Consider the following 64,371-nt stretch of genomic DNA (forward strand, 5'->3'; position numbering starts at 1 on the left):
CCTTAGTTTTTGTTAATTACAAGGTAAATAATTCCAGCAGGAAGCGGAATTACTTTGGGGGATTACGTGGGTGGGATTCAGGCCTTGCTTTGCACATACTCAGAAAGCTCCAAGCCCATGGCTAGGGTGGTGCTACCCGCTCTCACTCTCTCAGCACAGTTAATGCAGGGCCTTGATCCCACGGGACACGCCTTTGGCAAGGCCCGGCCTGGGAAGTGGCCCCAGTCGGGTGGACAGCTAATGGGCTGTGCTTCCTTCCTGGCTATCAGGGTCCTTGACTGTATAACTGCAGAAACAGAAAACAATCACAGCCTTCAAACACTGACCATTCAGTGTGTGCCTGGAATTGTGCTAAGTTTTTTTATAATGGGTCATCTCATTCCATAGGAAGTCAGCAATATTCTTATGCTCATTTTACAACTGAAGAAACCAGGGCTTACAGAGATTGTGGAACTTGTCCAAGATCAGCCAGCTGGTAAATGGTGAGGCCAGGATTTGGGCCTCATCATTCTGACTCCAAACCTATGCTCGAAACCTCTTCATTCTCCGTCCTCTTGTCTCTAAGTTCTTTTAGCTCTGAATCACAGGGCTGGATTGTCCCCATGGTTTTCTCCTTTCACCAGTGGTGCCAGAAAGAGAAATGTGTTTGGGACTCTCCTCTGCAAGTTCAGAGGAAAACAGTGCCTAATCAACAAGGGGCTCCTTACTTCCTCTGTGCTGGAGATGCCAACCAAAGCTGGACACTGGACAGGCCCCCGTATCAGCAGGGCACAGCCTGTGTGCAAGACAAATAAATCCTAGCCAGACAGGAAAGGAGAGTTCCCCTTGGTTCTATGACTTCCTCTTCTTTCTTCCCTGGCTTATCAGCAGGAGCCTATACGGCTGATACTATGGTCCTTTGAACCCCACTGCAGCTAGGATGGAATACAAGGCTATAGAGACTTTTTTGGAGAAAGTACAACAGATCCCATCTACAGATCCCATCCATGACACCTTAGGGAAAGAAACAATGAATCACATTTATTTATATATTTAACACATTGCCTTTAGCATTCACATAAATTCATTAGCTGGTGGCTCAGACGGTAAAGCATCTACCTACACTGCGGGAGACCCGGGTTTGATCCCTGGGTTGGGAAGATCCCCTGGAGAAGGAAATGGCAACACAATCCAGTATTCTTGCCTGGAAAATCCCATGGATGGAGGAGCCTGGTAGGCTACAGTCCATGGGGTCGCAAAGAGTCGGACATGACTGAGCGACTTCACTTCACTATTGTATTGGATGTGAACCTACCTTATCTTGTACAATCCTTGCAAGATGCCTGGGGAGGTGGTAGGTCTTGTCATCCCCATTTTACAGAGAAGAAAACTGAGGCTCAGGGAGATTGACAATGTTGGCCATAACCACATGACTGGTAAGTAGGAGGGCTTGGAATTCAAACCCAGGCTGGGACTCTCTGACTCCAAAGTCTGTATTCTTTTCAATAAAGTGTTGTGTAATTAAAAAAAAAAAAGCAAAAACAAAACTGAAATTACGAAATGGGAAGGATCTCAGAATATCTTAGAAATAAAGTTTCATAACTGTGTGTTGTACACATTACGATAGTAACTACCATTTGTCACATGCTTACTAGTGCCAGGCATTGGGCTAAATACTTTAACATGCATCATTTCTATTGCTCAGTGAGATATACATTAGTAACCCCATTTTTGTGGATAAGAAACCAAGCAAGTTCAAAGGGATTAAGTAACTTGTACAAGGTCAAAAACAGCTAAGAGTGATGGTGCTGGGATTCAAATTCAAGTCTGCTTGACTCCAAAGTGTGTGCTGTTAATCGCTTAGGCAAGAGAAATAATAAATGTTGACTATGAGCCAAGCACTCCTCTAAGTTCTTTAGCTCATAACTTATAGATATTATTATCTCCACTTTAAAGATGATGAAAATAGTGTCTTTTATAGTATCACTTAGGCTTCCCTGGCTCAGACAGTAAAGAATCTGCCTGCAGACCTGGGTTCAATCCCTGGGTCAGGAAGGTACCCTAGACAAGGGACTGGATACCCACTCCAGTATTCTTGCCTGGAGAATCCCATGGACAGAGGAGTCTGGCGGGCTATGGTCCATGGGTTCACAAAGAGTCAGACACAACTAAATGACTAAGCACGTCAAGCTTACATTACACACACAACATGTGTTAAATACACAGGCACTGTTAGTGTCATATTTGCTTAACTTATGTTGGATCCTTGTTATGATCTAGAAAATTACTTTCTTCCTAGTGTCATGGATTTTTTTTCCCCCCAATATCCATCTAAGTATTAAAGTCTGGGGAGAAAGGATGTGAAATGATAATATCTGCAGGTGAAGTAAACATAGTCAGGGCAGGGGTCATACTGAGTGGGGAAGGCCCCCTGTGCCACGAGGAGCCCTATCTGTTTGCTCTTCCAGCCGATCTTCCTCATTCCTTACTATTTCCTTCCGTCTACCAGATCAGATAGCAGGCCGACTTCCACTAGGTGTTGATTAATCTTTCTTAGTCTCAGTTTCCTCCTTTGTTAAGTGGGTTGCTATGGTATCTGCATACATACAGTCAGAAGGAGTTTTGTTTGTTTGTTTTGGCTGTGCTGAGAGGCATGTGGGATCTTAGTTTGCTGACCTGGAAGAAGCCTTGCCCTCTGCAGTGGAAGTGCAGAACCTTACCCACTGGACCACCAGGGAAGTTTGTGAGCTGGGAGTTTTTAAGTGAAACAATTTGTATGAAACAGCACACTGCTTGACTCCCTCAGGGTATCCCCATGTTATACAACATCTCGACTTCAGGGTAGGAAGGGGTAGAAGGGTTCCTAGGGGTGGTTTCAGAGGACAGTTGTAAGAAATGCAAGAAGGGTCAAAGCAATCCTGGCATCTGGCATTGGGTCCTCACAGCAAGCATGAGTCAGCCCCAGGTGCCGAGGGACCGGCAGTGTTCTCAGTACTGCTGGGTGTGTGCTGTGGTCTTTTGGCCATGGTCCTCTTCAGTCACGCTGTCTGAATGTCATTCTTGTAAATCTGGCCCGGGTTCTTTTCAGAAAAACAGCCTCCACCATGTGATGTCATGGTCCAGCCTGAGTCAGGGAGGGAAGTGGGGGGGACATTGTATACGGAGTTGAGTAAAGCAGGATCTTATTTTTAGAGGGACCCATCTGATTGTGGAAGAATCTCTCTATCCTTCTCTCTTCCACTCAAGATTCAGTAAAGGGAACTTTCCTGGTGGTCCAGTGGCTAAGACCCTGTGCTCCCATGCAGGATCCCAGGTACTATTTATTCCCTGGTCAGAGAACTAGATCCTACATGCCGCACCTAAGAGTTTGCATGCCGCAACTAAAGATCTTGCATGCTGCAACCAAGACCCAGCACAGCCAAATAATTTTTTTTTTTTTTTTTTAAAGCATGAAGTAGTAGCATCAAGTAGTCCTGATTTCAAACCCTGGCTTTGCCAATTACTTCCTCTGAGACCTTGGGCAAATCACTCATGTTTTCTCCATTTCATCCAGGGACAAGATAATTCTGATGTTGTGGTGGGGAATTTTTAAGAAATGCTTGCAAATCACTGGGCATAAGTGTCAGAGAACACACTCTGCAGCACATAATAATTGTTCAATAAATGTGACTACTTTTAAGTCCCCAGCAGTTGGTGAGGAATATGGCTTGACCATTTTCCCTGCTTTTCTCTCATAACTTATATATATGATAAGAGAGTCAACATTTTTTTCTGATAACCATTCTTCCCCATGAGAGACGGTCATGCTTCTCATGCCAGTATCCTGGAAACGAGGAGGCTGGGGAGAGATGGAGTAGTTGGGTCCCTACTCTCGTCTTCCCTCCCTTAGCCAGCTGGCTCCCCGGCTGTAGCTCTTCTGAGTTTCCCTGATGCCTCCCTGCACTCTGAAGAAGACAGTCTCCTCTCTCCAGCTTGGAAAGATCAGTCCTTCCCAGCTGGAACTTTGGGCTTCCCCGACCCTGACTCTCCCCCACACCTTTTCCTGTGCTCTGTTCTTTATTTTGCAGACAGCTGGGGAAGACACCAGCATGTGCGAATGTCTCTTCTCGGTAGAGATGGTAATTCCTGGATGCTCTGGATGTAATTTTACTGTGTAGGAGGCTGCCTGTGTTTTTGACTGCCTCATGTTGTTCTGGATTTGCCTGTGAGTATAGGGGGAAGGCTGAGGATTAGAAAAGGCACTCCTTCTTAGGATCAAATCACCTCTCCCCCTGCTCCAGGCAGGATGGCCATCAGCTAGTAATAAGAAGAGACATGTACATGGCAGTGAGATCCCTGCCCAGGAGAAGTCAATACAGGTTGAAGCCAGAAATCTCAGGTCAATGTCCAGTTGGATCAGAACCAGATCTTTCTCTTCCCAGGCACTGGGAGGTGGAAGTGGGGTAAGGACACAGGAATAAGAGATTCTATAGGGAACTCAAAGCCTGGATTCCACTGGACATAAGAGAAAAAGACTGAAGAAAATACTATATGGTAATTAAAAAGAAAGAAACATATTTACATACAGTATCAACGATAACCCAAGACATATTACTATCTTAAAAAAAAAATCACTGAACAACAAGGATATTAATTCTAATTTTCCTTTCAGTCCAAAATATGTGGGGGAGGTGAGAAAGGAATGGGGGTATAATGTTTTCTGTTTTTAAATATTTTGCAATTAGTATACAGTTAAGTCTCCTACATATGAACCTTCAAGTTGTAAGCTTTCAAAGATGCAAATGTGCATTCCATCAATGTCATGCATAAATGAAACTGCAGCTTGCCCTCCATCTCCTATTGCTGATGAGCCTTCAGCTATACCATCACCCACCCCCTCTTCTTCCTCTAGTCAATAACACTTCTTGCCTGTTCACTCAATACCAGCCTCTGTACACCAGCTGTTGTACTGTACTTTATAAGGTACTGTATTGAAAGATTAAAAATGTTTTTTGTTTGTTTTTATGTATTATTTATGTGAAAGTATTATAAGCCTATTACAGTGCAGTACTATACAGCTGATTCTGTTAGTTGGGTACCTAGGCTAGTTCTGTTTGTTGCACTTAAAAACAAACTGAACTTACGAATGTACTCCCATAATCGAACTCATCTGTATGTAGGGGACTTACTGTATACTTATGTATTACTTGCAATTAAAAAGTATGTCTTTACAGCAAAAAGATGTAGTTTTATTTTTTTTCAATGATTAATAGTTTATTTTCTAAGAAATTACAAATGCTTATATGTCAAAATTCTAACTTTCACATAAAGGTATTAGATTACACAAACTTTTTTGCAACTTGGTTTTTTCACTGTATTCATTAATTAAAATAAATAAATTTATAATTTTTTTAAAAAGATGTAGTTTTAAAGCAGAAATAGAAAGGAAAGGTAAGCCCCCCTACCCAGGGGAGGAAAATAGGACCTCCCATGAAAGAACCAGCCTCTGTCCCTAATGAAGCCCTTCTCTGGCCCTTGCTACAGATCATTTCCTATAACCACTTGGAAAAGATGAGGTTTCTAGTCCCCGTTCAGTCTCAAAGGACCTGCATAGCAGACCCCCAGTTACCGCGATGCCCCCAGAGGTCAGTGAAAACAGCCGAACATCCAACTAAGGAAGAGTGAGAAGAGGGAAATCAGGAGAGGAAATTTCCAGATTCTCCAACAGGAGGTTTGGACTCCCAAGTCCAGGAAAGATTACAACAAGCTCTCCTTTGGAGGTCTCCATATCTTGATGCTAGCTTAAACCCAACACTAGGGCTAAAACACCACTTTCTACCAAGTCACTTATATTTCCCTTTTGTTACTACAGTCATTATTATTATTTTTGGCTGCACTGTGCAGCATGTGGGATCTTAGTTCCCCAACCAGAGACTGAACTCTCACCCCCTACACTGAAGGTGCGGAGTCTTAACGACTGAACCACCAGGGAAGTCCCAGGCCATTTTATATATGAAAATATTGAGCTCCAAAGATGTGAAATGACCTACCTAAGGTTACACAGCGAGACAGACGCAATACCTGCCTTCAGAAACCTAATCAATTTTTGTTTTTATTCATTATTCCATATTGCTTTATCTAAAGTCCAACATGTGTTTTTGTCAACTTTCATCTTAATCCCAACCCCAATTCTAACCCATAGCAGACTCAGGTGCTTCTGGCCAATGGCAATGGCTGATTTTGCTTTCTGTCCCTCCTGGCTTCCTCCTCCCATCTTGTTACCTAGAAATCTCCCTCTTGACCATGCTTCCTTCTGAGAAAGTGCAATCACAGGTAGGAGGGAAGGAGTGGAATTTGGTTCTAGCCTGAAATGACTCCAAGGCTGCCTGGCTCTTTTCTGTACACTGCAGAAGACAGTCCTCACTAGGAAGGCTTTGGGGTTCATGCCAGTTCCCGTCTCCCTCTGGATTCCTTGCTAAAGCAACCTCTTGATCCTAACGATAGAAGACCAACAGGTTATCAGTGGCCATGATTTAAGAGCCTAAGACCCTGAGATGAAGATCTGAAGTGAGATCATGAAAGATAATTTGTGGTGGGCAGGAATCCTGTAAACCAGGACACAGCAGCAGCTGAGTCCAAGGGTCAGTGTCTGGGAGTAATTTGGGAAAGTTTGGTGCTGACAGCTGTGTCTGGAGTAGAACGTCATGAACAAATCAGCTTCTGGGATCCTCAGAATGATGAAGTTCTGGCTTAGGACACACAGTCAGCTGTGGTGTGGCAGCAGTCAGGGCCACTGGGGCCCCAGACTCAGCCTTGCTGTTTCTCAGCTGCGTCACTTCAGGCAAGTCCTTAGGAAAGGAGGAAAGGAAACTAGACTCTGCTGAGTGAGGGCAATGCCCTTTCACAAGCATCACTATCACTGCAGATCAGGGTAGCACCCCTCTTTTACATGGGGATAATCTGAGAATTCACTAAGGTAACGGAAGACATTGCAGGCTATGTAACTGGAAAGTGGGAAGACAGGATTAGAACTCAGAGACTCTGAGCTCCAGTCCCCGGCTCTTCCCTCTGAGCAGTAAAGTTTGTACCCACCTCACGATGAAGTCGCCCATCGTAGGTTCTAAACTCTTCCCTTCTCACAACCTTGGTCCTGAGGAGTTGTGGCCACCTTCTTGGGGATGGAGCAATCATACTTTTGCCCCTGTGCTCAATCTGGTTTGGGGGGTCTAGGCCCCAGGGGGTGCTTCGAAGGGAGGGTATTTGGACTTTGGTTTCCCTGTACCCCATCCTCAGGCCTTCTCCCCAGGGGGTTCCCAGGGCTGGCTCCCTTTCCTCCTTCTCCTCTCCTCCTCCTTCTCCTCCTCTCCTCCTCCTCCTCCTCGGGTTTTGGCAGGCAGACTGACATCAGTGGGTGTTCCCAGGGAACGGGAACTCTGAGCCCAGCTCCAGGAGCCCCTTCCCCCATGGCTCAGGGCAGCCGCAACCTCCAGCCTTAGAGACTGCAGTGTTGAGAAGCCTTCTGAGCTCCCAGCCCCCTCCCTCTTCACTATCTCCCCACACAGCCCCACCTCACCGAGAAAGAAAAGGGGCCACGAGAGTTCGGGGAGCAGATGCTCGGAGACCTGACGAGTCCTCGGCGCCACGCGGCCGAGCCCAGGAAATGGATCTCGGTTCTGGGGTTACGAGGGGAGCTGTCCAGCCCCGCGGGGTGAGCTAGCAGAAGGGGTGGGCCAACGCCGGCCGGGCGGAGGGAGCGGCGGGCGCCAGGGCCGGGTGGGGCAGCGACTCCCCCTCCAGCCCGCCGGCCCCGGGCGTCGCCCCCGCCCCCCACGTGGCCGCAGCCGTCCCAGCCCCCGCGAGGAAGCTGCGCGGCTTCCTGCGGCTTGGGACCGGGATATAGGAGCCCACGCCCGGGCCCGGCTCAGCGCCGCCGCTCCTCCTCGCCTGCTCGCCGTGCGATGGCCTCGCTCCGGGCGGAGCGCGCTGTCGGCAGCCCGTGGCTCCCCGCCACCCGCGCCGGGCGACCGGCTGCGCTCCGCCTCCTCCTCCTGCTGGGCGGTAAGTGCAGCGCCCGGAGGTCCGGGCGGGAGGCGCGGGAGGCCCTGGAGGGGAGAGGGACTGGACGTCTCGGAACGGGCCCCGGCGTGCGGGTGCGGACCGCGCTGCCCTCTGGATGGTACCCGGCCTCACCGCAGCGAGGGCGCAGCGCGATCTGCTTCCCACTTGGGGAAAAGCTGAGTGCCCGAGGCCCCTGCATAAAGCTCTTGGGAGGTCTGGAGCTGGCGAAGAAGGAGGAGTTTTGAATGTGTGAAGGAACTGGTGCGGCCCCCTCTCTTCTGGGCACCAAGGCACCGCGTGGGGGCCTGGAGTGCTCTCTGTCTCTTCTGAAAGTAGCCCTGACTTTCAAGAGTCTCAGACCCCAACCCACACCCCGCTTCCTCCTGGCTCCACATCCCCATCCTCCCATCTCCCTGTCCCTTTTCTGCCAACAGCTGTCCTGAAGCCCCAGGAATCCCTGGCTCAGCTTCTTCCCACCCCAGACGGCTCCAAGTCGGATGGTGAGTAGCCAGCGACTGTGGGAGGGTGGCCCCAGGGAAGAAGAGAGGTCAGTGGGGATGGTTCCTTTTCCACAAGCCAAGCCCCAAACCAATTGGTGCCCCTAAACTCCCTTCTGTTCTCTCTCTCAGGGTTTCTTGTCTGTCTACCTCTAATCCCACAAAGCCCCCAACCAGCTATGAGCTGGCCCATCTCACAGGTGGGTTAGAATATTCCTGAAAAAGTGCATGTGGAAACTCTTGCCAGGCTGGAAAGTCCAGTGTACGTGGAAGGCATTAAACTTTTCCTGAGCTGGGACTCTCTCCTCAGCTAGGAGTATCTTGCTTGGGAAATTTTCTGAGGCTCTCTGGGTAGTTCCCATATTTGAAGACAGGAACAGCGGTTCCACAATGGAAGTACCTGAACCAGAGGGCTTGGAGGGTGCGGCAGGTTATGGTCAATGTGCAGCATCTCTGCCCACAGGGAAAACGGTGTTGGAGACCTATGGGACAAATGTCCAACAATGCTGGCGCGATTATGAGGTTCAGATGGACTCTATCAAGAAGGACTGGTGTGACTGGGCCCTGATTAGCAGGTAGGGGCAGTGCTGGAGGTAGGCTTGGGCCTGGGGCTTGCTCCCTGCGGGTGAGTGTGGGGCAGTCCTCTTTCTGGCCCCAACCCTTCCCTCACTCTAGCCCTCTCCTGTCTCTAGGCCTTATAGCTTCCTTCGAGACTGCTTGGAAAAGGGTGCAGAAGAGTTTGGCCTGGGCTTCCCCAATCCCTGGGCGGAAGAGATCATCTTTGAGACTCACCACATCCACTTTGCCAACTGCTCCCTGGTGCAACCCACCTTCTCAGACCCCCCAGAAGATGTGCTCCTGGCCATGATCATAGCCCCCATCTGCCTCATCCCCTTCCTTGTCACCCTCGTGGTGTGGAGGAGTAAAGACAGTGAAGCGCAGACCTAGGGTGGCATGAGCTGCTTGGCAGCCATCTTACTCCTTTCCTCTGCCACCACCTGCTCTCTCCCCTCCCCTCCCTACTTCCTTCTCTGGCTCCCACCCCAACTGGAGATTCTTCAATTGGTGGAAATGGAAGCTGGGTGGGGTCATCGTGCAAGTTCTGTAATCTTCAAAATAAACCTTTCCTTTTTTTTGTACGTTGTTCCCCTCTCCATTCCGGGGTGTGTGTGGGGGGCAGGTAGGGGGCTGTCTCCTTCCAGAGTCTCTGCCATTCCCACAGGCCCTCAGCGCTGGGCAGCAGAGCTAGAAGAATCTAGAGAGGTCCACTGTTTTGTTCACTTACTGGTCCCTCCTGAACTCCCTCCTCCACCTGAAGGCCACGCCCCTATATCCCTTCCTCCCAAGGCCAGGCCTTTCCTGCCCCTATCCAAACCCAGCTTCAGGAAACTTGCAGGAAGAGACTCCCTTCCGGTCTGGACAGCAGCTGGGGAGGTGAGAGGGGTGGGAAGAGAGGACTCTGTTGTGACTTCTGCAAGGAGGGGGTGCCAGCCAGAAGCCCTGAATTTTCCCCTTCCTCATGCCTCAGTTTACTCCCAGGGCCTGGTAATAGAAACCCTGATGGAACCAACGGGAGTCCATCCCTAAGGACCTCAGGATTGAGGGCAAAGGCAGTGGGGTTTCCTCTACTAGACTCACCACAGGACTTCCCCTCCAGGTCATTGGCTCTCATTCTACATTGTCCCGGACCCTGGGTGGGTGTGGCCTATAGCCTGGCCACACACTGCCCCCTCGTGTCCACTAAAGCCAACAACCAGAAGATGGACATGGCCTGGAAGAAGCTCAAAACTGAACTGTGAGATCAAAGACCTGTTATCTCCACAGCAACCACTAGTTCTTCATTGGCTGCTTCTTTTAGCTTCTTAAGCCATGCTTATGCTCCCTTAAGACACTTTCCCACTGTTAAGGGCCATACCTAGCGACCCACCGTTTCTGTATACAGACATTCCTGTATGTTCCTTGGATGGTGAGGCCTGGGTTTCACCACAGAACCTTCACCGTCAGTTCTCCCTGGGACAAAACTGCCAGGTCATCAGAAACATCTAGACAGTAGCTTTGTTCTTTAAAAAGATACCTGTTTATTCCTTGTGGCACCTGGCACCTCTTTAGGAACTCTCCTTCCTTCCTTGTTGAAATATCTGCCTTCCTGAGTACATAGCCACTTCCTGGGACATGCCTGTCTATTCCACAGATATATATGTATATATTTCCTGGAATATATCTATTTATTCTCTGAGACACACTTTATTCCCTAGGACATTTTGAGGTTTCACCATGAGAATCTTTGCTCTATTCCCATAATGCATCTATCTTCTCCAAGGATGTATCTGTCCTCTTTTTGGCCCGTATTTGCCTTCATGCATTTTACTAATATACATCAAAAGCATGTTGGTGCAAGTCACTGTAAATAGCCTATTGTGTTGGGAAGACAAGTAAGATAAAGCTTGGTTCTGCTTTGATGTCTTTCATCTGGCAAGGGAGCTGACATGTGCACACATAAACAAAAACAATGGAAGGTGTGAGGAGAATCATGCAAGGGATACAAGCCAAATGTCATCTGAGTGTAAAGGAAGGAGGAGTCACATTGAGCTAAGGTGCAGTCTAGCTGAGGTCACAGGAGGGTGATTGTGGAGTTGGCATCTGACTAGGTCTTAAATGGAGAGGATTCTCCTATGGGAGACAGTAGAAAAAGAGATGAATTAGAAAATTATTGCAATAATCCAGGTTTGATAAAACAAGGGCATGGACCAAAGGAGTGCTGAATGGAGAAACAGAAAATAATTAAAAAGTAGGAAAAGGCAAAATAGGGGAGGGAATCCACAGGATTTCAATATGAAGGTGAACAAGAGGAGAGGTTAGAGCTGACTCTGGCTTTGAATTTGAGTTACTAGGACAATGGTAGGTTGCCATCTGGGGTCGCACAGAGTCGGACATGACAAGCGACTTAGCAGTAGCAGCAGCAGGACAATGATGGAAGTAATAATATTTAAAGGGCCATTAAGAGGAGAAGCTGGCTTGAAGAAAAATATACATATTATATATGTATAATATAACAATGGAACAAGATGTAACATAACAGGGAGTGAAGGGCTTCTGACATAGGGAGTTGGAAATGGGAGTGGTCTTGTTGCTGCTGGTAGTATAAAAAAGTTGGAGTTAGGAATACAGGTTTAGTCCCCTGCAGAGAAATGCCACGTGAAGCCATGAGAGGGGTGAGAGTTTCCAGAGAGAAGGTATACTAAAGAAAGCTGCTGTCCTTAGAAAACATGCATACATATACAGTGAGGACTAAAGAAGACAAAAGGGAAAGATCAGAATCAGCAGAACAAGGATAAAGAAAGCCAATGGACGCAAAGGAGATGGTGCCCTTTGAGAGAACATTATCCATTGAAGGGTTCACTCATTTAGTCATTTAATAAATATTTGTTGGACACTTCTGTGGACCAGGGACTGTACACAGTGAAAGACAGACTTCAGTGGGGAGATGTTAGAGATCAGACAGGAAATTGAGAGGGTGGTAGAGTCAAGGAAACTACAAATTTTCAAGTAGGGATGACCTCAGCATATGTAGACTAGAGGAGAGGAGCCAGGAGAAAGGGAAAAAGAAGGGAAGATGATGCACAAAGAAGTCCTGGAGGAAACTGGAAAGGAGAGGCAAACAGATGCCAAAGGGCTGGCCTTGTCGAGGGGGTTCTCTGGCTGTCCAGCCCTTAAGACTCCGCACTCTCATTGCTGAGCTCCAGTTCTATCCCTGGTCTGGGAACTAAGATCCCACAAGCTGTGTGGAGTGGGCAAAGGAGTAAAAGGGAAAGAAACTGAGAGATGAATTGAGTGTGGTGACAGAGAGGAAGGACTAAGAGGTTCACATGCATGGCCTCAATCTCATAAAAACAGAAGAGATGGGCATTCTGCAGAGAGGCAAGAGAAGGGAACTGGTGGAATGGCTTGATGTGTATGGAAAATTTTGAAAAGTTACCTTAAGGAATGTGACAGGGAATCAATAAGAAGACAAAGCATCACTGGGCTGCACTGATAGAACAGCAGTGAGGTCAGTCAGGGAATTTGAGGCTCAGTCAGAAAGTTCCGGTGATTTTTTTTTTTTCCCCTGTCAGTAATACTCCACGGTTTAAGGCGTGAAGAAAAGATTGAGGAATAGGTGGGCAGCGATCGACAACTCCGGTTTGTAAAATGAGCAGCAGGGGACCAGGCAAGGGGACAGAACTGAGTAGTCTAGGCCAGGTGGGAAGTCAAGACCAGTGGAGTCCCGGGCCTTGAGACTAGAAACAGAGGACATGGGAGAGGTGAGACAGAGGTGGCTGTGCTCAAATACGGCAGCTCTGAATCATGGAAGCGGAGCCATTTCCAGGTATAAAAGCTACAAATGAGCTCCTGGGGAAGATGGAGTCGAAGGACACAGGAATTGAGGGGAACTGTGAAGGGTTTAAGTTAAAAGCGACACAAACGTTAAGATTAAAAGAAGCCCCGTATAGGGGAAACAAGCCTAGGCTGGGTCCCGGAGACCTGGGTTCTTCTTGCAGTTCTAACTGTGCCACTTTGGGGAAGTCACTGTTCTCTCTGAGGTGGAATCAGAAAACTTCTCGGGGCCCCTTCTGCTCTAGCTCGTAAGAATATGGGGATAATGGCAAGAAACGGGCTGATGAAGATCCCTCCGGTTGGGCCTCCTTTCTCCCCAGAGGCTCCCGGAACCTTTCTGCAGCGCTTTCTGTCCGGACGTGCCGGAGCGGAGACCGGAAGTCCTTTGCCGGCGGGTCCTGGGTTTCCTGGGCTACTACGATGGCGATGAGTTTCGAGTGGCCGTGGCAGTATCGCTTCCCACCCTTCTTTACGTGAGGCTTAGACCCCCAGAAGCCCCGATGGACCTCCCTCCCCTCCCCCGGACCCCGGGCTCAGCCCTAATGCTTCAAATGGGGAGGGGGAGAATGGACCCGGTCGCCACTACCCGCAGTCCCTCACTTTCTTCCCCGAATGCTCCTCTGGCAAGTGCTGCCGCTCGCCCTCTCTCAGGTCCTCTAATTCTGCGCCCCACCCGCTTCACCCGGCAGGTTGCAGCCGAACGTGGACACTCGGCAGAAGCAGCTGGCCGCCTGGTGCTCGCTGGTCCTGTCCTTCTGCCGCCTGCATAAACAGTCCAGCATGACGGTGATGGAAGCCCAGGAGAGCCCGCTCTTCAACAACGTGAAGCTCCAGCGTATCCTCCCTCAGGCACTTCCACAGCCCACACACATGCACTTCTACCTTTCCCACATGCGCAGACTTCACACTCCCTCTCCACCCACAGAAGACAGGTTCCCATCCAGACCGGCCTTAGGAAAGAGCCGGTTTGTGTAGCTGACATCCGTTCCCGCCCCCTCGCCCCCAACTCCTGACGCCAGCCCCAATGCAGCACCAACTCCCTCTTGTTTTAGACAGTGATGAGTACCTAGGTGTCGTTCAGATCTTACAATTTCGGCCCTGAAGCCAAGTACCAGGGTTTTTCGACCTGACCGCTTTTGACTTGTTGAAACTTAAGTCTTCTGTATGTCTTCTGTATAAGACTCAAACTCTAGCATTACCTTCAGTAATTTTCTCCGCCTACTCTCCTCACCCCAGGAAGTAAGGATGGTTTTCTTTTGCTGCCTGGTTCATCCTTAAAATATCTGGACAATGGTTGGAGGAAGGAGAGAGGACAGGGAGTGAGAAATGATAGTATCTTTCATTCTCTAAAGCTCTTTTTAACAAACAAAAACAAAACACTTTTTCTTTTTTGCCTGGCATTTTAGGGCCCCCTGCATTGGAAGGGCGGAATCCTAACTACTAGACCACCAGGGAAGTCCCTAAAGCTTTTCCTTTTAATCAGATTAGTTTCTTTTTACCTTCCCCCTCCCCAGTATGCAGGAAATGCCAATTTACATCCTGTTGTGGAATTGCACATCTCAGTGTGTAGAAGGGAGAAGAATGGTAGTTGGTAGCATGAGCCTGGCTCTGAGAAATTTCATCCCACCAGTTCATTCCATTAATGCCGTTCCCTTAACCTTAAACCAGGGAAGCTGCCTGTGGAATCAATCCAGGTTGTGTTAGAGGAACTGAGGAAGAAAGGTGGGTCCAGTTCATCAGATTCCTTATTTTTCTTCCTAGTGGGGTTCTCCTGAGGACAAATTAGCAGAAGTCTTTTAAGAACTTTTTTTTCCTCTCCTGGCTTGGAACCCAGAGTGTTCTGTACAGTAGCCCAGTTCCCTGGGTTCTTTTCCCCCACTGGTTTACAAAATTGGAATTTCTCCATCTGTGCCCCAAGACCTGAAGAAGAGAAAATGGATGCCTTGCAGATAGTAAAACAATTTTTGAATTGCTCTTTCTGAAAGCTGAGTCTTTTCCACTCTGTTCCACCTTTAGTTTGCCTCTTTGTTTCTTCTTGGAGCACGATGCTTTCATAAGTATCTTTTGCAGGGAATCTTGAGTGGTTGGATAAGAACAAGTCTAGCTTCCTGATCATGTGGCGGAGGCCAGAAGAATGGGGGAAGCTCATCTATCAGTGGGTGAGACTATTCTGACACAGTGACCCATGGCAAAGGAGAATGACTCTATGCTCAGCAGATACCTGGTGTTTTCAGATCCACAATTAGCAAAGTAGGGGAGGGCAGAAAGAGGAAATGTAGGTCTCCCAGGCAAGCCTCTTTCAGTGACTCAATTTCCCTGGCTGCAAAGAACTTCCCTGTCTTTGCCAGTAGAAGGCCAGGGGCTGTGTGAGGCCATGTTTGGAGAATGCAGTACTGGGAACCATGAATACTGTTGTTGGCTGGAGCCTCTGGCCACAAAAGATAAATGGGGAAAGGAAGAGAAAAAAACACAAAAACCTGGACCCCCTCCCCCACTACATCCTTATGGGGCTGCCCACAATATAAATGAGACTCTGAACCAATGTGGGTGTGGGGACAGCCTCTCTCCCCTGCATTCCAGGTCACCACCAGCCCTGAACATTCCCAAGAGAGAGGAGGGGAAGAAGCAGCAACAACCCAAATATAACAAACATACACCACCCATTTCTGAACAGGAAAACAACCAGGATGAGAGGTCATTCCTCAGACACGTGAAGGCCTGTGGTTTAGTGGTTCTGAGCATGTGTGTACATGTATAAATATAGCACCTGTAAGGTTTGTGGGTTTTCAGCCACTCCTCTGCTGAGGTGACAGCTCTGGTTTGGGAATAAGTATCATTCCTGGGTCAGAGGTGGAGCTGGGAGTTTGCCTTCTCCCAGGAAATTCCTGGGTCTTACTCAGTCCCTGTATTCTGTGTCCATAGGTTTCCAAGAGTGGCCAGAACAACTCCGTGTTCACCCTGTATGAACTGACCAATGGGGAAGACACAGAGGATGAGGGTAATGCTTTTCCCTCTCCCCCCAGTTTTATCATGTGAATTCTCTCTAATCTTGTTTAGTTGACATTCAAATTTCCCATGTTTTTCTCTGTAAATTCCACATACTAAATAATACAAAGGTTGTTAACCCCATGTCCAAGATGTCTATAAACCACCTGAATTCACATGCAGAACACCCACAATCTTTGTCTGTGGGGGTGTATATCCATTTATCTAGGGATAAAGTCCATATTTTAAGACTTAAAAAAAAAACTTTTTTGGCCATGCCACAGGGCATGTATGGATCTAAGTTCCCCAACCGGGTATTGAACCTGTGCCTCCTGCAGTTAAAGCATGGAATCTTAACCAGTAGACTGCCAGTGAGGTCCTCCGTGTTATAAGATATTGAAGGGTGTCTGTGACCCATGAAAAGTTAAGAATTATTGGTGTAGATGCTGAATGAGGAACCAGGGCAGGAGATTAAGCCTGAAATCTCCATTCCTTGTTGACTCTGGCTTTCTTTCACCCTTTCTAATAGAGGGTTCAAGATCTGTGGGTGTCAGCTGAAGGGATTGGGCTGACACCCCATCCCCAGCCCTTTAGAATACCTTGGTTTCTGGCCAGACTGGGATTTGTATACTGTTTTGATTTTTACATAGTGTAAATACTCTCTTAGCTCTTTTATCTCTGATTCCATAATGTGTTGATCCCCAGGATCATCAAAAGTACCAGTCTGATCTGGGTAAAGGGGGCACCTCCCCTTTCTGCCAGGCCTGGCTGCCCCAATAGTTAACAGCACTTGGCTTTCCCCTCTTTCCTGCAGGCCTCTGCTTGCTACTCCCACCATTATGCCATGACTTAAGTGCTGCAGCATTGCCCAGCCCACCACTCAGGCCAGGCAAAGTTGAAGGCTTCCTTGGAAAGCAAGCTCCCTGACTCAAGAGCTGGGCCCCGCAGGGGGTGTGTTGTGCAAGCCTGTTAGGACTTGCCTCCTGCCTCTCACAGCTCCCTGCAGTATCTTGCCGTGTCTCTAGATACTCAGCTGGCCCTTGGCTCCCAGCTTTGTTCTTTTTTTTTTTTTTAACTAGGATAGGGCAGATATCTGTGCTAGACCTTTGCAGTCTCCTGGCCAGAAGCATGGCTATACCTCAGTGTGTTAGGACAGGTCCTCCCAATGGGTACAGACCCAGTTAGGGACAGCATCCAGTGACAAGAGCCTTGACCTCCCTGGACTTGTCAGGGCCCCTTTTTTGTGCCTCACAAGCAAATGGGGTTACTCTTGAATATAGAGATACTAATGGGGGGATGGTGCGAGAGTGTGCAGGCTTTGAGTCTGACAGAGCAAACAGGAAGGGGGAAATAGCATGAACTCTCGTTTCATGTTGACTCAGGCTTTCGTCCACCCTTTACTCCTGAAGAATACCCAGAAAGGGTGGGTGGTAGCTGTAGCAGTACTGTTGGCCTGGAAAGTTCTCTGCTTCGAGCTCAACTGCTCTCCTCAGAGGCCTTGAGCCCCTAGCAGCGTGTCCCTGACTGCTCATCTTTCCCTGTCCAGAGTTCCACGGGCTGGATGAGGCAACCCTACTGCGGGCTCTGCAAGCCCTCCAGCAGGAGCACAAGGCCGAGATCATCACTGTCAGCGATGGCCGAGGTGTCAAGTTCTTCTAGCAGAGACCTATCTCCCTTTACTTCTTACCTCCCACCCTGCCAGGGCTTTCAAAGGGAGACAGACCAAGTGTCCCCACAGACTGGATCTGTGACTCCGCCTGACTCAAAAGGGCTTTAGTCCATGGGTGGGTTTCCTGCTTATCTCATTTGTCTGTCCCTGGGATCCGGTGAGGCTGAGGTGCCAGGGAGGGAATATGTGCTTCTCCTTGTCCCAACTCTCCTGAGCCAGGGTCTGAAACCCAGCACTTCACTTGTGTCATACACGTAAGTACACACACACGGCCTGCACAAGCTTCTGTCATACATGTAAGTACACACACACACACAAACAGCTTGCACAAGCTTCTGTCTGTCATACACGTAAGTACACACACACAGCCTGCACAAGCTTCTGTCATACACGTAAGTGTACGCGTGTGCACACACACACAGCCTGCACAAGCTTGTCACACACACAGCCTGCACAAGCTTCTGACACACACACACACACCACCACCACCCCCCCCACAAGCTTCTGTCTCTCTTCCCCCAACCCCACCCTCCACCCCCACCCCTTTAGCTGCTACTGCCTCCTCTCAGGCTGGTGCTGGATCCCTCCTAGGGGATGGGCAAAGCCCTGGCTGCAGGCAGCCCTCCAGGCAATGTGAAGATAGAAGGCCCAGGAGGGGGCCTGGCCATGAGAGCTGGGGCCCAACACGGATTTATGATTATTAAAAAGCTTAACCCCACTGCTTGCTGCTGAAGTTACTACTAGAATGAGCAAGGGGAGTACTGTGATCTGTTAACAACGCTGAGTGAATCCCCACCTACCTTAGGAGAGAGGTCTTCCCGCCCTGGTGGACTCAGTGAGCCTGCGGTTTTACATCTGCTGGGTGGGCTGTGTGAGGGAGTGCGAATGGAACACAGCCTGGGGACAGACAGCTTTCTATGTCTGCAGTGGAGTAATTTAATGGCTCCCCTCCCTCACCACCTCCCCGTGGAAGTCCTGGATGACGCTGAAGCCCCTCCCTCCATCCATCTGGTCTGGGTCGGGTAGTTGAGGCCGAGGGGAGCTGAGGGGGAGTAAACCGGATATGGACTTTGGTTTATTGGAAACTTTGGCAAACAGAGGGGGGGAGGAAGGAGAGCCCACAGAGCAAAAACAGGCACTTTGGCCAGGGCCAGGCTGCGGTTAAGGTGGGGAGTGGAGAGGATGGGTGACCCGGTCCTTGGTTTGGGGGAGGGGCGGGCTCTGGGGTGCACACACCCATCCCTGAGCAGCCCCGAGGGACTGCGACTTCGGAGAAAACCAGATCTTTCCATTGACCTCTGTATTGTCGGCCCGAGGCCATTCTGGACGATTAGGAGGGGGTGGTGCTACCTTATCTGGGGCGTGCAGACTGGTGGTAGCCTCCTCCTCACCACCTCCCTTTTCTAGGGTCGGGGAGCCGCAGTCACGTTTCATCTCCCTGTCCTAGTACCGTGCTCCCCCAAACAGGTCTGCGCACTCTTAGTGCGCGAGGACACACCGCCTCTCACCGGGCTCCGGCTACGGAAAGAGACAGGGCGGGTGCTCCGGGAGGCCAGGAGGAGGAGGGCCAGCGGCCGGGGGCGGGGCAGTGGCCGAGGTGAGGGGCTGCGCCAGGGGTTCCACTGCACAGGCAGCTCCGAGGGGGCGGCTCTGGGGGGTAAGGGCGGGGCGGGGGCGTGGTGGGGGCGGAGCTGCAGGGCAGGCGAGCCGGGGCTGGGGCCCCAGTAGCTCAGCAGGAGCACTGCGCACCCAGCCAGTCGTCCTGTCAGGCCTCCCCGCTTACCGCCTGCAGCGCCCGGTCCTTCCTCATGCTGGCACCCCCGGCCCCAGAGACCGAAGTCCCCATGTCCCAGGCGGAGGCTGACCTGACCCTGCGTCCCCCGCCGCCCCTTGCCGCGGCGGGGCCGCCCCGCCTCGGGCCCCCTCCCCGCCGGGTGCGCCGCTTCTCCGGGAAGGCTGAGCCCCGGCCGCGCTCTTCCCGTCTCAGCCGCCGCAGCTCAGTCGACTTGGGGCTGCTGAGGTCTTGGTCCCAGCCAGCCTCACCCGTTCCGGAGCCCCCTGATCCGCCAGACTCTGCTGGTTCCGGCCCCGCGATGAGCCCACCGCCCAGCTCCGAAGAGCCCCCTGAGGGCACGTGGACCGCGGGCGCCCCTGTGAAGCCTGCAGACTCCGAGCGTTTGGAGCCCGTGGGCTCCACAGGAGGGTCGGGGTCCCGGGAACAGCCGAGGATCACGGAGGCGGCGGCGGCCCGGGAGCGGCGGCGGGAGCAAGAGGAAAAAGAGGACACGGAGACCCAGGCTGTGGCAACGTCCCCGGACGGCCGATACCTCAAGTTTGACATCGAGATTGGACGTGGCTCGTTCAAGACGGTGTATCGAGGGCTGGACACCGACACCACGGTGGAGGTGGCCTGGTGTGAGCTGCAGGTGCGGCTGGGCGCCCCCTCGGTGACGCCATGGGATGGGACCTTTGGAGGTCTTGGGATGGGAGACCCAGGGAACAGCAGCAAGGGGGATGTATTTTTCCAGTCAAATGTCCGGACACTTGTCCCACTTGCTCTGATGATCCATGGACCCGGCTGATTTCAGGCTGCAGAAGGATAAGCTGAGGCAGGTGGTGTGTGGTAGCTCCCGTATGGATTTAAGACATTCTTACTTTTCCGGCTCCATCTCAGCCCTGAGAGGTGGAAAGAAAATAAGATGCGAAATTGGGTAGGGAGCCAGCTCAGACCTGAGGGGTGGCTCACCACTTTCCTGCAGTGGTTACCCACTGTCTCCTCCTCTCCCTTCCCCTTAAGTCCTGAGACCCTCAGTGTGACCCTTATCCTCCTTTTTTCTTGCCCTGGATCTTTGCAGATTAGAAGGCTGGAATGATGGAGGCCAGGAGCTGGGACAGGGTCCTCTCCACTTCCAGAAGATATAGGGGTATTGTAGCAGGACAGGGCCTTCCCACATCCCTTCTGGAACAAACTTCTGGACTTCCCCATGGCTGGGGGAGGGGGAGACAGGGAGCTCCAGCCCTGGCCTGAGTCCAGTCCTGCTCCTCATCCCACTGCCTACCTGAGCTATCCTCTCCCCAGACCAAAAGCACTGAGCCCCATAGGCTTTAGGGGTATGCTGGCTTGAAGGACCTTCCTCCCACAGCGGGGAAACCCAGTTAAGTCTGAGTTAGCAGCTTTGGATTCAGACTGAGGGGACAGAGCCTGGAGGAAGGGTCCTCCCCTCCAGCCCTGGCACTGAGCTTGCCCCTTGTGCCTGCCAGTGCCACACCCCAGGCTCTAGGCCAGGCCAGGAGAAGCGTCCAAACTAGGGGTTGGAGGGGGTGGAGGAAGGAGATGGGGGAAGGCAACACTGCTATGGGGCAGGGGGCGGTCTCCTGGCACCTGGTCCTGGATCCCTTCTCTCTTTGTCTGTACCTCCCTCTGCAGTCCTTCTCCCTGGATCTAGCAGTTACCAGTTTCTGAGGCCAATCCCCTTGCCGGCCCCAATTTTCTGCCCGCCCGCCTGCTTGCTGCCTGCCCGCTGCCAGGCGTCCCTTCCCGCCCCACAGCCGGCCTGGGCGGCTACAAAGGCGCTATTGAGTTCAGAGCTCCTGGACCGGGCTGCATAAAAGCTCTTGTGTCCAGGAGGGGGTCCAGGGGGCGGCCCCAGGCCCATAGTGGGCGTGTCCTTGGAGCGGCCCAGAGGGGTCAAACCAGGAACTCGGGGTCTACAATCCTGTTGGCGAATGATCCCACCCACTCAGTCCCATCCGTTGGCTCCTACCCTCACCGCTCCTCCAAGCCCCGCCGCGTGTGTCCCCATCCCCCTCTTCGTGGGGGTACTGGGGCCGAGGTGACCGTGACCCTCGTCCCCTACCCCACAGACTCGGAAACTGTCTCGAGCCGAGCGGCAGCGATTCTCAGAGGAGGTGGAGATGCTCAAGGGGCTGCAGCACCCCAACATCGTCCGCTTCTATGACTCCTGGAAGTCAGTACTGAGGGGCCAGGTTTGCATCGTGCTGGTCACCGAACTCATGACCTCGGGCACGCTCAAGACGTGAGCTCCGCGCCTGCTGGTGGTAGTTGGGAGGACTGGTGGGAGGTCGCCACTGCTTCTGGAGGAGCCCGGCCTCCTCAGACTCTTGACGCAGGTCCCACTCCGGGCTCACTCTCTCTCATCCTCGCCTCTTGAGCGTCTGGAGGCCTGCAGTGCCCCCTAAAGAGTCCTCTACCGTGCTAACCATCTCCTCTGCAAGCTAGCCTATCTTCCTGCAGCGCGCCGGAATCTGGTCTTATCACTTCTCTCCTTAAAACCCGTTTGAATTATCCCGCCGCCCTCCGGATAAAGTCCATTCTTTCTAGCGACTGCTCACAAAGTTCTTATAGGATCCAGCCTACGTTCCGGACAAACCAAATTCCCAGCACCTCCTCCCACCCTGTGCCGTCACTTGTTGTCTCCGTGCCTTTAAGCACGCCTTCCTTTCTGCCTGCAAGGTCTTCATCTCTTCCCATTTTCACCCTTGAACTCCTACTCATCCTTCAAGACACCACAGAAAAGTTATTTCCTCTAGGAAGCCCTCCCCCACGTCCGGGGCAGCTAGTCATCGCTTCCGCACTTCCACAGCACCTTGGCGGCGGCCATATCTTGAATTTACCCGTTTTGTAACCTTCTGTCTACCTGCCACACCCCCTGACTGCCTTTCTGTCTGAGGCCGGGCCGCGGATCTGTGCTAGGAGAAGCTAGCGGCAGATGCGTGGGCGGGAGTGGGTGGGGCTACGGGGAGGGGAACCTCCCAGTGGTGGGCTCCCTCCCCATCCTCTGTGTCCCTCGCTCTGACCCTAGCTGTGCGCCCTCCCCTAGATACCTGAGGCGGTTCCGCGAGATGAAACCACGAGTCCTTCAGCGCTGGAGCCGCCAAATCCTGCGGGGGCTGCATTTCCTACACTCCCGAGTACCCCCTATCCTGCACCGAGATCTCAAGTGTGACAACGTCTTTATCACCGGCCCTACGGGCTCCGTTAAGATCGGGGACCTGGGCCTGGCCACGCTCAAGCGCGCCTCCTTCGCCAAGAGCGTCATCGGTGCGTCCCTCCAGGAGGATCCTTGTCATTCCTACCCTCCCTCCCCTTCCCCTGTCTGGAGAGAGCCTGGGGACCCCCTCCCCCTAGTAGATTTAGAAGGGGGTCAGAGTTAGCACCCCTCCACGGAGTTAGAAGACCACGGGGAAGATGAGGAGACTTGTAGGGTGTCCTCTTCCCCACAACCCCCCCACCCAACACACACACACACACACACACACACACACACACACACGACGGGAAGGGATGGGTCTCTTGCACTCCAGAATTCGCAGGGTTGCCCCCACCCCCCACTTGTACTTTCAAGGAGAGGGACGAAGCCAGAAAGGAGGCACTAACATCTGCTGTGGATCCTGCAGGGACCCCGGAGTTCATGGCCCCAGAGATGTACGAGGAAAAGTACGACGAGGCCGTGGACGTGTACGCGTTTGGCATGTGCATGCTGGAGATGGCGACCTCGGAGTACCCCTACTCAGAGTGCCAGAATGCTGCTCAAATCTACCGCAAGGTCACCTCGGTGAGAGGGAGGAGAGGGAATCACAAGTCCCCCCTTCCATTTGGCTGCCCCGGCCACCCCGCGGTCAATGCCCTTTCCCTTAATGAAAACGAGGTAGACACAAAGACGCCCCGGTGAACACTGAAGGTTACTGGATCCACTCACGGCCCCTCCAATACAAGCTGTTTAGAATAACGATGTGTGTAGCGCTCCCTAGAGATTACAGACGATTCAAATCCAATCTCTCATCCGATCCTGTTCCCTGCCCCGCGGGGTGAGCAGGGCAAATGTTCTGCCCTGCATTTTATAAATGAGGACACCGGCTCAGCGAGAGCCTGGTTCAAGGTCGCACTGTCGATACGTGTGTGTGGGGGGGTGGTGGGGTCGGGACGGGGAGACTGGGATTTGAAATCACAACTTCTAAACGCGTACCCGGTGCTTTGGCAACTGCAAGCGCTGCCGCCCCGGGCTGGGGTGGGGTGGGAGGGGGAGGTCAGCAGAGAGCTGGGGCACAGAGAGCCGGAGGCCTCATGCAACTTCATTCCCCAGGGCACGAAACCCAACAGCTTCTACAAGGTGAAGATGCCCGAGGTAAAGGAGATCATTGAAGGCTGCATCCGCACGGATAAGAATGAGAGGTGGGTGGAGGGGGCAGGGCGGACGGGGGTGGGGTAATGGCGGGGGGAGCGGGCGGCGGTGGGTCTCTGCTCAGGTTGGCACCGCCCTCAGGTTCACCATCCACGACCTTCTGGCTCACGCCTTCTTCCGCGAGGAGCGCGGCGTCCACGTGGAGTTGGCGGAGGAGGACGACGGAGAGAAGCCGGACCTCAAGCTCTGGCTGCGCATGGAGGACGCGCGGCGAGGGGGGCGCCCACGGGACAACCAGGCCATCGAGTTCTTGTTCCAGCTGGGCCGGGACGCGGCCGAGGAGGTGGCTCAGGAGATGGTGAGCGGAGGACAGCATGCCTGCCGCGTAACTGGGCGTGTGGACCTCAACCGGAGAGGCCAGTGCCTTGTGGGTGCGATGTTTGGGTGGTGGGTTGTCTGGGTGGTGGGCTCAACGAAGCCCTCTCCGAGTTTCCTACGAGTGTCTCCCTGCTGCCCTCGCCTTAACGCACCTGCGGGCACACCTAGTGTTCTCCGCAAGTCAAGTCAAAGATTTCCTTTTCCAGCCCTGGGTCCCTCAACCTCCCTGTTTTAACTTCCTTCTGATCCGGCTTTCCGGAATTGTCCTCTCTCCGTGTTATCTGTTTTTCCCTTTCTTGTTTCCCCGACTCCATCTTTTTCTTGATCTTGCTTCATGCTCGGAACCGTGCATCTGAGAAAGCCTGTCCGCTCTAGAGTTAAATGCTTGTTTCCATTTCATCAGGCCCTCCATTACTGAACGGGTCCCCATCAGTCTTGTTTTATACCAGGATACATTCCCATCTTTCTCCTCCACAAGACTACAAGGTCTTGAGGGCAGAGACTGTGTGTATTGACCCTTCTGCCCCTGACAGTGCTTAGCACGTGATGGGAACTCAGTTAACCACCCACATCTTAGAGCCCTTTCATGTGCATCTGATGGTTGTTACCAACCGTGCATAGAGTGATTTTATCTGATTTACTGCTGAGGAAATGAAAGCTCAAAGAAGCTGAATATCTTGTACCAGGTCCCAAGCAAGAAAGTGGCACAACTGACTCAGGTTGTTCAGATTTTGAGTCAGTTCATCCTGCCCCACCTTTACCTGCCCAGTGAAGCTTGTTATTGAAATGAATAAGGATAATGAATAGAAGCTGGTGGACCAGGAGAGGCATATATGAGAGGCAGAAGATGTGGGGGTGGTCTGAGGTGGGAAGGGAAAGAGTATGATATTCTTGATGGGAAAATGCAATTGAAAATGTGGGAATCATCTGTTGGTGGATCTGGGTCAAGAACCTAAGAATGTATTTGAAATAAGACATAGGAGTCAGTCTCTGTAGCCCAGCTCAAACCTGACCTGAGATTGGGACCTGGTCCATTACATACAGAGGTTCTTGACTTTAACACTAGTGACATCATTGTTCAGGAGACTGTGCCATACTGTTGTAGGTTGTTGAGAAGAATCCCTGGCATCAACTTAGAGGATCCCAGTGGGATCACCCCCCAAGTTGTGACAACTAAAAATATCTACAGATATTTTTCTCCACCATCCCCCCAGAGCAATTGACTTAGAGTATAACCTTGAACTGGTCACTTACTTATTTCTAAAATAGAGTTGATAAGACCTATCTCAGAAGGTTGCTGGAAGGATTTAATGATGATATGGTAAAGAGTTGCCAGTTGGATTTCTCTGGTCCAGTGGCTAGGACTCCATACTCCCAATGCAGGGAGTCCAGGTTTGATCCCTGGTCAGGGAACTAGATTCCACATGCTGCAACTGAAGATCTTACCTGCCACAGCAAAGATCCAGCACAGTCAAGTAAATAAATGACTTTTTAAAAAATGCCAGTTGTGGACACAGTGCGTAATCAATATATGTTCCTTTTCTTGTATATCCTAGAGGCCTCAAGAAGGTGTCCTGATGGGGCTTTGTTGAGGGATGGTGAATCTCACCTCAAACTGCATTCCTCACCCTTCCAACTCCAGGTGGCCCTGGGCTTAGTGTGTGAAGCTGATTACCAGCCAGTGGCTCGTGCAGTGCGTGAACGGGTTGCTGCCATCCAGCGAAAGCGTGAGAAGCTGCGCAAAGCTAGGGAGTTGGAAGCCCTCCCCCCAGCGCCAAGACTCCCACCAGCAGCTGTCCCCATGACTCCTGGTCCCTCCAATGCCTTCCCTCCTGAGCCTGAGGAGCCAGAGGCAGACCAGCACCAGCCCTTCCTCTTCCGCCATGCCAGCTATTCATCTACCACCTGTAAGTCACCTCTGACATCCCAGAACCCTTGACCTCTGCCCCCCTACCCAGAAGTTCAACCCAACAGCATTGTCACTTACCCAGCCTTCCACATCTAGCCAGGGCTCCTTCTGGGAAAGAACTCTCCCACAGCCCCAGGCCCCCTCCTTGCTCAGGCAGTCCCCTGCTCAGCCATCACCCCCCTTTATTTCCCCTTTTTTGATCCCCTCCCTCCCCCACCAGCGGATTGCGAGACTGATGGCTACCTCAGCTCCTCCGGCTTCCTGGATGCCTCAGACCCTGCCCTTCAGCCCCCTAGCGGGGTGCTATCCAGCCCCGCTGAGTCCCATCTCCGCCTGCCCGCGGTGAGAGGGGGTCACATGGGGGGGCTCCCAGCTATTCCAAGCCCACGACCTAGCTCTCATCCTGTAAAACTCAACACTGTGACCTGGTCCCATGTCCTTGGAAATCCACCACTCTTGTCCTCATCTTTATTCCCTCTGCCTAGTATCCCAGCACCCTTGATATTGTCTTCTTGGAACCCAACAGTTATTCTCCCCTGACCTCATGAACCTATATTCTGTTTCAGGCTTTTGCTCTATCCATTCCACGTTCTGGCCCTGGCAATGACTTTTCCCCTGGAGAGAGGTAAGTTCTGGTCTGAGTGGGCGCTTCAAGGTGAGCTATACGGAGCTCTGGGGTTCAGTGTCTTTTCCCTTTTCCAGCTATGCCTCAGATGCAGCGTCAGGCCTTAGTGATGTGGGAGAAGGGATGGAACGGATGAGGAGACCCCCAGGGAAAAACCTCCGGCGTAGACCCCGATCCCGGCTTCGGGTCACAAGTGTAAGGAAGGGGCACAGGAGTTCGGGAATAACCTTCAGGGCCTGGATGGAACTGTCAGGGACGAGAGTGTGGTCAGCCAGAAAAGGCGAGAAGCATTGTGTTACTGGTACCCAAGAGGCTGCCAGTCATGTTTTCAATACGAGACTTTAGGGGCAGAATCTGCTTCTCTCCAGTTCCAATCTGGCCACTGTGACTTGGGTGGAGAGGGGTGGGGACACTTAATGAAGACAGAGCTTGACCTCCTCCCCTCTCCTGACTTTGACTCTGAAGGTCTCAGACCAGAACGACAGAGTGGTTGAATGCCAGCTGCAGACGCACAACAGCAAGATGGTGACCTTCCGATTTGATCTGGATGGGGACAGCCCAGAAGAGATTGCAGCTGCCATGGTGAGGGAGAGATGAGAGCACATTCTATAGATCTGAGACAAGAGTCTCCCTTCCTGATGTCCCCGGGTGCTGAACTGCCCTACCTTCAACCCCCACAATCCAATGACAAGGGTTTCAAAGCTGGCGGGCCCTCCGTGCAGTGACACTGAAGACTTATCTGCCCTTGTCTGGGAGGAGATTTCTGTTTATCTAGGGAGGTTTGGATCCTCAGCTGGAGCAATATGAGACTAACACAAGATATCCGCAAGTGCTGCAGTGAAGTGTACACTAGACACGTGATGCTGTGGCTATAAGGAAAGGATGGGCTGTAAGGGAAGGATCAGCAGCGCAAGAGGAAGGACTCATGCCAGGTCTTGACAGATGGGTCAGAATGGCAGTGAAGAGTGGAAAGGGCGTGTCTAGTGGTGGTATGGCAAAGGAGAGGCATGGGAACAGGGAGTGACTTGAAGTATAGGGCTGGGAGGGCTTCTTGAGGAGACCTTTGTCACTGGAATTAAGGGTTCCTCTTGGAAGCAATAAGATCCTGCTGTAAAGCAGAGAACTATATTCAGTATCCTAGGTAGTAAATCATAATGGAAAAGAATATTAAGAAAGAATGTATATATATTAATCACTTTGCTATACAGCAGACTTAACATTGTAAATCAACTATACTTCAATTTAAAATGAGTTTGGTAGAAGTGAGGTTGGGCATGTAATGTGGGCTTAAGCATGTAATGTGAGCATGTAATGTGTAATGGAGTCTTAAGAGTTAAGAGCATAACACCATGAGAACAGGTTTTAAGAAGACTGTTCTGTTGTGGGATGTGGGAGAGGGCTATGGGTAGGGTATCCAGTTGGAAGATGGACGCAAGAAGCCAGATGTGGTCCAAGGAGAGAATGGATTATGGAGAGGGAGAAGAGGGGTGAATCTGGGGGTTATTTTGGGAAAAATAACCTACTGTGTCATCCAGTAATTGATAGACATAGTACAGTGTCCATAGAAGATGGTCAGTAAATACTTGATGAGTTGACATGAGAGGGAGTTAGGGCAAGGGATATCAAGGGTGACCTGTAGCTTGGAGGAACTCATAGGAATAGGCCATCAAAGGAGTTAAGTTTTAAAATGAGAGTATGGCTTTGTTTTTTGGAGGGGGTATCATGATGAGTGAGCTTGAATGACAGAGGGGCAGGAAAGATAAGATCCTCCATAAGTAAGCAGAATATGGGTCAGGCAGGACTGGGAGGAGTGGATCTGGGAGTCTCAGCACAGAGTTGAGCACGAGAGAAGATGGGCCTGCAAAGCCAGAGGTGTAGAGGAGTATCTTAGTAGATACCCCCAGTTGTGGAACGGGGAGCAGGGATAGGTTATCAAAGGATAGAATCAGAACCCGAGACATAGAAGGAACTCTGGAATATTTTAGTAAAAACTGAGGAAGGAGATTGCTTCGAGGAGGCATAGGGTGAGGCCTGAGGCAAGACCACACTGGCTTTTGTCAGGAGGAGGTCTTTGTGGGAGACCAGTTTCAGTGGAGTGGGGGCGGTGACTGCCAGCCTCTGGGATGCAGGAGGGAAGGGAATGGAATAAACGTCAGACTTCGGGAACTCCCTCTAAATCTTCTTCTCCATCATGTCATTCAGCTTGTGTCCAGGAAAAAGACAAAACAGCACCTGGCATGCAGGTTTATCAACTTCTGTCAAGCCACTCAGCCCTTCAAGAATCTTTCATCCAGCCACACTGGTTTCTGAATGGTCCTCTGAAGAGGCCTACTTGCCTTTTCAGCTTCTGCTTCCATCTTTTCAGGGGTCTTTCTCCCTGGGAGCTTTCTCAATGGGCTTTCAAGCCCAATTCAGATCCCACACAACCAGAGGAACCTTGTCCCTGAACCCAGGATCCGTTGCCTTCTTTTCTCTCCTTACTAGCCCACCCTCCCTTCCTCTCTCAAGGATTCTCTCAAGACTTTAAATTTGCTTTTTTGCCCCCAAATCGGTAGTGGCTACCTGAGGTTACAGAGTAAGGTCCAAATGCTGGAGCATGACCTTTAAAATTCACAGCACTCTCAGCTGTACTTCAGTCTTCGCTATTTTGTGAAAGTGCCCTTTGCTGCCTCAGAACACTGCAGAACAGAGGAAAGGATGGAGGTTCACATAAGACCCGAGTTCCAACTTCAGCTCTGTTAGCTACTAATTTGGCAAACTTGGGCAAGTTTCTTAACCTCTCTGAACTTCATCAGTAAAATGGAGGGGATATTACTTATTTTGCAAAGATGTTCTGATGGGCTTCCCTGGTGGCTCAGACTGTAAAGAATCTGCCTGCAGTGCGGGAGACCCACCTTTGATCCCTGGGTCAGGAAGATCCCCTGGAGAAGCAAATGGCAACCCACTCCAGTATTCTTGCCTGGAGGATTCCATGGACAGAGGAGCCTGGAGGGCTACAGTCCATTGGATAGCAGAGAGTTGGGATGCAGCTGAGTGACTAACACTTCTCACTTTTCTGATGTAATATATGATAAATGATATAGCATGTACGAGAAGTGAAATGATAAAAGTATGGGAAATGTCCACATGTGGTAGGTCCTCAATAAAGGGTTGCTTTTCTTAGTCATCCTTCAAGGCTCAGCTCTAGAGCCATCTCAGCTCCCCACTGTCTCCTGAAGTGTTATGAACTGCTTTCTTTTTGGAATGGTGTTTTATTTATTTCTACTTATTTATTTATTTTTGGCCAAGCCATGTGGCAGGTGGGATCTTCCCTCACCAGGGATTGAACCCAGGCCCCCTGCTTTGGGAGCACAGTCTTAACCACTGGACCACCAGGGAAGTCCTAGAAAGGCATTTTTAAAAATCATGGTGAAAAACACATAACATAACGTGTGTCATTTTAACCATCCTGAAGTGTACAGGTCAGTAGTGTAAAGTATATTCATGTTGTTGGGCAATAGGTCTCTGGAACTGTTTTATCTTGCCGGTCTGAATCTCTACCCATTAAACAGCGGCTCTCCCTTTCCGCCTCCGGGAATAGCACTTTTATCTGTACCTCAATCATAAAAGCCTTACCTGCCTTGGGCTAACTTGGAGTCTATTGAGTTATATATGTGTGTGTCTCTTCCACTAAGATTTTGGGCTTCTTTGAGACCAGGACAGTGTTTTCTGCTTCCTTTTTCCCTCAAAGAATCTAGCCTATGCCTGGTACATAAAACACTCAGTGTTTGTGTACCTGAATGTTACATTTATTACATATTGCCTTATTTTTACTTCACTTTGTGGAGCTGTGTATATGTGGATCTGTGTGGCACATTTTACAAGCTGTATGAGAGCAGGAGTTGTGTCCAAAAGCAGGTGAGGTGTCAGTGGAAATATAACTAAGGTTTTGGCTTTAGAAAGTTCTGGGTGCAAATCCTGTGATCTTGGGAAAACTGAACTGCACCTCGTTGAGCATTGGTTAGCATAACTCTAAAGTAGGGGTGTTCATGTAGACCACAGTAAGCTGTTGTTGATGTCAAATGTGATATGTAAAGATCTGTTATAAACCCGCATGCTATGAAGGTTAGCTCCTTTCCTCTAAGCTGTATTTCTCCTTAGAACCACACAGTGCATGGCACACAGCTGATGCTTACTAAATACTTGTTTTAGATTGATGAGCAGAAACAGTGGGGTGAAGGGTTGGTTTTTTAAAGAAACGGACAAGTGGAATTAACCGAGCTCCCCTTTCTCTTCCTACTGATTCTCACCAGGTGTATAATGAGTTCATTCTGCCCTCGGAGCGAGCTGGATTCCTGAACCGGATTCGGGAGATTATCCAGCGAGTGGAGACCCTGTTGAAGAGAGATACTGGCCCTGCGGAGGCTGCTGAAGACCCTCTGAGTCCCCAGGTCAGACTCCTTTGGGCACCTCCAGGGGGATGTGGCTCTGCTACAGGCTTCATTACTTTTTTCCACCAGTCCCCTTGGATCTAACTTGTCTTCATCTCTAGGATTCCAAAACAATGGCTCTTCCCCAATTTGAGAGTCTGATGAAAGCCATGGACTCTTGTTCCAGAAAAATGTGTTCAGTGCATACTTTTAACTCAGTATTTTGACATAATTTCAGACCTACAGAGAAGTTGCAGTAGTTGTACAAAGAACTCCTGGGTGCTCTGTCTAGATTTGCTAGTAGTGTTTTGTTACATGAGCTTTAGCCTTTTCCCTTCCTGTCTCCCCATCCACGTGTGTGTGCATGCATTCTTTTTTTGGAAGCATTTAAGTAAGTTGCAGGTGTCATGCCCCTTTACCACTAAATATTTCTTGAAAACACTTTTGAATCCCTTGAAACTCATCTGTGGACTCATAGAAGCTCATGAGTCTTGGCTTAAGAAGCCCAGCCTGAAACTTTCCATCTAAGACTCAGCTCTTCCCACTGTGACATTTCTCTCTCTCAGGAGGAGCCAGCACCACTGCCTGCTCTCCTGGGGTCCCCCCCAGACCCATCCAGGGGTATGTACTGCATTCTGTCCCTACTCATCCCACCCTTGGGGTTGCTCCATGGAAATGGAGGACTGGAATCTCAACCTCCCCTCCCTCCCTTCCCAGCAGAGCTCCAGAGCAGCACCTCCCTGGAGCAGAGATGCTGGGCAGCTTCCTCCGCCTCCACATCTTCTCCTGGAACCCCCTTGTCTCCTGGAAACTCCTTTTCTCCTGGAACCCCTGTTTTCCCAAGTCCCATCCTTCCCATCACTTCTCCCCCATGTCATCTCAACCCCTCCTCATTCTCCCAAGTTTCTCCTCAGGCCTCCTCAAATCTCTCTGCACACCCCCCAAGCTGCCCGCTTCCACTCTCCCCCAGTGCACCGCAGTTTCCAGTCCCATCTGCTCAGTTTCCACAGAGTTCTCTCTTCCCCGATTGTTTCCAGGTCCCTCTCTCTCCTCCCTCCTTTGCCCCCTGCCCCTCTGCTTATCCCCTCCCCTCCACCACCGCAGCCCCTCTCCTCTCTCTGGCAAGTGCCTTCTCTCTGGCTGTGATGACTGTGGCTCAGTCCCTGCTGTCCCCATCCCCTGGGCTCCTGTCCCAGTCTCCTCCAGCCCCTCCTGGTCCTCTCCCTAGCCTGCCCCCTCCTACTCCCTGTACTCCTTGTGCCCAGGAGCAGACTTTATCTCTGACAGCTGAGATGGAGGGTGAGGTGAGCAGGAAACCAAGAGGGATGATTGGGCGGCGGAAGAGGGGCGGGTGGCCTTCATTCTGGATCATTTCTCTACTCACAGACCCACACTTTATAGGCTTCTCTGAATATTGGTTGGCCACTCCCAGGTGAAGCCAGATTGGCGCCCATCTCAGAAGGTGAGACCTTTGACCACTGACCCTCCCTGCCCATCATTCTCAGTGACTTTATTTCCTACCACTGATTTCTGTTCCTTCTTCCACGATGCCTTCGTCTTGCTACAGAGGGAAAGCCTCAGCTTGTTGGGCGCTTCCAAGTGACTTCATCCAAGGAGCCAGCTGAGCCTCTTCCCCTGCAGCTGGGATCCCCAACTCCCTCTGGCTCCCCAAAGCCTCCAACCCCTCAGCTGACCTCGGAGAGCTCGGACACGGAGGACAGTGCTGGAGCCAGGCCAGAGGCCAGGGAGGCTCTGGCTGAAAGTGACCGTGCAGCCGAGGGCCTAGGGGCTGGAGCTGAAGAGGAAGGGGACGATGGGCAGGAACCCCAAGTAGGGGGCAGCCCTCCACCCCTGATCCATCCCAGCCCAGTGTGGATGAGTTACTCCTATAGCAGCCTGTGTCTGAGCAGTGAGGAGTCAGAGAGCAGTGGGGAGGACGAGGAATTCTGGGCTGAGCTGCAGAATCTTCGGCAGAAGTGAGTCTGGGGAGAATGGTGGTCAGGAAGTGGACTTACTAGAGCCAGGTGTTGGGCCAGCCCTCTCATGACCCTGGTGTGTCCTCAGGCACTTGTCAGAGGTGGAGGCACTACAGACACTACAGAAACAGGAAATCGAGGACTTGTACAGCAGGCTTGGGAAGCAGCCCCCGCCAGGAATCCTGGCCCCCGCTGCTATGCTGTCCAGCCGCCAGCGCCGCCTCTCCAAGGGCAGCTTCCCCACCTCACGGCGCAACAGCCTGCAGCGTTCTGAGCCCCTGGGCCCGGGTGAGACAGAAGTCACCAGCTCCCATCGTTCCAGAGTCCCCTCCCTAGTGATCTGACTGTCTTTCAGGCCCTGGGGGTCTACCCCTTGCTGTGGGGGGACTAGCCCCCCACTTTTCCCTGTGGCCCCTTCCCTCATTCAGTGCTCTCCCTCCCCTCCCCATCGTGCACCCAGGCATCATGCGAAGGAACTCCCTCAGTGGCAGCAGCACCGGCTCCCAGGAGCAGCGGGCAAGCAAGGGGGTGACATTCGCCGGGGATGTTGGCAGGATGGTGAGGGCGGGCCCAAGGGAGGGAGAGCCCAGGGAATGGTAACTCCTCCAGCTCTGGAGGTTCCTTAGTACTTCTTTTTCCTCCAGTGAATTATGAACAGAAGCCATGTGTCTCACCCACACCTGAGCCCACCATGGAGCTTGTGCCCTTAGAATCTGCTGACCAACTCAACTCTGCAAGGAAGACCTCAGCACTGAGGGAGTAGGAGGCCGGACGGCCGTGGACAGTGCTGCTCCCCTAGAAGGAAGAGCCAAACATGTGGGAACTGTTTGATGTGTGTAGAAGGTGTATGTTCTGTAAATCCTCATCCTTGCCACCTCCCCAGCTGAGAGAGAACCACTAAACAGTCCCACCCAAGTCCAGATGCTTCTAGAAGGCACACTCCCAGATGGGCAGGAGGAGGGAAAATTAGTAGCAGCCAATAAAAATTCTGGAACCTAGAACCTGGTGAATCTGTATGGATCTTAGAAACCCGGCAAAGCTCTGTGGGGGAACTTCCCTGGTGGTTAAGGACCCACCTCTCAATGCAGGGGACATGGGTTCCATTCCTAGTCAGAGAAGATTCCACATGCCACAGGGCAACTAAGCCCATGTACCACAACCACTGAGCCTGCATGCCCTAGAGCTTGTGCTGTGCAGAGAGAAGCCACTGCAATAAGAAGCCCACGCACCACAGGGAAGAGTAGCACCTGCCTGCTGCAACTAGAGAAAACCCAACTAGAGTAGCAATGAAGAACCAGCAGTCAAAGCTTTGTAGTAGGGTAAGGCAAGGGAGGATTTAGAAGGAATTCCCCTTTCACAATGGGAGGCAGGGGTGGAACCCAGCCTTTGGGCTTCCTGCCATCAGTTCATGAAGAAACTGCAAGGTCAGTAATCCACCCGACCAAGCTAAGATTCCACCCAGACTCCACCTTAGGCCTGCAGAAGCAGGCCCCAGTGGAAGTTAATGAAAGCTGCTTGTCCATCCTTCCTTTACCTCTGGAGAAGGGAAAAAGCAGTAAAGTTGAGCGTAGTGTGGGGTTGAGGACAGAAGGGTGACCTTCCTCCCCACCTGCTTCCTGCCCCCAAGAGCTGGTTCAGTCTCAAAACAGCCCAGTGACCCACCACAATCTCTCCCTTAAATCAGGTGGAAAGATCTCATGGAAAAAAGTAATTCTAGTTAAACATTTATGGCTCCCTGGGGCAATATCACTGCTGCAGCTGCTGCCTGTGAAGTGCTTCAACATGAAGTGTCAGCCCCAACACACTCATTGGGACTTGGAGAGAAATGATTCCGTTTATTATTTTCAACCTGACCCCATCTTTCCCACTTTAGGCTCCAACACTGCACAGAGCTGCCACACCCACCCTCATAATAGCCCACCTCTTGTCCTCCACCCTCCAAACCAGCCCCCAGGGGAGTTTAAGAGGATTAAACCATGAAGTCAAAGCTTGGGAAAAACCAAGGTGGATACTTCAAACAAGGAAACAACTAGGAAAAGGGGTCAGTGGGCACACAGAATCAACATTACGTGGGTGTTGTTCCCTTGACAATGGCCAGATGCACAAAGCGGCTACTTAGACCCCTATCATGGTCCAAAGTTAGTAAGAAGGCCAGCAACGCAGGCTTCAATTTCTACAGGATCATGGAGCATCATCCATCATGTGAAGGGAATCCAGCAGGTTAGAGATGCACCATGCCCATCTGGATCAGTGTCCTGATGCCCTTTCCAGAGCTCGGGCTCGAGCAGCTTTGGCCTCATCTTCCAGCTCATCCAGGAAACGCTCCTGGGACACCGAGTAGAAGGTGTAACCATCTGGGGAGGTGGGTTCAGGAAACCACGGGGAATATGCACATTCCCTTTGCTCAGATTTGCTCCACCACTTTTGTTTATCTCATCCTCCCCAATCACCTTCTGCCCTCTGCTCCTCTGAGCCCTGACCCCGTTATCATTAATAAATTATATTAACAGAGCACCTTTAAAATGACAAAGTACACTTAAATTCTTGGCTCGGCGTTAGAAGTAGCCAAGGTTTTCATAGCTCCGGTTCTTTCTACCACCCCCCGAACTGCCCTCCTAGACGCCTTTGCTGCCCTTCCCCTGCCCCCCATACGGTCTTCCCTAGTCTGTAGTCCAGATGGATACAAATTGCTAATACCAGGGCCCCAATGCCCAGGCCAGTCACGATGTTCCGGGTCCGCCGTTGTGGCAGCGTCTTCTGCCACTGAGCGAGCTGCGCCTGACGCATGAATTGTAGTTGTGCAGGAGTCAGCTTCTCCCGCGTCGGGTCGATGCGCTGAGCCAGAGGGGCCTTTCCGCTTTTGCCTTCGACTGGGTCTCCAGCTCCGGGTGCCGCCATGTTGCCGCCCTGCCCTTCGCCGTTCCCGGGGCGCGGGGCTTGCTGGGAATAGCAGTCCTCGGCCCCTGAAGGGAACCCTGGGAGCTGTAGTCCGCCTTTCTGTTCACAAAGAGTGCGGCTCGCGGCCCGAGGGAAAGGGCGGGGCAGGAGGGAATAGGCCGTGCTTTCCGATTGGCTGAGGGCCCGCGGCCGTTGGGGCGTGAAAAGGTTGTGGAGGGCTCGAGGCTGTGTTAGGAATTGGGTTTTCCTCAGACTTGAGGCGAGGACTAACGCACGGAAGGCGACGAAGAATCCAGGGGGTAGCAGAAGACTGAAGAGAAGTTAAAGGGGTCGGCTTATGAGCCGTCCGGGTGCCCAAATAGGGTTCTGAAGATGGACCGACCTGAGAGGCCAAGATTGTCCTCTCTCAGTGACTTTCGGTTTGGAGCTGTTGCCACAGAGACCATCGAAGACACTCTGCTCCATTTGGCCCAGCAGAATGAGCAAGCCGTGCAGGAGGCTGCGGGCCGGATGGGCAGCTTCAGGGAGACCCGGATCGTGGGTGGGGATGCAGGCCGGGGGGCTGGTCTTATGCATTTGTCTTTGAGGCACCGATCTTGAGATTCATTATGCGTTATTCCTTCAAGTTTCGTTAGTACCTACTATATGTCAGGCGTTGGCGGTACAGTGATGAGCCAGACTCACCAGCCCCCCACCCTTGATTTAACGTGTGTAGACTACTTACTCTCCTTGCCTTCTAGGATAGAAAGATGAAAAAGAGGTCTAGTCCCAACTTTTAAATCATGTATATAATCTTTGGAGACTATTAGGACAAATCTGCAAATGACTAGGTACAAGTATGGTTAGATAAGTGTCATACCACATAAAACAAGCTTTTATGGAGACTGAGAGGAAAGATGGAGTGAGGTGGGAGTAGAATGAATTAAGGAGTCCTCCAAGCATCATGGTATTTAAGGTAGACCCTGAAGGATGACATTTTGGTTGGTGAAGGTGATGTTTCTTTTTTTTCTGGCTGTGCTGGGCAGCTTGTGGGAGTTCCCCAATCAGGGATTGACCCCAGGCCTCAATAGTGGAAGCGCCAAATCCTAACCACTAGACCATGGGAACTCCTAGGACCATGTTTCTACTAAAATGGAATAACATGAATCAAACAATGGAATAGGGACACTTTGAGTGAATGTGGGTACCATGTCATCCAGGTTGGCCAGAGCATGTGGAATAGTAGTTGAAATTCAGACCAGAAAGGTGGTTTGGAGACATTCCACGGGGAATTTTGAATGCCAAAGTGAGGAGTTTATATGTGACATGATAGGAAAACAAGAAGGCATTAAAGGCTTTTTGTTGTTGTTGTTTTTGTTTTCATATGGGAGTTCTATAACTGCAACCTTTGCCCTAGAAAAAATTATTTTGGCTGTGATATAAAGGATGGATCAGAGTAGAGAGAGATAAGGGGTAGGTTGTCCAGTGGAGTCTTTGTCAGTCATTATATTTTAGGTAATAAGAAGAAATGATAAGACAGGATAGATTAAAAACATTTCAGAGGTAAAATCTAGGGCTCTGCAATGGATGAATTTAAGAAGTGAAAAAGGGAAAGATGACTATGTCAAAGGGTTGAGCCTAGACATACAGTGCTGCCATTTAGAGAAACACACATACAGAAAAAGAAAAAACAAAAAGGAAACGTGACTTGTTAGGGAAATACAATAGTTATGGTTTGAGATCTACTGAGTTTCAGATGCTTGTGGAACATCTGGAGGAAGGTTTCTGGCAGGTTGTTTAAAAATTTAAGTTGGAAGAGAAGTCAAGTAAAGATAAGGGTTTGGGAGTTATCTCCATAGTGATACTGCTGACACTGGCAGAGGATGAGTTCTTAGAAGTGGAATCTAGTACAGTTTCTTGGGAGACATTTTGTGTTCAGGAAAGTGGAGAGGGAAGAAGAGTCATGAAGGAAATAAATGGAATGGTTGGGGAGATAGGAGCAGAACCAAGAGACCCTTGGAAGCAAGAGGAGAGTTTCATGAAGGATGATGGTCAGCAGTTTCAGATGCTTCAGAGATGTGAACAACAGGGATGAGGATTGCAAAAGGACCATGATATTTAACAATTAGGATGTATTTTCTGACCCCTGAGACACTCATTTCAGCAAATTGTAAAAAGTAGAAGCCAAATTGCAGAATATGAGGGACTGAGTGATTAAGTGGTAGCAGCAGGTATAAGCTAGGCTTTCCAGAGTTTTCAGTGATAGAGGCTACAGAGATAGAGCCCTAGTTTAAGAGAATGGAAGGGGAGGGTCTTTTAGTTAATAGATTTGAGTATGTTTGCATAATAAGTACAGGAGATGGAGCCAGCAGCAGGAGAGAGGTGTAACCCTCATCCATTCCACCTAACCCACACTGTTTTCTTGGCAAGTTAAAATGGAAAATATTAATAGAAACAATTGCCTGGATATTAATAGTTAATAATTCAAATAAAAAATAAAACTATAAACACACCCCTCTCCATGAAAATAAAGAAATGAAATCTAGGCTCCAGCAAATAAAAGGACTGGCTAATGACACAGTTATGAGTTCTAGGATACTTTGCTTAATTGCTTAAACTAATAATCCTCTTCATTGGACACTGTTAGCAGAGCTTTAGCTTCTGTCATGATGAGGTTTTGTACATATATCTATGTGTCAAGTCAGTTGTTAAACATTTTGTGCTAAATTTTATAATTTTTTTCCTTTAAGTTAGATTTTCTCTGAAGATATATGGAAATTTAACTATTTGTAATTCTTCGTTGATTAATGCTCACAGTTCCTAGTTCTGCAGTACCTTTGAGAGCTAACATTTATCCTTGTTTCCACCCTCTAATGATATTGCTAAGTAAATAGAATTCTATCTGGGGCTGTTCTTTCAAAGAGAAACACAGGCAGCCTAAAATCTTGCCAAGGTATCTTACCCTTCCCACCTTCCCAATGACTTGCCCCCACCCAAGCTGGACCTTGTTCCCTGAATTAGGGGATGATTCTTCCAAACAAGCCACTTCACAGTAACAAACTTGCTCCTGGAGGAGGCTCAGCCACCAAAGATTTACCCAACAAACTGGTGGTGGAGAGGTGGTGTCCAGCTGTAAGGTGAATTGTGTTTGTAAAGCAATGGGAGTTCTCCAGAGGGTGGTTACTAAACAAACAGTGTTATAAAGAATATCGAAGCTCCAGGAGGGACCTTTTTGTTCCTGTCAACATTCCACTGAAAACAGAATATAGGAGTTAGGGTTTTTATCCATCCAAGAATCTCTCTTGAAGCCGGAGTTTCCCAGCATGGCGTAAAGGCCAACTAGACCAGCTGGTTTGTTTGTGTGTAGCCGGCCAAGCCTTTCATCAGCTGAGACCCACAGGAAGGCTCAAGGGGCCCTGAGGGGACTTAGTAAGCCTTTGTTTTTGCACTCAGTCAGCCTCCTTTTCATGCTTCTCATCTGCCCATTGGCAGCAAAGGGAACCAGGCTCCACTTGGATTGTTTCAGTCTCATCTTTCACACCTCCTGACCCTCTTCCCTGAGCCCCATCATGGCGTTTATACAATGCCAAGAGTTCCCAGAGTCGTTTTGGTTGCACCTTGTGAATCAGGCTCTCCTTTCCTGTTTTGGCAGAGTTTGTTTTTCTCCTGTCTGAACAATGGTGTCTGGAGAAATCCGTGAGCTACCAGGCTGTAGAAATCCTTGAAAGGTAAAGCCCTGAGCATAAGGCTTTTGTGAGGGGTAACTCTCAGGATGGCTAATGTACTCATATCTTAAAAAAAAAATACTAGTTGCTTCTTACTGTGAAGCCAGGTTTGTACCCTCTTTTACTTGCAAATGTAATTTTTTTTTAAGTTCTGTATTTTTAAAAACATTTATTTTTGGCTATTCTGGAACTTTGTTGCTTTGTGCAGTCTTTTTGTAGTTGCGGCAGTAGTTGTGTAGTTGTGTAGTTTTTGTAGTTGGGGCTACTCTTCATTGTGGTGCAAGGACTTCTCACTGAGGTGGCTTCTCTTGTTGCGGGGCACAGACTCTAGGCCCATGGGCTTCAGTAGTTGCAGCTCACGGGCTAAGTTGCTTCATGGCTTGTAGAATCTTCCTGGATCAGGGATCGAACCTACATTCCCTGCATTGGCAGGTGGATTCTTATCCACTGTGCCACCAGGAAAGTCCGCAAATGTAAATTTTTTTAGCCAGCAATTGGATACTAGAGAGGATAAGATGTAGCATAGTTTGAAGCACAAACTCCATTTAGTCTCAGTGAGTGTGGATTGATTCCTCTCCTCTTTCCCTTCTTTACAGGTTTATGGTTAAGCAGGCAGAGAACATCTGCAGGCAAGCTACAATTCAGCTGAGAGGGAAGACAGAGCCTCAGAATTGGAGGGCTCTGAAAGAGCAGCTTTTCAACAAGTTTATCCTGCGTCTTGTGTCATGTGTTCAGCTGGCAAGCAAACTTTCCTTCCACTATAAAGTAAGGAGCTAGGGTGGCTCGTCGGCACCTAAGTGTTAGAGGGAAACCAGCTCATCCAAAGATGGCTTTGAGAAACCCACTCCTAGGTCTAGGTGATACTACTCATGTGGAAATTCCAGAGTATAATCATGCTTCCTAAGCAGACCTCCTACACACACACACACACACACACACACAGAGTCACATAGACCTCCTACACACACACATGGTCACACAGACCTCCTACACACACACACAGTCACATAGACCTCCTACACACACACGGTCACACAGACCTCCTACACACACACACAGAGTCACATAGGCTTCCTACATATACACACACATACACACAGTCACACAGACCTACACACACACACACAGTCACACAGTGCAGTTATTAACCTGAAGTTCTGTTCCCAAAGTATAATTGCTGGACAGAGGCCATCATTCATACAGGTCACCTTTCCTCCCCTTGGACTCAAGGACAGTTTACTTAAGGTGCCTGAATTGCTAACCTACCTAGTAGTATTAAAGGCAAAAAAACTATTGCATTTATAAAGGACAAAATGTTTCCATATCACTATGTGATGCTTGTATAATAAAGTATCATTTATTCAACAAATATTTACTGTCTTCTATGGTGCCATAGCTACAAGAGTAAAAATATTGTCTGTACTCTCAAGGAATTTATTATCTAATGGGAGAAGACACACAAACAAATATGGGAAAGTGTTCTGATTAGTGTGAATACAGAGGGCTGTGAATGTACCTAATCAGCCTTGGAGAGACGAGGAAGTGTATTTAGAGAAAATTACTTTTCTTTTAAACAAACAACAGAACATTCAGTATATTCCACCTGTTGTTAAGCACTATCTCCACTCCCATCTAGAGGTGTTTCTCAGTTCTGCCTCTCTTTGAGATTAATTTAAAAATTTTAATAATTATTTTCTGCTATTAACTTACAGTAATGCATTATTCTTTTAATTGTTATCCAGGAATGTTTCACTGCTTGTATGCTCTAGTTTCAGTTGAATACAAATGGTGAGCGCAGACATTTCTTAGGGAGAAAGCATTCAATTTCTCACCATTACAAATGATGTTAGCTGTAAGATTTTTGGTTTATCACTTTAACCAATAGTGACTTCTTGAAGGGGAGGGTGGGGTGATGGGTGGATCCTAAGGGGAGAGGGGAAATAGGTAAGGAGAGCAGTTAAGGGAGGTGTGTGCGGGGGGCCAGGCAGAGGAGATGCAGACATGGGAAACGTGTAGACACCATGAGAGCGTGTGGGTTTGGGAATGCAAGTATTTCTGTGTAAGTGTAGAGTATAAGAGGGAATTACCAGGAAGAAGCTGAGATAAAGGCAAGGACTGGATTGTGAAGGGCTTTGTTTACTATGCCAAGATGTATGACCTCTATTCTGACAACCCGCTCTCCCTTTCACTATCTTTTGGTTTTGTTTATTCAGATAATCAGCAACATTACAGTCCTGAATTTCCTCCGGACTCTAGGGTATCTTCACACTAAAGAAGAACTGCTGGAATCAGAACTTGATGTTTTGAAGTCCCTGAACTTCCAAATCAATCTGCCTACTCCCCTGGCATATGTGGAGATGCTCCTGGAGGTTTTAGGTACTTAACTGTGTTGGGCATGTGAGTTGGAGTCTTCCATAAGAAGGCAGAACTTCCATAGAAGTTCCTAAGGGGACATCCCTGGTGGTCCAGTGCTTAAGACCACGCTTCCCCTGTGCAGGGGGCACAGGTTAGATCCCTGGTCAGGGAAGTAAGATCTTGCATGCCTCAGGGTGGCCCCCCCCCAAAAAAAAAGATAAAAAATGGAATGTGCTTAAGGGTTTGGGGGCAGTGGGCAGAACCTGCCAGTGAGGAACAACAGTTTTCAGTAGTTTCCTCTAGTACTTGTCAGGGAAAGAAACACCAGTCTCCGCACCTGGATTCTATTTGGACTCATTAGCCACTCTCTTATTGTAAGATCAAAGAGTTGATTTTATAGAGGCATGAGATAAGAGGGGAACAAGCAAATAGGTTCCAATTATATATATATCTCGTAGATGAAGGTTTCTCTACTCCTCCCTTTGTCCTTTAAAATCGACCTCCAGCTAGAGGTTTCTTACAGAACTTAGCAACCGGGAAGCGCACTAGCAGCTCCACAGCTTTGTTTCGCATGACAACTGTGATTATGATCAGACACACACAACGCTCTTCACCATGCGTGTACTCCATCCAGGATACAATGGCTGTTTGGTCCCAGCCACCCAGCTGCATGCAACCTGCCTGATTCTACTTGACCTAGTCTATCTTCTGCATGAACCTGTATATGAAAGCCTGCTGAGGGCTTCCATTGAGAACTCCACACCCAGTCAGCTGCAAGGGTAAGACAACTGCTTTACTGTAGGCTCCTTCCAGAAATAGGGAGTCAGTAACATACCACGAGAACTTGGGAAATGGAATTTACCTAGCAAGGCACCTAGGCCACAGATAACCTGCACAGGTTACCTTGTTCTAATCTACATCCAATATGTTGTTTGGATGGATGACTGAGTCCAATCAGCAAAACCCTAGAGGCTTTTACTTTAAATTTAAATGACTTCAAGTAATTAACATACTTTCATTCCTAATTCTTCTTTTATAGCTGCTTATAATTTCAGATTACTGAACTGCTTTTATAGTCACCTAGGAAAAAAAGCCAGTCACAGGGTTGCAACTTGGACAAAGTGTTTGATTACTGTAAAATCAGGCTGATAAAAAGCCTCACAGTTACATTTGGTAGGGAGACAGATGGAACAACTAAAGGTCCATAAACCATTCAGCCAGAAGGCTCATGTTTTTATCTCAGTTGAGTTGGGGGAAGTTGGAAGAGGGAATCAATTTAGCTATTACTTGACCATTTCTTTCCATGTATAAAATTTCCCATGATCAACATAAACAACTCAGAGTTGAAGTCCTGTAGCCCTAGGATTTGGAAGATCCAGTGTCACTCTAGCTCCAAAATTAATGTGGTTTTAATCACTCAGGGAAAAGTTTGTTTCAGTGAAGGAAGACTTCATGCTGTTGGCAGTAGGAATCATTGCAGCAAGTGCTTTCATCCAAAACCATGAGTGCTGGAGCCAGGTATGCACCACTGAGCAGGACCAGCATGGTCAGAATTCATTTAATAGAAAGCATTCTCCCATTAGTTAAGGGAAAACAGACAAGCTATAAAAGGTAACTGCCAAGCCCTAGGATTAGGATGAATAAGCAGGACTTGGGAGAGAAAACTAGGATAGGACTGAAAAATGTTCTCCACGTTCCTCCTTGTGAAATTGGAAATGGAGGCTCAATTTCAGCTTGTTCGTTTCCCATTATGATAATCCACTACCATGTTAAAGTCCATTAAGTGTATCCTCCCAAACAGAAAATGTCAAGACTCACATATCCCTCTCATATTTCACAAAACTTTTCTCAGCAGAGGGAAATGTCTAGCAGAAACTTTCCGTGCTAACACTATCAGGGCAAAGGTTTCCTAGTGTAATGTGGCCACTGGCAAACACTGGGATCTGAATTCTCTGTGTAAGTTCACAGAAATGAAAAAATTTACATTTGGCTTGAGAGAAAAGCCCCAGCAATGTGACTATTTGTGCACTAACATGTGCTTATGTAGTAATAAGAAATCTGTCTCTATTTCTGAAGGTCATGGGGCATTTGCAGAGCATCACTGGCATTGCCTTGGAGAGCATTGCTGAGTTCTCTTATGCAATCCTAACTCACAGTGTGGGAGCCAGCACTCCAGGTCAACAGCAGCCTGTTCCTCCCCACCTGGTGGCCCGACCTCCAAGGGCTGCGCTTCCTCCAACACATGAGGCAGGCGGAATCTGCCAAATATAAACAGCCTTCTGTCACTGCACCCATCCCTCCCTCTGTTTACTTTCATACTCAGGGTACAAAAGTTCCAAGCATCTTCTGAGTTGTCTTTTGTAATCCAACTTCACACTTATTTTTCTACGTCAGAGAAAGAATTAAGATGAATAACCATGTCCCTTTTGTCATATCACGCTGAAAATGTCAAAGAGCTGGGAGAAGATAGAGGATCAGTGAAATTAGTTTATTTTTGTTTAACAAGATATTTATGGCTTTTCTTTATTCATTTTATTAAGACAGAACCTCAGACATGGAAATTAGTATTAACCAGGGGCTCAAATACTAAGACCATATGGGTGACCCTGACTGAACATCAAGGATGTTGACTTTATTTCCCCTTAAAATTAGTTTAACATCTCTGTTCTGTTACGGAGAGCTACACAAATAGGGCTTTCTCTACAGCTGTCTATTTTTTCCATTAGAGTCTTTTTAAAAAACTAACACCCACCTCTACACATATTTCAACAGACTTTACACATACCTGCACTTGAACTCAATTCTCCCAGAATACAAAGTACTCTATTTTAGTTAAAGAAAAACCCAACAGTGCACCTCTGGGCAGTTATCAGACTGCAGTTGATCTTTTATTACAAATAATTAAATCTCTCCACCAAGGTCTCAAAGAGTATCAAACACCATTTCATATCTCTTAACACAGAGCAGAGCAAGCATTCAGTACTAGAACCAAGTAAGAAGTGTTAAATTTCAAGCTTCTGATCACATCACACAGTGACCAAAGCTTGTGTCATTTTCTCATGTTATCCAACTGTGCATCTCACACTTCTTGTCCTCTCAGTGGAGACAAAAGCTTCTAGTTCATGTTCTAAGTGCAGGAAGTCGAGAGAGACAAACTCCAGTGAAAACACATCAATCTCAATTCAACTCAGTTAAAAAAAAAAGCAAACTTAAATTATTTGTTTCGAGGGGACAAAGGGAAAGGAAGGCATGGGGTTAAGAGTCAAAACTGTGACAAAGACCAGATGCTATACATGGCATGTTGTAGTTCTGGAAACTATCTGTTATATGATATTTTAAAATAAAGTGGCTTTTATAGATTTTTTTCTTTTTTGGTATTGTAAACATAGGCTGTTTAATAGTACCCGAATTTAACACTTTCTTTTTCTACAAACAAAACAAAATTGAAAGCCTTTAAGGCAAACAAACAAAGAAAAAAAGAAAGTCATTTGTTGTAAAACTGTGAGGATACCCAAGCAAGACCCCACTTAAGATTCGTTAGCATGAACTTGAGAGCTTTTGTCCACTGTTCCTCCGAGTTAAACTGAGTTTTGATGGAATAGGAGCCACCACTGCCTCCTGTGTCTTCAATTTTGCCTTTCTCCACATCCATCCTGCAGGTGAACACAGCAGAACTCATTAGTAACTGAGATCCATGTTAAGTCAGTTAAGGCAAATGGGCAGTGACTTGATCATGGGACCATTCACGTCATTCTATCTATTAAAGAACTCTTGGCGAGCAACGGTAGTGTATTTTGGATTTGCTTGAAAGCCCAAAACCAAGAAGGCTTGTCACAAGAGCCGCATTGTCATTGCGGAGTACAGAGACAGGACACACACCCAAAGGGATGAGAAGCCTGGAGCAGAGGGTAAGCGAGGGCGGCAGCACTCTGCACTGTTTTCCTAGGCATCCCTCCCTCGTGGGGAGGGGAGGCAGGCAGAAGAAAAGAAACGCTTTGTTTTGCGGTGATGGAAGCAGCTCAGCCTTACTCTCTTAAGTAAGGTGCCCATCTATCTCTGGGCTCCTACAAAATTTGATCAAAGGAAGCATTCCTGTATCTTTCCAAAGGCATAAGGAAAAACCTCCCTGAAACTGGAGAGCAGGCTTGAGCTTTGCACCAAGAAAATCCCCCACACCATCGAAGTCAGCATTTTCTCCAGGGATCAGGTGGTCACACTGTCTTGCTTACAGTGTTGGATCCATCCTGCCCATCAGTGTCATGGGATTTTACTCCCGTTTTCAGCTTTCCCACCATGTGTACTAGTTTTGGTTCCATTCTTCCTGTCCCTTCCATTCTGCTCACTCTGGTCCTACTTTAGGTTCATTGAGCACTGGGGAATACTGACCTGTAAGGAAGGCAAAAACGTGTCTCGCCTTTCTCAACTTCTTCTTTGAACTGCTGCACACAGTCCAGGAAAGCCACCATTGCATGGTCAAACTTGTTGTCCCAGAAAAACCGCAGCCCCCCTGAACAGTACAATGGCAGCTCCTGCCCGAGAAGAGAGAATTGGCTGTACATGTGGCCCAAACACTGGCTACAACAGGCTGCTCCCAATCCAATCCATCTCTCTGACTGGTTCTGTCTGGATTCCACTAGCAACAGTAACCTTGGGCAAATACCATGCACCCAGAACTGTTTCACCATCACTGAAATGTATTAAACATCTACTGCACGGTGATGCCTTTCTCATCCTGGCACACACTTTCTCCTTGGATCCACCCATATCCCTTCTCAACAAACTGTAAAAGTATAATTTTCTCAACAAACCCCAAAGAGCTAATCCTGAAATAGACAAGCCACTGAACAAGACACTGGCTCATCATAAGATATCTCAGTCTAAGAAACGAAATTATGCTATTATTGAAAGTAAACTATTTTGTTAGGAGGTACAAGAATTCTGTACTGTAGGTGAAAAATGGAACTTCCTAGAGTACCTTAGATTTGTCTGTCAGAGACTCCAGATATGAATGGTTTCCATAGGGAACAAGTCGATACCTAAAATGGAGATGCAGACAGAGATGAATACAGGACTCTACCTAAAGTGATTACTAGGGTGTTATAACCCAGTGATTTTTGGTCTTCAGCTGAAAGTATTAGTCACTCAGTTGTGTCCAACTCTTTGCAACTCCATGGACTGGGACCCAACAGGCTCTTCTGTCCCTGGGATTCTCCAGGCCAAGAATATTGGAGTGGGCTTCCACTTCCTTCTCCAGGGGATCTTCCCGACCCAGAGACTGAACTCGGGTCTCCTGCATTGCAGGCAGATTCTTCACTGTCCGAGCCACCAGGGAAGCCCAAGCTACCCAAGGACCTCTTTTATTATTTCCACTTCTGTCTCACCTCCCCATGGGGGCTCCATGTTTAAAAAGTTTTGTTTGGGATTTCCCTGGTGGTCCAGTGGCTAAGACACCAGGCTCCCAATGCAGGGGGACCGGGTTGAACCCCTGGTCAAGAAACTAAATCCCACAGGCTGCAATTAAGACCTGGTGCAGTCAAATAAATAAATAAACACAAATAAGTATTTTAAAAAAGAAAATAAAAAAACTATAATTATCTGAGGGTCTTTTATGGATGAATGTATGTTCTGGTTTAGATTTAGAAACAGAAATCTGGAGATTTTTTAGGTTCTGGAGACAGGAAGTTGGGGACCACTGCTATGGTCATGCAGTTCACGGACTGCTCAATCAGTGGAAAAGGCCTGTGGTGAGGAGAAAACCAGAAGCACACAGTCTCCATAGACAGAATACTCCCTGCTTGCTGGGAGCAAGGGCTCTTGCGTAGTCAACAGAAGTAACAGGTAGGATACACAGATTATATCGAAGACACACCACACTCAAGAAAGGACCACCTTTTTTACCTCTGAAATTTCAGACCCATCTTATTGGCCAGGGCGTGGAGCAGCAACACTGTCTGGCCCCAAGCAGCATTAATCTCATTCCATTCCACAGGAACACTGGGCAGCCGACCCAGTCTGAAGTTATTGATTGTACCAAACTGTCCACTATGCCTACAGAAGAAGGGCAGGGAAAAATACAGAGAACTTAAAACTTGGCAAATTCTGATATTTTCTGTTCTCACCTAAAACCTGGCATAAATCTCTCTCCTTATCTTCATATTCATATATCCAACCTCTACCTGGTACTTTAAATACATGCCTAAAGCGTGAGTCATCATCTTTCTCCCTGCTGCTCAGACATCAAAGTAGAAACCTGGGTGTCATCCCTGAATGCTCTCTCTCAGCTCCCTTTTCCCCAAAACCACCAAGCTCTGCTGGTTCTGCCTCCTAAACCTCTTGAATCTGTCCACTTCTCTTCAGACTCAATACCATGGCTCTCTTTTTAAGTGTTTAGAATCCTCCTGACAGATTTCCTAACCAACAACCTTGCCCTCTTCCCCCAAGTCATTTCTCACATTACAGGTAAAGCCATCATTTACAAATACAACTGTACTTATGTCACTTTTCTGCCCAAAGCACTTCAGTGGCTCCCACTGCCTTTTGGATAAAGTCCAAATCCCTTAACGAGGCTTATAAGATCCTTAAGGAATTGGTAGCGCTCCAGTTTCATACCCTGTCCTTCTCTGCTTTATACTCCATCTCCGGTCACAATAAGCTCCTTTCAGTCCAGAAGGTTCAGTGGGAGATTACCACTTCCACTTTCCTCTGCCTCTTTGCACAGGATGTTCTCTCTGCTGAGAACAACCCTCCTCCTCTGCAGACTTAGACTCCACGTCTCAGCTTAAACATCCACCTCCACTGGGGGAAACGTTCATGCAGCCTCCTCAAATCGGGTGAAGTGCCCTTGTGTCCCCACAGCACCCTGGGCTCACCAGGACCACGCTGAGGTGCAAGTGCCTGTTACCCAGCCATCTCCCCCTCCACAACAAGACTGCAGCAACCAGGAGGCAGAATGAATACTGCATGCTGCTGCCCACCCAGTGCTGAGCACAGTGTCCACCACATAGCAGATACTCAACAGATACCAGCTGAAATGGACAAAATGTCAAATAAATGAGTAAACAAATGACGCCTGGAGAGGGGGATGAGAAATCAGCACCAAGCAGGGGCTCAGATTTTCTTGAGGCTGGAGGGCTCCGATCTTTCCCTCTCCTTGAAAGAATGGAAGTCACCAAGCTCTAGAATCTCAATCCCCTGATTGTGGCTATCCCAACTCAAGAAACGGAAGAAGCCTAGATGGGGTGAAAATGACATGGACTCCTATTTCATGGGAAGTGGGCACCCTGGCTTAGTGGTCAACAGCTAACATTCAGATATTCAGTGCTTCCCAGATGCGCCTCACCCTCCAGCCCTTCTTACCAAATGTGGAAGGTTGCATTAAAGACGTTGGTTTTCTTCAGCTTGTCCAGCTGCATCTGGGCATAACGCATCTGATTTTCTACACTCTTCAGCTCATCATCCAGTTCTAGCTGTTGTCTTTTAAATTCACTGTATTCCCTTTGATACCTGTGAATAGATAAGGTGGTCATTAAAGGCTGTTAGTTTTGGGGGCTAAAATTTCTCTCCCATCGCTCCTCTCAAAGACTTCTAGTGATTATGGTCACTTCTAGTTGCAGCACCTTGTACACTGGCATAGATCTCACTCAAAGGAGCATAGTTGCCCTAGATGTTTTGCCTGGGAGGGACAGAAATGTCCCAAATTCCAGCTGCTCATATGCAAAAAAGAGGAGGAAGACAGGATGCTCCCAAACCAGGACCAGATACTTCTTGGACTTCTGGTCTTTTCCAGAAACAAGGTGAGTTAGTCAGTGGTGGTTTCTCCCCTGAAATGGTCTGATATTCTATCACTTCACTTCTACATGCCTATTGTCCTTTAAATGGTTAGTGTACATCATTTCTAATGGAACTTGTTACACTACCCCATGAAAAATTTAACTTTTTCTCAGTCCTCCACTCCCCCACCTTCAGTCTCCTCCACTAGACAGAGGGTTCTCTCAGGTCAAGAATACCAATGAAGGACTTCCCTGGAGGTCCAGTGGCTAAGACTCCAAGCTCCCAATGTAGAGGGCCCAGGTTCAATCCCTGGTCAGGGAACTAGATCCCACATACCACAACAAAGATCAAGGATCCCATGAGCTGCAACTAAGACCTAGCGCAGCCAAATAAATTAATATTTTTTAAAAAGAGCACCAGTGAAATTTTTGAGCTGGAAGAGAATACATGTAGGCCAACACACTTATCCTTCCTGAGGAGGATGCGGGATTCAGTGCCTGACTCATCCAAATGTTCCCTACCGGACAGAGCTGTCACTAGAGGCCTGGTTCTCAGCTCTCCAAAAGCACTGGACAAAACCAATGCTTTTGTCACTTAATCATGCTGACTCTTCCTACATAAGCCTCCCAACCAACATCGAGAAACAGGGCCTGGAAATGCAGGGTCTAGAGCAGACATGCTGCTGAATGTCGACTGCTGTTTACAAACTAATCAGACACATTCAGCTGAGAGCCGTTTCCTCTCCCGGAGCCTTGAGGCAGGAAGATGCAAGAACAGGGTGATCACTCACTGAGCTTCCTCCTGATCCAACCTCTCAGCCTCAGCCTGGACCTTCTCGAGATTTTCTGCCACTATCTTCCGGTTCTTTTCCACATCTTCCAGCTCTTGGATCAGCTTCTCCTCCTCTAATGCCAGCTCCTTTAGCTCTAACCCAAGCTGTTCGCTGTCATCTTCATTCATTTGCTCTAAGATCTCCAAACAGTGTCTGCCAAGAACACAGGCAGGGAATGCTTATGGGAGGGAACCTGTTATTCCATTTCCCTGCATGAAGCACAGCTCTTGGGTGAGGGCTGTACAGCCCCAGAGCAGTGAGTACCCCAAGACTCAGAGCCTTGTTCCTAGGAGCAGGCTCTGGAGGCACTCACTTGTAGTTCTGACATTCATTTTCAGTGACGTTGAGCTGAGTGTCCAGCTGGTCTAAGAGAGTGTCTGTGCATTCCTCACACAGGGGGTGATCCACATCTGTCTGGCCTGACATGATGTCAAAAAGGTCCCCAGTGACCTGGAAGAAGAGGAGAGTCAGCGTAGGGCCTGCCTCATGTCACCTGCCTGAAGACCCCCCTACCAGCCAGCCCACTGCAAGACACTGGCATGAGGCAGACTTGCCTTTAGTCTTCGGCTGAGGTTCTCCATGGTGCCGCCATCGGATGCCTCCCCAATCAGAGTGAAGCTGTTGGCACTTTCTGTGGACATCATCCTGCAGACAGCCCCCCGCCCATGGGCCACATGAGGGAGCAGAGAGGCCTCCTCCACCTATATGCAGTGCTGGTGGCAGAGACTCTCAAGCACCAGCTGAGGGGCCTCAAGGCGCATACCCACTCCTAGCCCGACTGACCTCCCAAGGATACCTCTCTCCCAAGGGAAGGCCATGCTGGTCTCCCACAGGGGCACTCAGCACGAAGTGCTGGATGGACTGGAGGACTAAGGAGGGAGAGGGAGCATCAAAAATGGCTATGTGTGTGTCTATAGTAGAAAAGGAAAGAGAATCAGGAGAGACCATTTCTTACATGCATCAATAACTAAGAACCTGAACATCTAACATTTGTTATCTTAAAACTTTTCAAGAGCTCATCTCTTCCATTAGTTAATCACACTCTCAACTTTTCTTAATTCTTCATCATGAGAGCTACTGTTCCTTCCCACTGTGTGAATGGCTACAGGAAAAAATCAATACTGGAAGGTGATGGGCCAGGTGTAAGGGACAGTGTCTTTTCTAGAAGAGTGAAAGGCTAGGTGATGATTCATCTCCATCGCAATTCTGGGTTCAATTAAAATTCTACTGGCCTTTGGCAAGGAACAGGGGGCTGAGGAGTAGTAGGCACCTGGCTGGGGGGATGAATCTGCGAGAGACACCATCCTGGCGAGTTTCAATAAATGGCTCCTGGGAAGGAAATAAGAAGTCATCAGAATTCTAGCAGCTTTTGAGGTGGAGTCTATTTTCCCAATGGCCTCAGAACTATTTGGCTTTACCTACGATTGATAAACACAAGACCTGAGAAACAAGAGACTTAAGAAATGGGTGTTTTCTAGCCAATCCTTGGATATACGCACTAAGAAAGGACCCCTGGTACAAATAAACCCCAAGTCCCATTTGATTTTTTTTTGTGGGAAACAGCATTTCCTAACTATGTTATACTCTGTTATATTTGCATTTTCTCAACACTTACCAGTCAGGGTAGGGGAGAGAATGCCCTTCAGGGGTCCCCAACCTTTTTGGCACCAGGGACCAGTTTCATGGAAGACAATTTTTCCATAGACCAGGGCAGGGGGAGGGGTAGTTCAAGCACATTATGTTTATTGCTCACTTTATTTTTAGTGTTTTTACATCAGTTCCACCTCAGATGATCAGGCATTAGATCCTGGAGGCTGGAGACTCCTGCCCTAAATCATGGCACAAGGGAAAAGCCAGAGCAGATTGCAATGAAGTCTGCCATGGCATAAAACAAAGTAGATTCTTTGTTTTCCATACTTTGATATAATTTGTATGTGACCAAACTCTTATCTTTGACAATGAAAATCATCACTCAATACAGTTCAAAAAAAATGACATGTTCGCAGACACTGGTAACCCTTTCTACCTAGTGTAATCACACAGTTCTATCTCTAAACCTAGATACTTTTAAGACCAGAGAGGAGTGGATATTACTAATGAACTACGGCAACAGGTGTGAACCAGGTTAAGACTTGGACACACAGGTCATCATCCCACCTCCCACCTAAAATAGCTTATAATTCCACTCCAAATAAAGCAGAGTCTCTCTTCACTGTTTTGAATGGATGCCTCATTCAGCAACCCTGTGACCACAGGTGAACTTCTGTGTCTTCAGTGATCCACAGTGGCCTAATTATGCAGAATGTCTCTTGTTAACCAGAGATTCCACATATCCGGGGGCTCCAGGAGCATCAAGGACCCTGCAGAAACCCACTTTGCATTCCAGTGCTTTCATACCTCTCCTGAGTTAGCCTCTTCCTCCTGGGTCTCTCCTGGTTTCAGCTGGGCTGTGGCAAGTAATGGAGCTAAGAGCAAGGGAAACATTGAATCTTTCAGAAAGTCTTCTCAGAGCAGGAGCATTTATGAAAGGATAAGAATCAAACTATCCTCCACCTTTTTCTCAGAGTATAATTTACAAAAAAAAAGGATCTGTTTTCTTCTTCTTACACCCATTAAATCAGATTAAGGAATTATCAAAGTTTTTCCAGTATAATGGTATGATTAGGTCTTTAAAGAGACATCTTACCTCTCAAAAAATACTTAATAAAATATTAATGGTGTTTATATGTTTGGGATTTGCTTCAGAATCATTTGGGGCTGTAGGTAAAACATGGTTAAATGTGCGTGTATAATCGTTGAAGCTTGGTGATGAGTATACAGAGGTTTATTATAAACTTGGATGTTTTTTCATAACAAAAGTTAACATCCTCTTTCCCCCAGAATAAGTGGGAAGGAACATGAAAGGAAGATGAAACTTCCTTTTCTGGAACTAAGATCCAGGAAGATGAAAGCTCGCTACATAGCAATGGAGATCTAAGTTACATGAGTGTATACATTTGTCAAAAACATACAGCTAAGGGTAATTCACTGGCCAGTTCAGTGGTGAGGACTCCATACTCTCACTGCCGAGGGCCCACGTTCAATCCCTGGTTGGGGAACCAGGATCCCATATCCCACAAGCTGTGCATCATGGGCCCCCCAAAAAGCTAAGATATGTAATATATGCTGCTGCTGCTGCTGCTAAGTCGCTTCAGTCGTGTCCGACTCTGTGCGACCCCATAGACGGCAGCCCACCAGGCTCCCCCATCCCTGGGATTCTCCAGGCAAGAACACTGGAGTGGGTTGCCATTTCCTTCTCCAATGCATGAAAGTGAAAAGTGAAAGTGAAGTCGTTCAATCATGTTGGGCTCTTAGCGACCCCATGGATTGCAGCCCACCAGGCTCCCCTGTCCATGGGATTTTCCAAGCAAGAGTACTGGAGTGGGGTGCCATTGCCTTCTCCAATGTAATATATAAATCTTGACAATTAGGGACCTCCCTGGGGATCCAGTAGTTAAGACTCTGAGTTTCCACTACAGGGGGCAGAGATTCCACCCGTGGCTGGGGATCTAAGATCCCACATGCCATGGGGTGCAGGCCAAAAAAAAAAAAAAATCTTGACAATTAAAAATTGTCAATGTATGAAAATTTACCTTTAAAAAAAAAGAGGTAAAGAGCAAAATACCTGAGTGGATATGGGAGGTGAATGTAGGTATAGAGGAAACAAGAATGACTGAATGTAGCTAATTGTTGAAGCTGAATGATGGACACAAGGGAGTTCACTATGCTATTCTCTTGATTGTATGTTTGAAATTTTCCATATTAAAAATTTCCCATATTAAACAGTTAATTCCCCTCAGAAAAGAGAAATCAGGTATTGATAATAATTGTTAATATTTGCTGAGTACTTTTCCCTGGCATATTCTGAAGTATTTATGGTCTCTGTCATATTTGATTTTTAAAACTACCTTGAGGTTGTTTTACATTTTACAGATAAAGGAAATAAAAAAATTTGGGGAAACTAAAAATTGGGTGAAGTAACTTGCAAAAAGTCATTCTGCTAGTAAATGATAGCCAGAATTTAAATTCAAGCAGAGTGACTCTAGGCCCATGAGCTTATTTTCACTGTTTATTCAGTCTTTTCCTTTTTCCTAGCTTCATCTCACTTCTTGAGAATTTGGGACTCTATTCCTCTATTTTCCTCTACTTATCAACTATTGGCTTCTGGGTAAATCATTTAACCTGACTGAGCTTCAACTCCTCATGGATGAAATGATAAATTTTTACTACTCCTACGCATAGGGGAGTAAAACTGAACTACTCCATAGAGGTTAAAGTAACGCATGTAATGCACTTGGTATATGGCAAGTCCCCCACAATTGCTGTTTATTTTTATATACATACAATCCTTTACTCTGAAACAGCGGGAGCAGAAAACTAAGGACCTTTCCTTGTTATAGAAAGCTCTCAGAAGCACATAGTGTCAGAACTCTTTTATGTTCTCGATAAGAAAACAAGGAACCAGAAAGATGAAGCAACTTCCGAGGCTCACAAGGTTTGTTTGTGGCAGGCTATGTATAGTCCTTAAGACCTTCATCTCCAAAGCTGCCCACTTTGAACGATCTTGATCACCCTCTTTCCAAGGGCCTCGCTGACCTGTGAGCTCCTGGATGGTGACACGGTCCAGGATCTTGAAGCTCGTGTCCAGTTTCAGAGGCTGGCTGCAGCGCTGACACACGAAGCTCACCTGCATGGTGCTGCTGGATGTCTTAGACCCCTCCATCCCTGCGGCGGTGGAAAGGAGACGACGTTAGGAAGAACAGGCGCCCTTGAACCCCGGGTTCGGAGCTACCACCTGACTTGCTGTTGTGGTGAAGGGGTAAAAATCCCCGCCTGCACCTTTCCCTGTAGGAACGGTAGGATACCAGGCGGACCTGCTTCCGGGGCTGACCCGGCAAAGGCAGTTTACTGCCCAAAGTCAGGGAGGGTCTGCAAGAGGGGCCGTCGGGGTTCCCAGGTCCCCTTCGAAAGTAGCCGTTCAGCCCCCAACGCTTTTCACCTCGGGACCCGGAGCCCGCCACCCTGATCCGGTCTACCGCGGGGGTACCGCGGCTTCGGGTCTGTCTGCGAGTGGGACTTCCAAGACTGCCATCGCCCAGCCTTCAGCTACTTCCCGGTCCGCCGGGGGAGGACTTCCGCCGGGACCGGACTTGACGTCACGATGACTGCCGCGCCTCAGGGCGTCAGTCATGGTCGACCCGCTTTCGCCTGGCTGCGACCTCTAGAGGCTGAGCTGGGAAAGGCGGCAGGCGTCGGCCTGGGGGCTGGCGTTGCGAGCGGAAGTGGCCCGACCACGTTGGGAGCGAGTCGCGAAAGAGTCAGATACAACTTAGCGAATAAACAAACAACCCCTGGACACGCCACCATTTTCTAACTCAGTGACTTTTCTTCAGATTTGTCACTTCTTAGCGGAGCCACTTTCGTTATTCACTGCGGTATCAATTTTTAAAATTTCTCATTGGGAGAACTGGGCATTTTTTTTGAAACGCTGACAAAGAGGTAGACACTTGGAAGGGCAAGTGAGGGGGAAAACCTTATTGTGTTTCATTGTATAAAGTTTCAGTTATGATAAGGGAAAGTCCAACACTTTAGATATTGGAATATAAAGTTATGAAACTAAAACATTTTTGTGTTGGTGCAGGAGTATCCATGGAAGAGAATAAAGTTAAAAAATAGACCATGTATGGGGGGGGGGGTGGATTTAGTGGGTGATAAAGCTAGTGTTTAAAGTTAGTGGGGAAGTGATCTACTTAATAAGTGATGAGTGGGACCAAAGAGCCATTTAAATGGTAGTGAGCTCAATCTTCTACTCACTGTTGACACCAAAAGAAGTTCCATGTTAGTCACAAATTTAAGCGTCAAAAATACGATTGGGAATTCCCTGGCAGTCCAGTCGTTAGCACTACAAGCTTTCATTGGTGAGGGCCCCAGTTCAGTCCCTGATAGAGGAACTAAAAATCCCACAAGCCGTGTGGCAAAAAATAAAACAATGGTTAAAGATACTATATGAAAGCATGAGTGAATATTTTTTATAATCGAAGTAGAGAAGGGCTGTCTAAGCATGACATGAAAATCAGAAGTAAAAAGGAAAATATTGACTTTTACTCCTTAGAAATTAAAACTTTCTGGATTTCCCTGTCCTTTCACTGGTCAAGACTGCACTCTCAATGCGGTGGGCATGGGTTTGCTCCCTGGTTGGGAAAGATTCTGCATGTTGGTGTGCTGTGGCCAAGAATGAAAATGAAATTAAAACTTTGTGGGGGTACTCTTTCTACCCCCTTCTGATATCTATGTCAGAAGCTTTCTCTATCTCCTTCATACTTTAATAAAACTTTATTACACGAAAGCTCTGAGCGATCAAGCCTCGTCTCTGGCCCCAGATTGAATTCTTCTCCAGAGGCCAAGGATCCCGGCGTCTTTGCGTGATTCAGCAACAACATTTCATCTTGGGGGCTCGTCTGGGATTCTTCAGGACAAGGTAAGGATGCTTGGAGCTCTAGTTCTTTGTTCTCCTGGCGAACACATTTTCTGCTGTACTTTACTAACTCTATTTATTGGAGAGTGTATAACTCCATTGCTAACACTAGCAAGCAGGTACTCTTTCTACCCCCTTCTGATGTCTATGTCAGAAGCTTTATCTCCTTTATACTTTAATAAAACTTTATTACACACACACATACCAAAAAAAAAAAACAAAACAACTTTGTGAACTATCAAAGACAGTGTAAAAAAAAATTGTGAAAAGAAAATGTGGAAAATAGTTGTGTCTCAAAAGAAGGTAAATTTCTTTGATATACAGAACTCTATTCAATCAATAAAAATACCCATGGCCCAGTAATGAAATGGGCAAATAATATGAAAAAGCTCACAGGAAAACAAATGGTTGATTAAAAAATTTTAAAAGATATTTCATTTTACTAGTAATAGTGGAAATAAAACTGAAGTCAGGCAGCTTTCCTCATTTAAGAGATTGGTAAAGGCTGAACTAATTGATAACATCATGTATTGATGAGTATATAGGGAACTCTATGTATAAACTAGTACAGTCTTTTTGGAGGACAATTTGGGAATGTATTTCAAACATTTAAATGTTCATATTCTTTGATTCATAAAATTTATTTCTAGGAATTTTCCTAATAGATAATACAAGTGATCAAATCCAGATGTACAATAAAGTTCACGGCTAAATTTCCCTCAGTAATAGGGATTGTTTAGATAAATTAGGGTATTATTCATTCAGCAGAATACTGTGCGTGCTCAGTAGCACTGTTGTGTCTGACTCTTTGCAGCCCCATGCAACCATTAAAAAGAATGGAATAACTTGCTTTTTCCTTGGTTCTTTTGGCTACTTTGAGAGTGGTCTGAAGAAGGGCAAGAGTAGAAGCAGGGAGACCAGCTGGGAGGTTTTGCATGAATTGAGGCAAGAGATGATTCTCAGTTAAATAAGAAAAGTCGTAGGCAGTAAACATAAGTCCATTTGTATAAAAAATAACATGTGGTATATAATATGACATATTATATGTTATAGGAAATAATATACAGCAAGCAGTGTCTTTCACTGAACAACGGGACAGAGATTTTTACTTAATACAAATTTGTACTGTTGGATTTTTTTTGACAATAAGCCTATAATTCATTTACAGCAAAAGTAAACTTTTCCAGAAAGATAATATAACAATACAGGAAGTTAGGGCAATAGTGTCGTAGAATTACCCATAATCTCACCATACTCTAAGTTTTATGTTTTGCATTATGATGTTTCTTCCCTGTGTAGTTTATTTTTGTTTTAGTCACTCATTTTATTTTTTTTAAACTTTTTATTTTGTGTTGGGATATAGCTGATTAACAATGTTGTGATAGTTTCAGGTGAACAGCTAAGCGACTCAGCAGTATATATACATGTATCCATTCTCCCCCAAATGCGTCTCCCATCCAGGCTGCCACATACGATTGAGCAGAGTTCCCTGTGCTATACAGTAGGTCCTTGTTGGTTATCCATTTTAAACATAGCAGTGTGTACATGTCCATCCTAACTTGCTAACTATCCCTTCCCCGCCACCCCTCCTCGCCCCCACATCCTTTGCCCAGCAACCATAAATTCCTTTTCTAAGTCTGTGCCACTGTGTATTTTAACAAAGTGAACTGAAGTGAAAGTGAAGTCACTCAGTAGAGTCCAACTCTTTGCGACCCCATGGACTGTAGCCTACGGTTCCTCCATCCATGGGATTTTCCAGGCAAGAATAGTGGAGTGGGTTGCCATTTCCTTCTCCAATTTTAACAAAGCTGTATTTATCTTTGTGATCTATGTGCAATTTTTGTATACTGCTTTTAAAATTGAATGTTACATAGTAAGTATTTTCCCTTGTTGCTACGCAGATTTTGTAATCGTCACTCTCATGGCTGCATTACCTGAGTGCTACCTTAATGTGTTTCTTTGTTGCTTTGCTTCCAGTTTTGGTGGTTACGATAATGCTGCAGTGAAAAGGGGACTGCTTCCTAATGCTAGAACCGTACCACTGAGATTACTGAATTTGGCTATTTCATGTCTCTTGATTAACATTAGCAGTTGTTTCCCAAAGTGGTTTCATAAACTTATATTCTACCTCCAGTAATGTTTGAGAGAGCCTGTTTCAAGATGCCCTGGCCAGGAGTAACCATCATATATCAATAGTTGAAGAACAAGGGCAAAAAAAAAAAAAAAAGGCACTTTCTTGTTATTTTATTCTATTTTAGTCTTGTAAATATTGACTCTTTTGTGAAACTTGTTTGTGTCCTTTGTTCATTTGTCTACTAGGTTCTCATAGCTAAGGTATTTTCCAGATGTGCAGACATTTTACATTTTTATGAAGTCAAATCAGCTTTTTTTCTGGATGATTTATATTGCTTAGAAAGCTGTTTCCACTTTCAGAAGTGACTCTCTTAGTATTTTAAATGTGTATGTCCTCCTATAATTAGCATCAGACATAATATGTGGGACTAGGTTGCTTTTCTCCTGGTATTGCTAACCAATCAGAGACGGTCTTTACAACCCTTATTCCTTCGATCTTTCAGCATGAAACTCCCTCTAGAGGAGTTGAGTGGAATCATCCCCAAAGGATTCTCAAGTAAGGCTGGCGTGATTGATTCATGAGTGTGTGAAAGTGTTAGTCGATAATCCGTGTCTGACTCTTTGTGACCCCATGGACTGTAGCCCACCAGGCTCCTCTGTCCATGGAACTCTCCAGGCGAGGATACTGGAGTAGGTAGCCATTTCCTTTCTCCTGGGGATCTCTCTTCCCAACCCAGGGATCGAACCTGGGACTCCATGTTGCAGGTGGACTCTTTACCATCTGAGCCACCAGTGGCCGAATCATAGTTGTATTCAATACTTCTTCCTGTGTGGCTGCCACTAACACCATCTCAGAAAGATGTAGATACATAAAGGGCTTCTAGAGAGGGAGGGCTTCTAGAGATTACAGCTGTGGGTTTGGAGATCTATCTTTGTCACTTACCAACCCTGACCTTGAGCAAGTTACTCAACCACTCTGGATCTTGTTTTCTTATTTGTAAAATGAGAATAATTGGGAATTCCCTGGTGGTCTGATGGTTGCTGCTACTGCTAAGTCGCTTCAGTCATGTCAGACTCTGTGTGACCCCTTAGACGGCAGCCCACCAGGCTCCCCCGTCCCTGGGATTCTCCAGGCAAGAACACTGGAGTGGGTTTGCCATTTCCTTCTCCAATGCATGAAAGTGAAAAGTGAAAGTGAAGTTGCTCAGTTGTGTCTGACTCTTAGCGACCCCATGGACTGCAGCCTACCAGGCTCCTCCGCCCGTGGGATTTTCCAGGCAAGAGTTAGAACTCTGCATTTCCACTGCAGGGAGCCGAGGTTCCATCCCTGGTTGGGGAACTAAGATCCCGCATGCTGTGCAGTGTGGCCAAAAAAAAGAAAAAAACTTAAACGCGAATGATAGTGTATGTCACATAGGGTAGTGATGTGATGATTAAATGAGCTAATAATATGAAGCATAAGGAGCAACATCCAGCACATAGTAAACTGTCTGCTCTGCTGTTTGGAGACTATGTGACAATCAGTAGGTGCAGTACCTGAGGAACTGAATATTCAAAAACATACCATAGGTCATCAATTCAACAAATATTTATTGAAGACCTACTATGTGCCAGTTGCTTGTCTAGGTCTGGGAGGATACACTAGTGAACTACTCTAACAGTTTATATCCTTGAAAAGAGAACTGGACAATAAACATGTAAACAAATGAGTACGGTGACTTCAGATAATGGCAGGTGTTACAGGTTGAACTGTTTACCCAGAAGATATTGAAATTGGAAGATATTGAAGTCCTAAGCCCCAGTACCTGTGAATGTGACCTTATTTGGAAAGAGGATCTTCGCAGATGATCAAGTTAATGAGGTCGTTAGGTCATTAATCCAGTATGACTGGTTGTCCTTAAAAAAGGGGGGTGTCAATGTGGACACAGAGATGGACATAAACAGAGGGAGGACATGTGACGAGGTACAGGGAGAAGATGGTTGTCTCCAAGCCAAGGAACAGTTGAGACTCTCAAGAGCACCCATGTGACTTTTGTGGACATGAATTTAAAATAAGACCAGTCATCAGTGATCACTGATTCATAAGCAGCCAGGATTAAACAGTTTGTTAAATACAGTGGTGCCCTCAGCAATTGTTCACTGAATAAATAAACAAATGAGTGCTTATTACTTAAAACATTTGGATAAAGGAGGAGGAAAAGAAAAAAGGAATGCGTACCTCTCTTCTTATGGGGCTTCCCTGGTGGCTCAGGCGGTAAGGAATCTGCCTGCAGTGCAGGAGACCTGGGTTCCATCCCTGAGTCAGGAAGACCCCCTGGAGAAGGGAATGGACAGTATTCTTGCCTGGAGAATTCCATGGACAGAGGGGCCTGACAGGCTACAGTCCATGGGGTTACAAAGAGTTGGACACCACTAAGCGACTAACATTCTACTTGAAGAAAACAAAACACAATTATTTGAGAACAAAGCCATATTTCAATAAGCACAAACATATTAAGCTTCTAAGCTGAAGTTATTAATTCTGAAAGAAATGCAGGGTAATGGCTCACTTAAAATATGATGTAGTTAATTTGAGAAAGCATTCCTGAAGTTAAGTTCCAGATCAAAGTTCAAAAGTTACCAGGAACAAGTGTTAACAGAAAGGAGAGGTAAAAAGGGGAAAACTGTTAGATGTTAATAAGCAAGATGGTGGGATTTCCCTGCTGGGCCAGTGGTTAAGATTCTGCCTTGATGTATATAGCACATGGAACTCTTGCTCAATGTTATGTGGCAGCCTGAGTGGGAGGGGGTTTGCGGGAGAAGGGATATGTGTTTATGTATTGCTGAGTCCCTTCACTGTTCACCTGAAATTAGCGCAAGGAATCTGCCTTGCAATGCAGGGGACTTGGATTTGATTCCTGGTCGGGGAACTAAGATCCCGCATTCTTCGGAGCAACTAAGCGCCCCCAACTGAAGTGACTAGAGCGTCTTTATACTGAAGTGAAAGATCCTGCATGCTACAGTGAAGATCCTACATGCCACAACTAAGACCGGACACAGCCAAATAAATAACATATTAAAAAAAAATAAGAATGGTAGTGTGGGCCATACTGTATGTGGTCTTGAATAAGTGGAAAAGGACTTTGAGTCTGAAAGTGGGGATGAGAATAATTGTATCATTTAAGGAGTAACCTCATGTTCTAAGCATGAACAGTTAGCTTATCTGATAGTGGCTACTATTTATCAAGTGCCTGCCTGTGTCCATAACAAACCTACTAAATTATATACTATTTATTAATAACAATTAAAATTACATTTTACAAATGAGGGAATTGAGACTCAACATTTCAATAATTTACCCAAGATATGACAGTTAGGAAGGACTGATGCTGAAGCTGAAGCTCCAATATTTTGGCCACCTGATGTGAAGAGCCCACTCATTGGAAAAGACCCTGATACTGGGAAAGATTGAGGACAGAAGGAGAAGTGGGCAACAGAGGATGAGATGGTTGGATGGCATCACTGACTCAATGGACACGAGTTTCAGCAAACTCCGGAAGATAGTGAAAGAGAGTGCTGCAGTCCGTGGAGTCTCAGAGAGTCAAACGAGACTGAATGACTGAACAACAAAGGAGCTGAGGCTCCTGATTTGAAGGCAGGTTTCTCTGATTCCAAAGACCACAGTCAGTCACCTTTCATTCAACTGTGTATTCCCACCATCTCCCTTGCTCTTAACACAGAGGTGTGCTCCGGATAAAATGTTAATCAGATAACTTGCCTTTGCACTTAATCCAAATTGTTTCCTAACAACCCTCCCCACCCCACTCCACCCCCAGGTTACTAACTAGTCTTTCAGTTTCTTCAACTGGGACATCTCTGATGGTCCAGTGGATAATACTCCATGCTTCCACTGCTGGGGACCCAGGTTTGATCTCTGATTGCAGGAAAGATCCTGCATGCCACGAAGTGCAGCCAAAAAAAAAAAAAAGAATAAAATGAAAAATAAATGCGCTTCAATTTTTTTTCAACTAGACCACCTCTTTCCTTCCCCAGAGGATTTGCCTGTGCTGCACCCATACCTTTGAAGCCTCTTCCTCTCACCCTTCTCAAGCTAATCCCTTTACATCCTTTAGATTTGAGCTTAATTGTCACTTCATCTGAGAGGCCTTTCTTGGCCATTTTATCCAAAATAGACCCCTGGTATTCTCAATGTCGGCCATATTTCCCCTAACATTTATCAGATTTTGCAATTATGTTGTCAGTTTACTTTCTGATCTCTTTCCCCAGTTCAGTTCAGTTCGGTTGCTCAGTCGCATCCGACTCTTTGCGACCCTATGAATTGCAGCAGCCAGGCCTCCCTGTCCATCACCAACTCCTGGAGTTCACCCAAATTCATGTCCATCGAGTCGGTGATGCCATCCAGCCATCTTCCCCAGTATTAAGTTCCATTAGACCAGTGAACTTGAGTTCTGTTTACCTCTGATTTCTCAGAACTGTGCTGTTTGGGAAGCCACTAAACACATAAGGTTACTGAGTACTGCAAACCTGGCTCCTCTGAATTGAGGTGTGCAAGTAAGCATAAAATTCATACTGAATTTCAAAGACTTGGTATGAGAAAAGAATGTACAAGATCACATTGATTTTTTAAATATTGGTTACACAATGAAATATTTGGATAAATGGTTAAATATATGATTAAAATGAACTTCACCGGTTTTACTTTTTAAAGTGGCTACCAAAAGACGTTTAACTTCTATAAGTGACTCACATTATTTCTAGCCTCTATACTGCTGTCCCAGAGCCTAGTCCACTTTACGGTGAAATAACCAACGTTAAGAGAGACATTATGAATGGGTGAGTTAAGAGTTATAGTCTCTGCCTTCTATGAGGAAAATAGATACAGCATTGCCCTAAAAGTTAGGAGATCTGAGTCCTGGTCTTGGATTTTCTGGAATCACCGTGTGGCCTCGACAAGCACTACCCGACTCTGGGCATCAATTTGCCCATCCATCAGGCAGTTGGTATCTGAGATCTGGAAGTGTATGAGAATAAGTGGCTAAGTGGCAGAGAAAAGTGGGGAAGCCTGGTGCAATAGCATTTCTGTTAGGTTCCAGGCTAACGCTACAGCTTCGGCCAAGAGTAGGAGGCAGTGCGCATAAGAGACTAGACACCCAGAACCCAGCACTGGGACAGCCAGCTTCCTCGGGCCGACGTCACTGGAGCGCGACGGCATCGTCGGTCGGGTCCCCGCTCGAGACGGGGCAG

General features: G+C 47.8%; 6 protein-coding genes across 7 annotated transcripts; 4 read left to right on the forward strand and 2 right to left on the reverse strand.

Moving 5' to 3' along the window:
• The first annotated feature begins 7,898 nt into the window (after nucleotides 1–7,898).
• On the forward strand, nucleotides 7,899–9,630 carry RAMP2 (receptor activity modifying protein 2). The gene is made up of 4 exons (XM_068978701.1): nucleotides 7,899–8,016; nucleotides 8,451–8,516; nucleotides 8,977–9,088; nucleotides 9,206–9,630. The coding sequence occupies exons 1-4, from the start codon at nucleotides 7,917–7,919 to the stop codon at nucleotides 9,459–9,461; spliced, it is 534 nt and encodes a 177-aa protein (XP_068834802.1). The 5' UTR covers nucleotides 7,899–7,916; the 3' UTR covers nucleotides 9,462–9,630.
• Nucleotides 9,631–13,274: 3,644 nt separating this feature from the next.
• On the forward strand, nucleotides 13,275–18,234 carry VPS25 (vacuolar protein sorting 25 homolog). The gene is made up of 6 exons (XM_068977556.1): nucleotides 13,275–13,360; nucleotides 13,577–13,722; nucleotides 14,556–14,609; nucleotides 14,958–15,046; nucleotides 15,810–15,885; nucleotides 17,419–18,234. The coding sequence occupies exons 1-6, from the start codon at nucleotides 13,308–13,310 to the stop codon at nucleotides 17,529–17,531; spliced, it is 531 nt and encodes a 176-aa protein (XP_068833657.1). The 5' UTR covers nucleotides 13,275–13,307; the 3' UTR covers nucleotides 17,532–18,234.
• Nucleotides 18,235–19,349: 1,115 nt separating this feature from the next.
• Nucleotides 19,350–33,859, forward strand: WNK4 (WNK lysine deficient protein kinase 4). Of its 2 annotated transcripts, XM_068977814.1 has the most exons (19): nucleotides 19,350–19,967; nucleotides 21,406–21,578; nucleotides 22,383–22,603; nucleotides 22,960–23,117; nucleotides 23,646–23,734; nucleotides 23,826–24,042; nucleotides 25,705–25,969; nucleotides 26,192–26,313; nucleotides 26,538–26,596; nucleotides 26,674–26,791; nucleotides 27,062–27,178; nucleotides 30,889–31,026; nucleotides 31,572–31,626; nucleotides 31,723–32,309; nucleotides 32,407–32,467; nucleotides 32,573–32,981; nucleotides 33,070–33,269; nucleotides 33,442–33,539; nucleotides 33,626–33,859. In XM_068977814.1, exons 1-19 carry the CDS (start codon nucleotides 19,350–19,352, stop codon nucleotides 33,626–33,628), a joined length of 3,708 nt encoding a protein of 1,235 aa, XP_068833915.1. In that variant the 3' UTR covers nucleotides 33,629–33,859. The 2 variants fall into 2 exon arrangements, with proteins under 2 accessions (XP_068833915.1, XP_068833914.1); XM_068977813.1 differs by having other exon boundaries at nucleotides 33,442–33,859.
• Nucleotides 33,860–34,849: 990 nt separating this feature from the next.
• Nucleotides 34,850–35,884, reverse strand: COA3 (cytochrome c oxidase assembly factor 3). The gene is made up of 2 exons (XM_068978837.1): nucleotides 35,666–35,884; nucleotides 34,850–35,335 (listed from the first exon to the last, which is right to left on the reverse strand). The coding sequence occupies exons 1-2, from the start codon at nucleotides 35,877–35,879 to the stop codon at nucleotides 35,229–35,231; spliced, it is 321 nt and encodes a 106-aa protein (XP_068834938.1). The 5' UTR covers nucleotides 35,880–35,884; the 3' UTR covers nucleotides 34,850–35,228.
• Nucleotides 35,885–36,251: 367 nt separating this feature from the next.
• Nucleotides 36,252–44,209, forward strand: CNTD1 (cyclin N-terminal domain containing 1). Its single transcript, XM_068977481.1, has 7 exons — nucleotides 36,252–36,420; nucleotides 39,511–39,586; nucleotides 40,180–40,348; nucleotides 41,797–41,959; nucleotides 42,573–42,717; nucleotides 43,360–43,456; nucleotides 44,015–44,209. Exons 1-7 carry the CDS (start codon nucleotides 36,252–36,254, stop codon nucleotides 44,207–44,209), a joined length of 1,014 nt encoding a protein of 337 aa, XP_068833582.1.
• A 258-nt stretch (nucleotides 44,210–44,467) lies between these two features.
• On the reverse strand, nucleotides 44,468–55,694 carry BECN1 (beclin 1). Its single transcript, XM_068976471.1, has 12 exons — nucleotides 55,579–55,694; nucleotides 55,176–55,304; nucleotides 52,938–53,005; nucleotides 51,811–51,869; nucleotides 51,095–51,185; nucleotides 50,854–50,990; nucleotides 50,499–50,693; nucleotides 49,295–49,441; nucleotides 47,837–47,986; nucleotides 46,914–46,974; nucleotides 46,325–46,467; nucleotides 44,468–45,591 (listed from the first exon to the last, which is right to left on the reverse strand). Exons 2-12 carry the CDS (start codon nucleotides 55,300–55,302, stop codon nucleotides 45,423–45,425), a joined length of 1,347 nt encoding a protein of 448 aa, XP_068832572.1. The 5' UTR covers nucleotides 55,303–55,304; nucleotides 55,579–55,694; the 3' UTR covers nucleotides 44,468–45,422.
• Nucleotides 55,695–64,371: the final 8,677 nt, after the last annotated feature.

This window comes from Capricornis sumatraensis, chromosome 8, assembly GCF_032405125.1.
Source record: "Capricornis sumatraensis isolate serow.1 chromosome 8, serow.2, whole genome shotgun sequence".
Lineage (NCBI taxonomy): Eukaryota > Metazoa > Chordata > Mammalia > Artiodactyla > Bovidae > Capricornis > Capricornis sumatraensis.

Excerpts from the sequence above, each read along its gene's own strand:
- RAMP2 (XM_068978701.1), top strand. The coding sequence starts at position 7,917 with ATGGCCTCGCTCCGGGCGGAGCGCGCTGTCGGCAGCCCGTGGCTCCCC. Across the intron at positions 8,017-8,450 it reads CCTCCTCCTCCTGCTGGGCG|CTGTCCTGAAGCCCCAGGAA; the intron begins GTAAGTGCAGCG and ends TTCTGCCAACAG. Across the intron at positions 9,089-9,205 it reads GACTGGGCCCTGATTAGCAG|GCCTTATAGCTTCCTTCGAG; the intron begins GTAGGGGCAGTG and ends TCCTGTCTCTAG.
- VPS25 (XM_068977556.1), top strand. The coding sequence starts at position 13,308 with ATGGCGATGAGTTTCGAGTGGCCGTGGCAGTATCGCTTCCCACCCTTC. Across the intron at positions 15,047-15,809 it reads GGAAGCTCATCTATCAGTGG|GTTTCCAAGAGTGGCCAGAA; the intron begins GTGAGACTATTC and ends CTGTGTCCATAG. Across the intron at positions 15,886-17,418 it reads GGAAGACACAGAGGATGAGG|AGTTCCACGGGCTGGATGAG; the intron begins GTAATGCTTTTC and ends TTCCCTGTCCAG.
- WNK4 (XM_068977813.1), top strand. The coding sequence starts at position 19,350 with ATGCTGGCACCCCCGGCCCCAGAGACCGAAGTCCCCATGTCCCAGGCG. Across the intron at positions 21,579-22,382 it reads ACCTCGGGCACGCTCAAGAC|ATACCTGAGGCGGTTCCGCG; the intron begins GTGAGCTCCGCG and ends GCCCTCCCCTAG. Across the intron at positions 25,970-26,191 it reads CAGCTATTCATCTACCACCT|CGGATTGCGAGACTGATGGC; the intron begins GTAAGTCACCTC and ends CTCCCCCACCAG.
- COA3 (XM_068978837.1), bottom strand. The coding sequence starts at position 35,879 with ATGGCGGCACCCGGAGCTGGAGACCCAGTCGAAGGCAAAAGCGGAAAG. Across the intron at positions 35,336-35,665 it reads GGCCCTGGTATTAGCAATTT|ATGGTTACACCTTCTACTCG; the intron begins GTATCCATCTGG and ends CCACCTCCCCAG.
- CNTD1 (XM_068977481.1), top strand. The coding sequence starts at position 36,252 with ATGGACCGACCTGAGAGGCCAAGATTGTCCTCTCTCAGTGACTTTCGG. Across the intron at positions 42,718-43,359 it reads ACACCCAGTCAGCTGCAAGG|GGAAAAGTTTGTTTCAGTGA; the intron begins GTAAGACAACTG and ends TTAATCACTCAG. Across the intron at positions 43,457-44,014 it reads ACCATGAGTGCTGGAGCCAG|GTCATGGGGCATTTGCAGAG; the intron begins GTATGCACCACT and ends CTATTTCTGAAG.
- BECN1 (XM_068976471.1), bottom strand. The coding sequence starts at position 55,302 with ATGGAGGGGTCTAAGACATCCAGCAGCACCATGCAGGTGAGCTTCGTG. Across the intron at positions 50,694-50,853 it reads AATGAATGTCAGAACTACAA|ACACTGTTTGGAGATCTTAG; the intron begins GTGAGTGCCTCC and ends TGTTCTTGGCAG. Across the intron at positions 46,468-46,913 it reads CTCTGACAGACAAATCTAAG|GAGCTGCCATTGTACTGTTC; the intron begins GTACTCTAGGAA and ends CTTCTCGGGCAG.